The following is a 72,089-nucleotide window of genomic DNA, read 5'->3' as shown; positions in this document are numbered from 1 at the left end:
CAAACTATTGCCGGACTAATGGGAAACATTAAACGAAATGTTTCAAACAAATTCAACAAATTGTTAGACAAATCTACGCTTAATGCGATTAAAGAAAATGCAACTAATGGCTCAAATTATCAAGGTGGTAGCGTGCAATCTCGTCCGGTTCATAAAACGAACAATACTATTTTTAGCAACAAGAAAATCTCGTGATGACGATGGTAATAACTGTGTGACAAATGATTTTGCTCCAACTACTACGTTATGCATATTGACAATTTTGCGACAAATAAGTGCGCTCTTACTATACGTTTTGATCAAGTTATATGGTATCGAAAACGGTTAGGGTTTTATGGGAAAAGACATATGAGTGTGATATGGAATAAATGAAGATAATGTAATTCAAATGTCCCCAACGGTCTTTCGTATATATTTGCTAATTACTGTATTCTAGAGCCGTTTGCCAGTCATTTTTACGCAGTTAAAATGATTAGAGAACAATTATCACATAATATTATACAAAAATGTGCGAAGGGAGACAATTCAATTTTTACATTTGATTGAGAAACAATTTTTCCAAGATTGTTACTTTAAGATACGGTCATAAAAAACAATGTTATTAATGCAGGGAGATATTAATATTAGATATTCTTGTGTGGCAAGCTTCAGAATGGTGTGATAAAGATACAAGTTTTGATAGTAATATTGAATGTATTAAAGAGATTATGAGTGTTGCTTTATTACTTGAACATACACTGAAATACATTGCTCCGAGGTTTGACAAGTGTTTCTTTGTGTTTTTATAGCTAATGTGTTTGAAATAAACTTGAGGAAAAAACAAACAAAACGGAACTATACATTGATTACCTTACTTATGCCTGTCACGCGCCGATTTTATTGTATTTCTTTTCTTAATGATGATTAGACAATGGTTTACAAGTTTTCTTAAAAATGCAATTCGGATAGGTGTGTCCGAGGCAGAGTTGTTAATGTTTAAGATATACTCTGCTTAAATTTGATATTAGAAAATATTGACAATTGCTACACTTTACCTTTGTAAATTAATATAAACATGTTTTGACTTCACACGAAGCAGATATGTTATGTTTAAAATTGTACACACCTTGGGTGGTCACAATTAGTGTCATTAAAAGGAAACTCAGGCAATGACAACAATATTAAAGTGATTAAAGTGTACTCAAACCACTGTAAAATGACATTTTTGTAAAGTCCCAGCATGAATTTCTGTTAAATAATATTTATATTTTCGGTTTGAAGCGTAAATTTATTTATATAAGTTGAACGGAATTTAGACGCCGTAGTTTAAAAAACAAGTCATGTGACCTCAACAAACCCTAGAAGTTACAATAACATATATTGTGGATATTGTGTGATTATTTAAACAAGTCAATGTCATTCATTCGACATGTTCTTAAACGTTTCCAGAGTTCACTGTGACATCTAAACGCTCTAACCTGACCAGTTAGGAAACTATCGTTTTATTCGTTATAAAGAGAAAAAGTTTTGTTTCTGTGACATAGACAGTAAGAATTCAATACATTTAAGATTTCACTAAATTTCTATGATTAAAAATTTTTACTAAAGGTTGAGCATAGCATATCTTTTACTGACTTAAAAATGATTTGCCCCGAATTGCCGTGAATTCGAAAACCACCAGGGGCTTTTGACTCGAGAAGCTATCCAGCTGGCTTACAGAATGTCGATGGTTCTCTGCATGTGCCATATTTTGTCTGGAATAATGCACAAAGGGGCACCTGAGGTTCTTATGTAGAGTGTAAGTATTAAGTATATTATGTAAAATTAAACCACAAAAGGCAGTCATTACCTAGAACATCTAGAACTACAGTTTATTTTATGTTTTGAAATTGTACTAAAAGCTTAGCGAGTAAAAATGAATGCATACGAGTTCTCAGTTTATATATATAAGAAATTTTTTAAAATAAAGGAAAATTAAGGAATATAATATTGCAATTGATTATCTTCATAACGTCTCACACGCCTAATGTCAAACAGTAATGTAAACACGTCTAAAGATACACCAGGTCCTTTCAAAGGGTATTTAAAGTAATCGGTACAAACGGCAACACAAAAATATATTACAAGATGATGATTTATTTGTGTTTTGTTTCATTCTAGAGCTGCACTCTGAAGTTCTAAATAAAGCCTCCTTTCTAATTTCTGAATATATTATTATATAACACGTACCTTCGGCAATTTAAACCTCAAAAGCAAATCTTATTATTGAAATGAAACAATGTATTCTAAATATTCCAAAGCAACAGTATATTGCTGTAAACTGTGCTCTGGTTTTTACGCAACGACGCAGTTCTGATATTAAACTGATACATTTTCAATAGGAAGGTCCCCAAACTATGAAACAACATTATAATAAACACAGTTTTAGTCAGTTTACTTATTGCCGGAAAAAGTACTTCAGTTTCACGGATAGCGTCCTTGAGGAGATGTATTTATTTATTTAAGTCTCAATAACATATACATGTATGTATATATCAATCACTATAAAATACAGGATAAAACAAATGGCATACATAATATATGAAACCAATCAAATATTTGATGTACGACAATATCAAACCCACAGAGAGCATGTGATAATAAGGATTTACTTTAGAGAAAATTTCGTGACAAAACTATTATTAAGTTATAAAGTGCATGTACGATTGCGGACCTGTAGTACAACTGTTTTGCCATTAGCATAATAACCGGTATGTTATGAGTAGTTATTTACAATTACATAACATTGACATTCAAGAAACAATATCGTTACAATATTGAATCACGCAATAGAATGAAAATCGAAACACGTGACAAGTGTTTTCATATTCTTTCTATTTTGTATCGTAGGCAAAAAAAAACAAAAAACAAAAAACCGTTCTCTGTAGTCACAATATGAATCCCCAGAGTAAATGAAACCAATGTACGGGCATCTAAATATGATTTTTCTTTCAATCGTAACACTTAGTAAAACCCAGAAACAATATAACAAATAATCGAGCATGCTATATGTTTATCCCCGACAGACAGTGCGGTGTTTAATTGCCAGTCGACGCACTGTGCATTTTTATTGGTAAATGGTTTTACTCTTACAATTTTTTTTATAGAAAGGCCTCCAAACTATGATACAATGTTTTATACCATAATTTTATTCAATACAGATAATAATAATAAGATATGTTGTGTTTGACCTTTGACCTGCTGATTTTCTCGTAAAGGTACGAATAACTGTTCGTTATCAATATTAGGAAACGTAAGCTGAAAAAAAATTGAAATTGGTCAGCCGACAATATCACGGATGCCAAGGTTGGCCTGTCTACTTATATACAGTTGGAACAGTTGCAACGTCGTGAATGTTATTTTGTTTATATTTGAATTTACACCCGTGTAGTCTATAGCCTGAAAAAGCCAAAGCCTGTATTAAGAAAGCATTATTCTTTAAGAAAAAGAAAAAAACACAAAACAACAATACAACAACAACAACAGTATACACATTATTATATAAATCACTTTTAAGGATCTGACAAAACGATCGTTAGGGGGCCGAGTGGTTAAGGTCGCTGACTTGAGATCACTGGTCCCTCACCGCTGTAGGTTCGATCCTCACTTGGGTCGAAATCTTTCATGTGAGGAAGCCATCCAGCTGGCTTACGGCAGGCCGGTGGTTCTACCCGGGTGCCCGCTCGAGCCTGAAATAATGCCCGGAGGGGCACCTGGGGTCTTCCTCCACCAATAAAAGCTGGAAAAAAATCGACGAAAAAATCTCTGAATTATCATAATAGTGTACAAATTTTAATCACAACATATATACTTTGTGAAAAGCCAAAATCATGTTTATTTTACATAGAGACTTTGTAGCAATAATCAATATTTTCTAATATCAAATTTGAGCACAGTATATCTTTAAGTATTTTGTATAAAAGTCTAAATACCACATTATTCACATTTTTTTACCCTTGTAACGAACTAATTCACATAAGCCACTATTTTCCGTAAGCATTTCAAATGTTATATCTCCACTATTATAACAATCATTATGAATCACGAGTTTGTCCTTCCTACAGAAAATACAATTTATTCACTTCCGAGGCTTCATTTGCTATTAAGCTATATTTACAAATCTAAAGCAATCACTTTCAGCTAATGTTTTAAAGATGCAACTTTATATCTAGATAGTTAAATGTAAAGCCAAATTTAAGAGAAAAAGTGTTTTCATCTAAATCGTGTAGGTAATTGTTATTCATGCCATTATCCAACGACGCAATTTAGTGGCAAATGTCTCAAAACTACAATAAAATATTTATAACTTGATATTAATATCAACAGAGTCGTGTGTATGTTATATTCACGTTTATATCTTGGTTAAAAATCGTCCGGACCCACGGTGCACATTGAGTACATACTGAAAAATAGCCCGGGCACCGAGGATTATCTAAGCTACAGCTCAGTACAGTGTATGCAGAACAGATACTAGATCAGAAACGAAGGAAATGTTAATTCCTTCAAAATTCACATACAGTTTTAAATACCAGTTTTCTGACAAAATGTATCAAGTATTAGTGATATATGAACTTTGGGGGGATTAACATTTTCATCGTTTCTGCTGTGGACAAAATATTTAAAAAGGTTTCTGGTGAATGGTCTTTCAAGAAAAGGTTCTTATTTTATGAACGCTTATTATTTATAATAAATATTACATACTTACGTTATAAAATGATGAATTTATATCTCCAACTGTATATAACTAAGAAATATGACAATATGCGGCTAACCTGTAGGGCAATAAATTATAAATATTCTCTCAAATAGCTGAAATAATATTCAAGAAATAGAGGCATTTAAGTTTTAGGCATCATAAATTAATTTGTCTGATACCAGAAAGTAGCAAGAAATCCTTAGAAACCATATGGTACTGGTATTAAATTAGTTAAAGTACGTGTAAAACTTATTTTAAACATTTCTAAAGCAGGTGTGTTCTATCGAATAGAATAATAAATTAAATAGATATATTTTTATCTTTCGGTATAACATATTATTAAACAACAGTTTCAAATTGATCATAATACTTAAAGTACAGTAACACGTTTCGTGAAGGACATTCTTTGTTGTTTTCAAGATTTTTTCCCGAACCTATGCGCCAACTTCATTTGTCTTTCACTGAGGCACATTTATACACGTAAACTTATGTTCATTACACATCTATAAGTTTCACAAATATATGACTATTGACTTTACACAATGTGTTACTAAGGTCATGGATTTTTAACGCCAGAATAATTACTGAAACAAGATAATGACCCCTTGTTAATATAACAAAGTATCGTAACTACTAGAAAGTATCATGATCATATCTACCTCAAAGTATCAATATACTAATAACTTACCTTCTTACTGAAAGACGCACCAATGATGACAGCAAGCTCCCTGTAAATGTTATGTTAAATTGTATTAATCTTTGAACCCGTTAACCTTTGACGATTATTTCGTTAGTGTGCCCGTTCCGTTTCTTCGCATCGGCGAACTGTGATTCATTGCGTCGAAGCGAATAAACGATACACCGAAGCGCTGAAGTGACGAGACGATACGAAAACGCTTAAAAGAATTAGTGTACAACATCATTTATCGACCAATGAAATCGCTTCAATTTCAAAAAAAATGCCCTCCTTCATTGTGTAGAGGGGCAAATTTTGTCACTTATTTATTAAGTCGAACACTTAATAATTAAGAGTTTGGAACGACTTGCGAGTGTGTAAACTGAATGTAGTAGCCACGCCTCATCAGGAACAAAATGCTAAACGAGATCTAGGTCAACATTTCTTCATACAATCAATCAACAAAGTTAACTGTTTTTTTATGGCGGGTCATCGTGTCCTGTTTTTAATTCTATTGAGAAAACATGTACAGGCACATGAATAGTAAAGTTTCACTCCCCTTTTACATTGTTTAATGTTTACTTCGTTATAGTTCAAATGGAAATGTCCTCAACCATCCTCAACCCTCATTCACGTCCAATATTTTCAGAAAAAAAACAACAGCGGTGCACGGTGTAAATAATGTGCACTCTGTAACCAGACTTACCGTTGCTATTTATATTTTGACTTACGTAACTGATAGATGAGATATGCTCCCTAAACTCAACTCAGCACCACCCATCGTATTGTTAACAACTTATTATAGGCTGGGGCGTTACAGCGGAACCAAAAGAGGTTAAACACTAAATAAGTTAGTTTTTATTAAGTGAACTTTTTAACAATTAAGGACCACGGTCACTCCCTACGGTCGCTTTCTTTGCAGTGTTTAATTGTTAAAATTTAACTTTGTCAAAACAGAATCCAGGATGCTGAAACCTTAAACCGAGTGTGGTATATATATTGCATTATGGAATAGACATACTAATGAACTTCAAAATAACAAAGAAACCCACATGCCTGGCAAAAATTCGTTCACCCGTTTCAAAAAATCACGCCGTGTTTGTCATTTTGTCAAGTTTGTAACCAAATCGCTCTCTTGAACCAAGTGTGCAACCACTTCACGTCCTGCTCCTTGTTTCTGTACGTGTATGCTCAAAAATAACTAAGGCTTTTATTCATTAACTTGCTAACGTTAACCTGCGACCAGTGTTGACGAGATGATCAGCATTGTTTGCTTTTCAGTCAGTATTAATGATCTTAAATAGACGAACGGTTTTGTTAAAATTGAAAGATAGGCAAGTCCATACGCACTACCACACTCAAACAAACAATGCAATCTAACAAAAACAAAATTCAATTCCAGAATTAATTTTCTGTTTCAATTATTCTACTGTAGGAACAAGACCTGTGACATATTATACATTTTACATGCTTAATCTACATGGCATATTGAAATGGAAGATGTACGCTTTAATTTAAATAATATTTTTACTCAGGATTTAGGTACTTCCAGTATAATTACAAACATCCTTTATCAAGAAAAGTAACTGAATTTTAGTATTACAACAAAATAGGTCAAGGATACAGACATACTTGAGTTATGCTATATTAACAGTGGTTTTGTTTGACATTTGCTTTTAAACCCTAAGGCCTCTGGTGGCACTTGATTCTACCGACCAGTGTAGGTGAAGATCATCCAGCACCTTTTTCTAAAGACGTTTTTGTGAACATTGGAACAAAATTTCGAGTGCCGGATTTTAAAGGATAGGAAATAGCAGAAAAAACGATTGTTAAGGACTAAGGGTTGTAATTAAGCATCTAAATTAGGTTCCCTAAGCAAAAGGAAAATAAAACATATGCTTATTTCGGTCATAAGCACCGATTTGATATTGGTCTCAAAATGTACTGGCTATTGTAGCATAAAAGCATTTCATCGATTACATAATTACCATTAAGTAGAGGGGTTTTCCCTTTTCGTATAATTTTCGAACAATTCAACCTTTCGTTTCGTTTACAATTTCTGCACCTTTTCTTTGTACATATAAAATAGTCACATGTGACGGAGGCGCTTTGGTAATAAATAATGTTTCATACATGAACGCACTTTTCCTATACCACGTGCCTTTTTGTGATCAGCGTGAGGCAAACAGACAATAGTAATGTCGTTCCAGGATTAGCTTTTTAGAATTTTATTGTTTTTATTGGATAATGTACATTCAAGTAAATAATCCATGCATACAATGTATGTGTTTTTTTGGGGAAAAAACGGTACTTCTGGTCCGTCGTAATGTAATACAGTGTGAATTTCTGATTTCCAAACACTTGTTTTCACTTTATCAAAAACAGATACTTTGTTGTTTGTTTATATTTACAACGCACCAACACAATTTAGGTCATATGGCACCGAAAAAGAAAAGGTATTTTTGGCTAACCTCGGGTGCAACAAACTTAAAGCAACATCAGGGGTCTAAACCACCTAACCTGCTGGAGCTAAGAGATTCACAGAATCCAGTAATTAGAACCCATTTAGTCGCCTCATACGGTAACTCTGGAATACAGGGGGGCTACTGTCTTCCAATGCATCCCTCATCCACCAGCTTAGAAGTGATAAAGATTCTATTTTTGCCCCAAAACATTTTGAGTATATATAGGCTATTAACTAATACGAGCACTTTTCCCCATTAAAATAACTGAACATTTTACAAGAATTCGTAATGAAACAAAATCTTTATGGGCGGTTTTCTTCCCTACGCATATCACTTTATAATACTGCACGTTTGCAACGTCACTTTTCATTTGATAATTGTGAAGTTTATGATATGAGTTATAAAGATTGATGACAGGTTATATGGCCGTATATAAACGGTTGTTTGTAAATATAACCCGAGCCGTTAGGCGAGGGTTTAATTGCAAACAACCGTTTATATACAGCAATATAACCTGTAAGAAATATTAATAACGAATTTATAATAAAGCAAGCATCATTTTAAAGGAATAAAGCGAGATTTCTTTATTTATCCATAGCAGCCGTGTATATAAAACTATTTATGCTTTTCAGTGGATTACTGATTTATCCATGAAAATTATATTTGATAATTTCACAGTGAAAATTAACAAAATATAATTTCACACTTTTCAATGACGAATCTACTTGCTTAAGATTTTTCTCATGTGGGACCTCAATTTTATTTTTGCTGACAATTCTGACAATGTCAAGTAAAGCTGAAATTGATAATTAACTTAAATGTTAAAAGTAATAAAAAAAAGAAAACTTACTTCTATTAATCAAATTACCAATCACCAAATATCGTCTCTTATTTTTTTTATTTTTACAGTCTTAATAATACATTTCGTTCACATGCAAAACTGCTCTTGATGTCATTTGGGCATATTTAAGTATCTTACGAGCAATAACTGCCGTATGCTTTATGAAAACTTGAAAAACAATGACAGCTATCAGCCCGGAGAATAAGTAAACAACCCAGCGTTCGTAAGGCAGCCTTTCAACAATTCCAAATTTTCCCAATTTCCTAGCCGCTTTTTGAATGTTTACACTTTTGTCAACACTGACTGTTACAATCTTCAAATACGTTTTCTTTCTTTTAAAAAGGTGTATGACTATCACATTCAAATGATATCCCTCTGAATCAAACACAATTATCTATCTCCCGTGAAATACACAACTTTTAAAATGACGGCCGTTTACATTTTAACAAAGTCAGGTCTAATTTAAATTTGCAATAAGTAACAGAAATATGGATGGATGTTTGGACTTGCTCTCCTACTAGAATTGTTTGTTTTTATTATTTAAACAAGCGATCATTCATTTTTTTAAATAAAATGAATAATTTCACCGCCAGTGATTGTCGAACTTATTTTCCAGCCCAAGACTTCTTGTATTTAATAAGAAGTTCGACTAAATGAGGCTCTCAATGGGGAAAACAAATTTTAACATTAATGTTAATGTTAAGGATATTTCGATTTAACTTGTTTTTAAGCATAAAATAAATAGAAAATGTGTTTGTTTGTTGTGTAAGATGTAATTTAATTTCATCTCGGGAACTTAAGAAACAGTATTCTCAGTCGTGGCTACACCACTCGTGAGAATACTGTTTTTAAAGCCCACTCTATGAAATAAAATTTCGTCTTACACACAAACAAACAAATATCCTCTATATAAACGTCACTATTATCCAATGAAAAGCGATGTTACAAACGAACGTGCAGTATCATAAAAAACTTTAGCGTTTAAAACAACCGTTTATATACGGCCACATAATCTTTCAAAAATATTTATAACTAATAATAAACATGGGTACTGTCAATTTTCTACGAAATCTCACTTTTTATTAAAACAAAGTTTGCTGTATTTGAAATTCGTTATCAATATTCCTGACAGGTTATATGACCGTATATAAACGGTTGTTTGCAATATAACCCTCGCCTAGGGGCTCGGGTTATATTTACAAACAACCGTTTATATAGGGCCATATAAAAAGTAAAAAATCTTAATAACTAATAATATACATGTGGTGTAGGCGCCATTGATTTCTCACGCTGAACAATTTTCAGACATGCAGATTTACTTGACTATGAGACCAAAATAAAAAAGAAATATTCAAAAGTTAAAACAAAAATCAATCGTTATTGAAATTTATTATATACATGTATGTGAACAATCCAGTTTGTACACTATCTTAATAAAAAATGTCGGGACTCATTAATAATTCATACACGATAAAAAATATAAAACATCTGTTTTTCTTTAATAATTTTGAAAAATTCGTTGTACTTTTATATCACAAAAGAACACTTAATATGTGCTAATTATCAAAAGCTAATTAGATAATGCTAGTTTCTGAAAGTTGCCTGGCAAGATAATGTCGGATTCTAGTACTTCATTGACATAAGCTGACCGCGTACAGCGCCCTCTACATTTCTGAATGCTTGACATTTAAATAAATACAATTTAGACAAAAGGGTATAACTTTACAAAAAATAATTTTAGGATTATAGACCCTGAGGAAAAGATTAACGCCAACTCAACAAGAGAAAAGTCATGGTTATAGCTCTGTCGGACCGTATATGTCACGGAACGTATATGGCACACGTGTAGGGCATATTCGGCCAGATTAATCTCAGCAGTTTTTATGTGCCATATACGTTGCTGCAGTTTGGTAATTAATGCTTGGCCGTATATGTCACACATTATTACTCAGTAAACTAACATTAGCATCGTCGTTTTAACCTACCTTCATCAACGTTAATAATACATCATCATGAACATCAACAACAACAACATTAATTTGTCCGTGCAGCTGTGCCTGCGTTCGTGTGTCTGTCCGTCCAGGAATTTTTAGTTTTGCTCCATAAATAATTTAGTAAGGGTCATGGAATTTATTTTAAATGAACGTTTTTTAGCATTTTGTTATTATGTGGGGTTTCGCTTGTCAATTCATGTAGTAGTGTCAGAGTTATTGCCCTTGACTTAGGCAAATCGAAAATTGTCAACTGGTGTCCCGTGTAGCTTCAACAGTATTTGAACAAGGGGCATAGGTATGGGCATGAGACTTAACATGAATGTAGTTGTTCACAAGTTTTACCGTGTCGATTAAATTTGCAATTTATACTTGTGTCGAATGTAGCCAAAAAAAAGTATTCGAGCTAGAGTCATGCAATTTTAGTTGAATATTAGTCCACATATGAAGTATCTTGTCAATTTCTCGCATTTTATGCTAGAGTTATTGCCCTTTACTAAGTCAAAATCTGCAATTTTCAACTTGTCATGCATGTTGTTGAGAAAATTAACGGTATGGTGCAAAACGGGCTTATATTTTGTTTGTTTGTTTGTTTGTTTCATTTTACGCCTTTTCCGAACAGTATTTCAGTCATATAGGCGGGTAGTTTCCTAACCATCGTTTCTGGAGAGTAACACCAGTACTAGACTACCTTCGTCCGCGCTAAACTACCAAAGCATCTCCCGGGGATCGAACGGGCTCATATAAGTAAAAAGAAAAAACAACAACAAAAAAAAAACAACAAAAAACAAAATAAAATGGGTCAAAGACAGAAAAGGCCGGGTTGCATTTGTATACCAAATATCATGATGCCGTGATGTTACGAAAAAATATTTACCACCGATCATTAATGTTGAAAATTAAACAAAGTCGATAAACAGGAAGTGGATGAGCAACAAACCTGAAATAAAATCCCAAGGTATGGAACTACATGTCAATGCTGTATGCCAAATATCAAGAGGCTGTGATAAGTAGTTACTGAGAAAACAGTTACGAAAATTTCCTACCATTGACCATTAATGTCGAAAATTTAACTAAGTCGATTAACAGGTAAAAGATGAGCAACAGACCTGAAATTGAATCCCACATTATGGGACCCTGTGTTAATGCTGTATGCCAAATATCAAGAGGCTGTGATGAGTAGTTGCTAAGAAAACTGTTACGAAAATTTCCTATCATTGGCCATTAATGTTGAAAATTTAACTAAGTCGATTAACAGGAAGAGGATGAGTGACAGATCTGAAATCGAATCCCACAGTATGGGACCACGTGTCAATGATGTTTGCCAAATATCAAGAAGCTGTGAAAAGTAGTTGCTGAGAAAACTGTTACGAAAGTTTCCTACCATTGACCATTAATTTCGAAAATTTAACTAAGTCGATTAACAGAAAGTGAATAAGCTACATACCTGAAATCGAATCCCACGGTATAGGACCCTGTGTTAATGCTGTATGCAAAATATCAAGAGGCTGTGATCAGTAGTTGCTGAGAAAACAGTTACGAAAATTTCCTACCATTGACCATTAATGCTGAAAATTTACTTAAGTCGATAAACAGGAAGTGGATGAGTGACAGATCTGAAATCGAATCCAACAGTATGGGGCCACCTATCAATGCTGTATGCCAAATATCTAGAGGCTGTGATGAGTAGTTGCTAAGAAAACTGTTACCAAAATGTCCTATCATTGGCCATTAATGTCGAAAATTTAACTAAGTCGATTAACAGGAAGTGGATGAAAGACATATCTGAAATCGAATCCCACAGTATGGGACCATGTGTCAATGCTGTTTGGTAAATATCAAGAGGCTGTGATAAGTAGTTGCTGAGAAAACTGTAACGAAAGTTTTTCGCTGCCCGCCCGCCGCCCAGCATTCACCATACTATAACCCGGGTTTGCACATGTGCAACCCGGTCAAAAAACATGTGACGTATACGGTGGTATTTTCATTTTTATGCGCATTTTTGACAAATACGTTTTGGTGAGCATAAAAAGCTTCGATCGATCCGAATATGGCACATTTTAATGTTCCATATACGGATAAAGAGTGTGCCATATTCAAACATGACATATACGGTCTGACATAGCTCCAATATTTTCCTTCGAAAATTGGAGCTATAAATTTTGAAATATGTTATTACTTGACTAAATTATGTGATTTTGATTATAAAGATGATGTCTCAGCATTTAACGTATTATTCCTTTAGATTTTATGCTCAAGATTAACCGAAGCACTTCAAATACAAAAAGTTGTAATGGATAGTTAAAGAATATACTCATCATTAATTAGTTAACCGATAATCCAAGCATTTCTTAGCCTGATTTAAGTAAAAGAAAATTGGGTCATTTTGCACACACATAAAAAAGAAAAAGAAATATTCCAGTAAAACGGGTGAGTGAAGGATTGGAGAAGTTGCACACAAGTACAGATTTACATCAAATTGCACACGTAATTTTTTTTTTCAGTCCTAGCATTTCAAAACACCTCTGTCTTTAATATTAAAAATAGTACATTATTCCGTAATTATATCGCATAATCCATATAATATTTCACTTTTGCTGTGAAGAATTGTGCCGTTCTTAAACTACCAGCGCAGTGTTCATAAGATGTTTTTAAAATAATTTTCTCATGTAGAGGCACATATCTCCACCAATAATTAACTTCAGTATCCGAGCATTGTATTGAGCGTACGTGTTTTATTATACTATAAAATACATATTGTAGGCAATGTACCTCTGTTCTCATTGAAACGTGGAATTTCACCCAGTCACCTCTCTGCAAAAAAGTATAGACACGCGTTACTGGCAATATGCTTTTCCATATAATGGAAAAGCAAAGTGAAGTTTTGTTTCGTATTGTATTGTTCTGTATTGTAATGCATGCACTAATGCATGCAATCCATTGCATTGCATTGAATAAACATATTTATGTTTTTGCAATGTTATGAGCAAAGTAATGTCATATGAAATGATATAACCCACGTAAACTTGTCTGTATCACAAATCAACAGTTGTAAAATTCTCCAACAGTTTAGGTGCTATCGATTCAGAGTTACTTGCTGTGTCAGAAGAATGAATTGGGTTCGACTCGTGTCTTGGCGTACATTCGACAGGCATCAACGGTATAGTTGCTTTGTTCATGTCACATTTCTTTCGTTGTTTATAAAAAATCAAATGTATTCCTCTACAATTCAAAGAACGAATGAGTAATGGACGAAATTTATTACTTAATAAGAAATAGATAACTGGGTTCACTACAGTGGATGTCTTTGCCAGGAGGACGGCACCAACAGTCAGTCGTATAGGTAGCATTGTTATGTCGCCATAGGCCGTCCACATGGAAACAACCGCATACGGCAGCCATGAAATCATAAAGCCCCAACACATTGCAAACGTTATCTAAAATAAAATAAATTAAATTAAATGCTAAGTTGCAAATATTTATAACAGATAAGTTTTTAAAGTATAACAATTCCACTATTACCCCATACAAATGTAAGAAATCGTACTAGATTAGAAAATATGTATTATAATATTGAACTCATATTTAAAAAACTGTTCAATCGTTAAAACAGGGCTTGATTGGGAAAATCCTATTCAGCCAGTGAATATACAGTTTTCGCAGCTTCCTTGACAATTTCAGACACGTTTAATGTTTCTATTGGTATTAAACAAGGGGACCCATTCTCTCCTCTATTATTTATTTTATTTGTTAATGATTTTAAAATATTGTTGATGTGTCACAGTTAACAGATACTGATTTATCTTTATCATCTGTACATATGTTATTATTTGCTGATAATATAGCTCTATTTACAACCAACCCAAACAGTTTGAAATCCTTTCTTGGTAACATTTATATTTACTTGTTTAAATCAAAGCTGGTAAGACTTAAATACGTATTTTTGAGAAAAGAAAAACACAGTGTAATTACAATTTGTATGTTAATGGTGCTTAGCTAGATATCGTTAATTAATTTTGTTACCTTGGTGCTAAAATTTACTATACCGGTAATATGAAAAATGCTGTCATGTTTTAAACGACCAAGTCCTCAGAGCATACAACAATCTCCTATCGTTTATTAGTAGACTAAATCTTAATATAAAAACACAGTTATCATTGTTTGATTATCTTGTAGTTCCCATACTTCTATATGGCTCAGAAGTATGGGGAGTATACAATTATAAAGAAATTGATAAACTTCATTTTCGTTTTTGCAAGAGAATTCTTGGTGTTAGAACCAAGATATCAAATGTTGCTGTACTGGGTGAGCTTGGTCGTTATCCATTGTCTGTATTATGTAAAGAGCGAGCTTTAAAACAACGATTAAAGATAATGAACTGTCCAGGTTCACTGATGTATAACTTTTTTCAGAATTAAAGTCACCAGAAAATCTTAATTCAAATAATTCCTGGACATTGTCTGTGAAAACATTGGTAAATAATTTAGGTTATGGATACTTATGGAATGAAACAAATTTTGATATTAATATATGCCTGTATTAAAGCAAAGACTACAGGACCAGTATGTACAAGAGTGGAGTGAAACAATTGCAAATTAACCAAACCTTAAATTTTACAGTTCGTTTAAGACAGAATTTTTTTTGAAAAAATATTTGACTGTAGTAGGAAAAAAGTTCCTATAGACAAACACTGTCTCGATTAAGATTGTCGTCACATAATTTAGTAGTTGAAAATGGTAGATTTGTTGGAATTGATATAAATGATCGTATCTGTAAATTGTGAAGTACTCATGTTGAAAACGAGTACCATTTGTTACTCTGTTATCCTAATTATGGAGAGCTGCCTGAAAAATGTTATATAAACTATTGTTTTAGTACTTTGAATCTTTTGTCAAGTAAAAATGTAAGAAATGTTGCTATTATGAGATTATGAGCAGAATTGCTTGCAAATATGGCTCCTCCTTAAAAACAGATATGGAACTATTTGTTTAACTACTTTCAAATTATATCAATATTGTTAAAATGATCTTTTGATGTATATATCTTTTTGAATGTTATATTTATATTGCATATATTTCTGCTGTCTTGGCAAACACGAAAGTTTTGTAAATGGTCACAGGCATTTTGTCATGCCGATTTAGCCAAATAAACTGTATAAACTGTATAATGATATTAGACTCAGAATATTTGAAGCGTTTTCTATCCTCTGTACTCTAACACTTCACATCTTACTAAACGGAGACCAGAATCTTAGCCATGATATTAATTCTAAAATTGTTCAAGCAGTTCATGTATAAATTTTCATTCCATTCAATCATTTATGTTCTTAAAAATAAGATCTTTTAAACAATAGCTAGTTTCACCAGCCTTATCTTTGATATGAATTTTTTATTCCAAATATGTTAAAAATTAAATCCATTGGTTCAAACAATATTACAAATACTGTCATAATTTAACTGCATAGTACAAATATATACAAGACCTTTATAAGCTTTCTTATCTTTTTTTCATTCGTGTGTCTATTTATTGTAAAAGTATCAATACTATGTTGTTTTCATTGTTTGAAGTAAACTATGTTGAAACTAATATTTCTGTATGATTATAACGCCGCTCTTCTGAATTAATGGCGCATTCTACATGAACATGGTTGCTGTCAATTTATGGAGATTTTTAATAAAAAGATTATTGAGACAGATGCCAAGGACAAATGCCTCAGTCAACAATGCATCATTGGACATTTGTATCCAGGTGAACTTGCCAAACTCTCTCCAATTTGCTAAATGTATGGCTGTGTGATAAATGCAGTTTATGGCTTATCTTTCAATTAAATGCCACATCTAATTAATGTCCCTTATTGGGATAGGGGTGTCTATATCTACAGTTCCACTTGGAGTGTGTAGGCCGGGGGCACAAGTGTCCAATTGTTCACTTTTAATGTTGCGAAGCAAATGACCTAGGGGGGAGGAAATGTCCGTATATTTATTTTACCTTTGAGTGTTTGGCATAAACAAGTTGCGAAGTTAGTTGAAATGTGTTGCTTTTTTGAAATCATTGTACTGTACTTCTCAGCTGTACGTTCGCCGTAAAACTATTATAGTAGGAAAACACCTATACTTCAAATATATCTTCCACGTGTCAAAATGACATTAGTCATAACAATCAAGTCTGATTTAAAAGTGTATTGGTTCATGATAAGTCAGTCATACCATACATAATTATACTGACAATATCATTCAATATATGTGAGAACAAACCATGAAATGATTATTATATTGATGTACTTGGTAAGATAAATGTGAGATTCATGATCCAAAATTACCCGATAAATTGTTCTAGAACAAAGTATTATTATCATTCAAAACATCCATGCAAATGTTCATGTTTAATCAATTAGAAAGAGATCAACACATTTTCAATAAATATCTTAAAAGGATATCAAAATGACATTTGCCATTTTTATTAAAGTCGGTATTTGAGTACTGACACACCTGTAGAAGGATTCTTTCGAATAGAGTACCTACCAAATATTCACTGAATTGCACATAATTTATTAGGTGGCATTATACGGCGAAAAGAATGAGTAGCATTTGAATAAGAGCTCTCGGTATTAAGATGAAGACATCGGAAACTACAACTGACAATAAGTCAAGCGAAATATTAATATGCACGTTGTGGCACGTGGAGCAATACTATCCATGAGAATATCACATGGATAGAATATTACCTTTTGTTAACTTAAAGGGTATTAAAGCTATATCTTACAAAACATGTTGAATAAAATTTACCAACAGTTAAAATATACATGTATTTGTACCATAATTGTTTACGGTTGTGACATGAATGGATATATCTATTATTTAACACAAATGAATATTGTACGTTGAACAGGAAAAGTCAATGTCTTGGAGCAAAGTATTATTCTACAATGTTTTCGTGCATTTTGCAATAGTTTTTTAGCCATTTTACTATATCTATTTCATACTAGTACTTTGGAAATATGTTTTATTTCAACAATAATTTTCAGCGGATGTTTAGCTATATATACCTTTAAAATATACTATGCTCATCTTTGAGTAAAATAATTTTATCACAAACATTTATTGAAATCTTATGAAATTCTTATTGAATAATTCTTATAAATGTGCATGAAAGGATGTACAATATATGTATTGGAAGCTGTATTCCCTATTTTATGTAAAGTAAAACAGGTCCTTTCTTAGAAAGATGTCATTTGTGTGTTGATAATACTATATATTCATATTGTGACCTACTATATAACATATATACTTTCTGTGAAGTCAAAACATTTTGATTTTATTATTAAAGAGACAGTGTAGCAATTTCAATGTTTTCAAATACGTTTCACTTATTGTATCAAATTTGAGCATTACATATTTTTAAATGACTCAGAAAAATGTAATCACCTTGATCAGGTATGATTCTTTCCTTGACATTTTCGTTGTGTTTGTATTACTACCTCGTACAGTTCGATGACTACTCCGGCTTCTATGAAATATCAATGTGTATGAAATGACCATAATTACTGAAGGCATACTGATACAGAATATGGACATCAACGTGATGAATACTCTGTTCTCATCCCACTGTAACGTGCATGACGTGCCATACGATTCGAGTGAGTACGATCCCCAGCCAGTTAGAGGTAAAGATGACCATGTGATGGAGTATGCATATGTGAACAAGATCGTATTTTTGATGAACCTTTTGCTGGATATATCTGTAATGGTAAAATAAAAAATTCTTTGATATTAATTCTAGAGTTCACTATGAACGTTATATTCTATACATCTAAACGGTTTACTCAGGGAAATCAGGTTTGCCAGTATTCTATCCTTGGCTGTAGAAGAACACGAAATATTTTAGGCAATTGGAAAGATGATAATTAGATTAAAATTTACATGAATATAATATTACTAGTATATGACTAAAAGCCATATTTGGACAGTTGGAAGCGAGATAAATTGATCCGAATATCGGTAGTTAATATTAGAAATATTTTTATTGGGATATAATAAATCAACATTCTTTTATAAAAAGGAGACGATGTGAATGCTCTTCAGTTATGGAGGAAATAAAGATAAAAGAAGAATGAAATCACATCAAACTACATGTACCAGAATCTTGTTATTCTACTGACATTTATAAAATTGTTATCGAGTAACTGAAATATATACTGCACGACTTGCTAAGTGCCTTCCGCAGTGATACGAAAAGAGCGTGTCCCTAGCAACAGGTATCAATAACAATTATGAGAGCGAACGGGATGCGAATTAAAATGGTACAAGGGCATCGCGGTAGTCTGACGCGGCGAGTCACCTAAATTTCAAGTTGTATGAAGAAAAACATTTTGTTAAAGTATTATTTGCCAAACGAATTCTTAAAAATTATTTGAACTTTAAAACGATTTTTGTTATGCCACATAATTATATTTTGTCTTGGTTTTCACAATATTTACTTTGGATTTCGATTGTAACTTTATCAATTTCTGTTAATGTTACCTTTCAAATGGCGTAAATTCAATGTATACTGTTACGAGCTTAACGCAACAGAGAAGATTAAGCAGCAACAATGATACATTTTATTTCATTAAGGAAAAAAGTTATTTATAGTAATACAAAGATTATGTGATTAAAGTTTATCTGTCAAAAATTCATTTGTCCACAACTAAAATTTAATCAATGTCCTAATGTTAAACACACTGTCCGAAATTCAATTGTTCAACACTCAAACTAACCAATGTCCAATGTCCACATCAGAAGATCACAGTATGTCCAAAACACTTCCCGCACGGAATATTCCTTTGTTAGTCTCACGAAATCATAAGTACAATAACACACACTCAGTATATCAACATCACACAATATCACAAATTAGCATACACACACCCGAAGTACAAACATTCATTTTTATAGATATACTATCAATAAACTATAATACTTAACTTCTTAGGATAAGAATATTCAAGAATGTATATGAAAAGAACATTTTTGAAAGAAGATTAATGACCATGAAAAGTTATATAAATATTAAATAAACAAAATTATCAAAAATAATAGTTGCAAGTAGGTATCGAATCAACGACCTCAAGAGTATCAGTCGTGTGCTCTACCTACTGGGATATTCAGGAAATAGATTCTAAATACATTGATAATAAAGCCTATATACATATCAATACTCGCCTTTTATATGGATTAAATTATAAGTATATGAATTATAGTTACAAGTCCGTTTATGTTCAAATAGAAAATTGCATCCACACTTGTCTGTATATATATTTGGTATGTATATATGTTAACATTGTATTTAGCGTCTTTCTTGTAAATGTAAATGGCCAAAGACAATCTAATTGCTGATTTCCAATAATTTGAGCAGAACTGCACTTACAATAGAATAATAAGAAATGCTTATTATTTCACATCTCAGATAACATAAATTGTTTAAAGTCGTTACACAAATTAGAAGATCAAGTGTACTATCAAACAATTGTGGATCTCTGACATTTAGTACAAATAGTTCAGATATTTAAATCATCACATATTACAAAGAGGACCAACGCATCTTACGTGTTAATCAGAAAAACACGGACGCTTGGAAAATTCTTCAACCACGATTTGTGCTCTTGGACAGGGAGCGGGAGCCGGAAACCTAACATCTGATATAGGATGTATTGTACTCGTTGAACTCGTATATAAATAAAGCTGTTTTATATAGATTTAGGCAAGTTGTTTTACGCATTTTATCCATTGATTTTTAAAAAAAATGGAACATTGTTTAAATGAAGTATTAAGTTTATGTTTCTTACATTTCTTACTGCTATATGGTATCGTGATGTTTTAATTATTTCAGGTTGTATATTGGTGTTTTCGACCGGCGGCCTCATATCACGATGGGTGGGGGATAGGGATGTTAGTCGCACATGTCGCACAAAACACAGTACAGGTTTCAAAACTTCAGATGCCCTCTCCGAACTTTAATTCATGCACGGACATAAAAGGTAGAAGACAAGTAATCAGCAAAAAAAGTATATTTGAAGTTATTTACATGCTGTTATGATAAGACATCGCCTCACGTGTTATTTCAGATCTCGGGTTGCTAAAAGGAACTGTTACCCTGAGAGACATGTGCTTTTTTTTATCATAATATCGTCTGCCAAATATGCTCAAACACTTACTGATGTGAGGATGGCATATGCTGATGTAACGTGTGAGCCCCATAAGAGTTAATGTTGTAATACTGACAAGTCCAAAGAAAAAGCCAAGGAAGCCGTAAGCAACGCATCCTGAAAACAAAGTTTGCAGAAAATTACTATTTAACCATTTGCTTAAATTATTTTTACTTCTGTTTCTTTTAAGCATTTAGTAAATTTGCATTTAGTATAAAAGTCAAAATACAACTTGCTTTAACATTTTTCTACATTTAAAAAAAAATCAAATTCAATGCTACTTTCTTAAGATAACAAATACCTATACTGCTTATAGCTTCCAACACAATCGAAATAAGATCAATTTGCAGAAACTAAATGCTACGAACTTTTTGAAATAACGATACTACCAAAGAAATACTAAACCGCATTACGATCAAAACTTTTCATTTAAAGATGTTAAAGTGATGACAAATTATTTCTACTCGCACAGTCTATAGTACTTGCATTTCCATTCAACCAGTGATGATATTAGAGATGAAATTAGATGAACACTAACCTATATTCTAATTGAACTTGTGATGATGAATAGCAGAAGACAATATAACTTTCCTGTACTTATATACACTCATTGAGGTTTGAAAGGAGGCGATATTGAAAAGGGACGTAACACTTTAAACTTGTCTTTGTATACAATCATTGAACATTGAAGAGGGCGATATTGAAAAGCGACGTAACACTGACCTGTATTCCTTCTATACAATCTTTGAGAATTGAATGGAGGCGCTATTGAAAAGGGGCGTAACACTTACCTGTTTTTTCTATACAGTCTTTGAGAATTGAAGGGAGGCGAATTTGAAAAGGGACGTGACATTTTCCTGTTTTCAACACAATGGGAGGCGATATTGAAAAGAAACGAAACACTTTAAACCTGTCTTTGTATACAATCATTGAACATTGAAGGGGGCGATACTGAAAAGGGACGAAACACTGACCTGTATTCCTTCTATACAATCTTTGAGAATTTGAGGGAGGAGCTTTTGAAAAGTGACTCGTGAACCTGCATTTATATACAATCATTGAGAATTGAGAAGGGTTGCGCTATTGAAAAGGGAAGTAACACTTACCTGTATTTCTTACAATCTTTGAGAACTGAAGGGAGGTGCTATTGAAAAGGGACGTAACATTTCCCTGTATTTCTTTCTATTTGAAGTGAGATGCTATTGGAAAGGGACGTAACACTTACCTGTATTGGAAATTGATTGGGGACGATATTGAAAAGAGACGTGACACTTACATGTTTTTCTTTCTCTACAATGTTTGAGATTTTAAAGGAGGGCGATATTAAAAAGGGACATAACACTTACCTGTTTTTCCATACAACCAATGATGATTAAATGAAGATGATATCGGCAGTGGAAAGGCACTTATGGGAAGTATAACATCACTGAAGGCTAGATTTAAGATGTAGTAATCTGACATGATGAGAGATTTCCAGTTGTGAAGACACGTATATATCACCAGCGCATTCAAAGTTAGTGCAAGTATAACTAAAAAAAATGAGAAACCAAAACAAATTGTTAACCATTTGATATTTTAACAGAATATTCAAACACAATTTGCTGTCCGAAAACAAGAACAGCGTGATATATTAAAGGAATATTCAAACACAATTTGCCGTCCGAAAACAAGAACAGTGTGATATATTAAAGGAATATTCAAACACAATTTGCTGTCAGAAACAGTCCAGGGTTACATCGATAATAAAAACCGTATTGGTTGTAAATTAAAGTTACATGCCTAGAGCTGTAGGTGAGTCATCATACTATCAAATTGAAAAATCTGTACTAAGATATTAAAAAGTAAAAAATTCAATATTCAAATGATAATAAATATGTTATGCGCGATAAATGACTGATTTTGAGGGTAGGTATCACCATATTTCTACTGCTGTGTAAGTAACGCAGTAAGGACTTTTTTTGTATACTTCCGTCATTCTTAGTAATTTACATTCCTTTATTCAGTTTACGATATTTTTTTATACATTTTAATTTTTTTCACGAGAATAAACATAAACCTGAAGGTATGCTGCTTAAATATACCAAGAATTAACAACCTCTAAAAAAGTAAGAATTTAATTGTAAATTATATCTAGTAACTTAAAAGGACATTTAGACAGGACTGATTTTAAGAAAATATGAATGCTAGAGGCATTTTATAGTACAAGTTATATCTTGAGTGTTTTAAGCTAATATGGGTATGCTAAAGACGATGAGGGTGGATACCAAGAAAATAAAATTGACCTTGTCCTTCAGAAGGTCAATCCAAAATGGCCGCTTAAAAATACTAAAATAGGTCATTAAAATTATGATACAATATGATGCAATTAATTATTCTTGTCAAAATCAGATGATTATTTAATATGATCAGATTTTAATGAGATTGGCCACCAAATATAGCCAATAATAAGCCTAATGGCTCAATTAACAGTATATACAGTACTGTTTTACTAGCGCGTTAAGGTATAATAATAAGATTGAAAAAATCACTTTTTATGATTTTTTACTTGACTTATATTTAACCACAAGCTTAGTTTATAAATATTACCAAAGAATTAATATTTCGTAATAACAAATTAATATTTCATAATTACAAATTAATAGTTCGTAATAACGAATTAATATTTCGTATTTACGAAATAATATTTCGTAATAACGAATCAATATTTCATAATTAAGATTTTATATTTCGTTAAAACGAAATAATATTTCTAATTGGGAATTATTATCTCATAAAAACGAATTCAATTCCGGAAGAAAGTGTGGAAAATATCACTTCAGGTGTTCCGTAATTTTCAACATTATTTGTAGCTATGATATTTATTTAAGTTGTTCATTGTGTTTTCATATATTTTGGATTTATTGTGGTAATGAATATTTAAAAAATATTTTGAAATGTCAAAAAATGTCATTTCAATGCCATAAACACAACACAAACCGAGACAAAAAGTGTTTTAAAATATATACTGCCCCCCCCCCAAAATAAATAAAAAAATAAAAAAATAAAATAGGATATCTTAATGTAACAGCAAAGTTATCTATAAAAATATTATTTGTTGTAAATCGAGTTATATTTTCTTTGACCATATAAAAGTCACGTGGGTAGGCTACACAGTAGAGGTGTTAAAATATAATTGTATTACACCCTTTGTTAGCCATTGAAATAGTATTAAATGTATAAAGGATTTTCAAAAATGGTTATTATTCAGAGCGGGCGCTATGGTGCAGTGGTAACACTGTCTGCCTACAAATCAAGGGGTCGTGAGTTCGATCCCCCGCTACTCCACTGAACGAATAAATGACTACGAGATTGACCTAACCAGGACATAGACACAGAATGACGGCAACGATAGAAACAAGAGAAGACCTTAACGGAACAGGAAACAAGTACCGAAAGTACAAGACCGAAGACGACGACCGATAACAGAAGGAAAAACGAAGACAAAAACTGACAACAAGTGAACAAAGACGAGGACCGATAACATAAGAACAGAGACAGGGACCGATAACAGAAGAACTGGCAACAACCGAACATAGACGTCCACTAACAACAGAAGAACTGGCAACAAGCGAACAGAAACAGGGACCGATAACAGAAGAACTGACAACAACAGAACACAGAAGAGGACCGCTAACAGAAGAACAGGACAAAGACCACCGATAACAGACGAACTGACGACAAACGACCATAGACGAGGACGAAAAACTGGCAACAACCGAACATAGACGTCCACTGATAACAGAAGAACTAGCAACAAGCGAACAGACACAGCGACCGATAACAGAAGAACAGGACAGGGACCGATAACAGAAGAACTGACAACAAGCAAACAGAGACGTCGACCAATAACAGAAAAACAGAAACAGGGACCAATAACAGAAGAACATAGACGATGACAGATGATAGAAGAATGGAGACGGTGATCAATAACAGAGACGGGAACCGATTACATAAGAATTGACAACAAGAAAACGGAGACAAGGACTGATTACAGAAGAAAAGAGACAAGAACCGATGACAAAAGAACGAAGTCGACAACCGATAACAGAACAGGACAGGGACCGATAACAGAATAACATAGACGGGAACTTATGACAGAAAAATTGACAACAAGAAAACGGAGATCATGACTCTTATTTCAAAAGAATAGAAAAGAACGGATAACATAAGAACGAAGAAGAACGAAGACGACGACCGATAGCAGAAAAACAGAGACGAGAACCGATAACAGAACATCTAACAACAAAAGAACTGAGACCAGGACCGATTACAGAAGAACGAAGATCACGACCAATAACAGAAGATCTGACAACAAGTGAACTGCGACGAAGACCAATAACAGAAGAACGAAAGTCACGACTAATAACAGAATACCTGACAGCAGAGAAATGCGACGAGAACCGATAACAGAAGAACGAAGACGACGAACGATAACAGAAAACGAACACCAAAACCCAAGAGTACTCAGAGAACAATGCCTTAATTAATGTATATTTTGCATGCAAACGTTTTAACTCCCTCACACATCTTAACGCTGAAGGCATAGAGTGCCAGATAAAATATAGCATTTAGGGCAGGAAAGAGTGTAGTGTTCGCTGCGTAAACCCTTAATATGTTTAAATGCCTTAAAATTTTCAGTACTATTTTTAATATTACTTCTATATTACTATTATATTAGCCTATAGAAAAATGTCTACCATCTTGGATTTTTCGGCCATATTGGATTGTTTTGTGCTTTAAATTCTGTTTTGGTGTCTAATTTATTTTTACCTAAACATGCATTGTGACAAATTTCAGGTTTTTTCTTTCTTTGATATATCATCCATTTATAATAAAGAAATTTGGCGGCCATTTTAGTGGTCATTTTAAATGGCCATTTCAATGGTCAAGATCAAGTTTTTCAATTTGGTATCCACCTTTATCGGATTCAGCATACCTTAAATAGGTAAAATACACCAAGATACCACTTGTACTACAAAATGCCTCTAGCATCTTATAGGGAGCCAAATTCTCAAAATCAGTCCGGTCTAATTGAACATAAACTAGAAGCAAGTTTCTAATATGTGTGACTTTTTACAAGTACAGGCTTACAAACTTACAAATAATTACAAGGTATCCTCCCACGATGTCGTCCTCCCAGTTGTGGAGTTTAGAGAGTGCATCAGTTTCAGTGTCAACTGTATCATCGTTCACGTCAGATTTATTTCTGAATTGTACAGATGCTTCGACTGCATCACCCATTGTCTGTCACTAAAATTAGATGGAAAGAAAATCAAAAGATAACTCAAAGATAACTTTTTTTGTCTTAAGATTTTTTTCTAAATAATAATAATAATAATAATAATAATAATAATAATAATAATAATAATCTTAATAATAATAATAATAATAATAATAATAAATAATAATAATAATAATAATAATAATAATAGTAATAATAATAATGATAATAATAATACATTTTTGTAATAATAATTATAATAATAATTATACATTTTTGGTATAATAATAATAATAATAATAATAATAATAATAATAATATAATAATAATAATAATAATAATTATAATAATAATAATAATAATAATAATAATAATAATAATAATAATAATAATAATAATAATAATAATAATAAAAATAATAATAAAAATAATAATAATATTTATAATAATAATATTTATAATTATAATAATAACAATACTAGTTATTATAAAATAAATGAATAAATAAATAACAGTTATTATAATATAAAAAATAATAGGAAATAATCAAATAATGAAAAATTAATAATAAATAAATAAATAAATAATAGTAATTATGATATAAAAATAATTTAATAATTACATTGTTATAATTATACATGTATATGTATGTTATGATGATGGGTGTTGAGCCCAAGTCAGAAATAAAGTATATATGTTCTATTCCGTTCAAATGTTCTTTAAAAATAATAAAAAATAATTAATAAAATAACAAAATAACAAGAATAGAAAATCACCACCATTCCGTTTTTATTGCCGATGAGTCTTCTTCTTAAAGTTACATACATGTAAGGTTAGGAATAAATTTAATCATACATTAAAGGTCACCGTATTCTCTTGGAAGCACCATTTGTGCCAATTTAAAACAAGAGGTACCTGTAAAAAATATACTCGGCCAAAATAAAACCGGTTCACTTGCAGGTGTTAGTTCTTACTTTTCCACGCAAAGTCATGTAGAAATATTAGCAGGCTTATAACAATGACGTAATTATTTCTTTTAGGGTTATTAATCTTGAAAAATGAAACACTTTAAGATGTATAAGATGTTTGTGTTTCTTAACAAACCTGTCGTGTTTCGGTATGTGAACTCAATTCTTAACAACAACATCTATGCAGTCGGTAAGGCAATTATTTTTTATAAACACTTGATTAATATAAACTAATATGAAAATTATAAACATTATATCAATTGAACACATCAATAATCATAAAATATATTTGACATTTATTAAACATCATATTAAAATCTGATATAATTCTCATTATTTTGGACAAAATTTAAACATTTAGATCTTGTGTAAAAAAGACTCTGTTAGTACTTACGTAAATTAAAGTGTTCGCTATAAAATATAATGAGATCCGAATGTAAGAAGTATTGTAAAACAGTATTTAATTATCTGAAGAATTTAACTAGGAAGTTAAAGAACTGTCCGTAACATTTTATTTTAGAACTATCCTTTAAATTTGATTTATTAATGGCATTAATACATTTACGTTGAGAACTATCCTTAACATTTTATTTTAGAATGGCCAAGGAAATTTCCAGATTTCATTTTGTGATTTTAAAATTACCAATGAAAACTCTTCTTATATTCAGTTCTTCCCTGTAAATTTTAAAAGAAGTCAAACTAAAAACAGACCGGCCTTGGGCAGGAAAAACGATCAAATTATACGCCTGAAACTACCATCGTTTTGAAATTTCACTTGTTTGCTGAAAAAAAAACACCTCTTTAAAAAAAACTCTTACCACGAGGTTCTTTTTTTAAATCCAAATATTTTTTTTCTGTTGCTTAAAATGCTGTTTGCTTTTCATTTACCTTTGTTTTGATATATATAAGTATATATTTTAATCTAATTTCCTGTTTTATAGAGCTTAAGTTCATTTTACAATTGCAACACACTTATTTACCATATTTTTTAATTTTTAAATTTAAGTCCACATTGAACAACTGAATGTCTAACCTCACTCACATGGTTTGGAACAATGTTCTATAGATTGAAAATTATTTATTATTAAATTATTAAATTATTTCTTTCATAATGTTCTTATGTTCATAGATACAAAAATGTCGATCGTATTTATGGGATATAACCGTTTTTTTTCCAGTTGTCTTTAATTTGAAGATATTACATAAAGAAAATAGCTAAAATCTAAATTAGCGTATGTATACACTCCCTTAAATAACTATTTGGTAGACCGCCGCCATATATATATTTATATAATATATGAAAAAAAAATTACTTATGGAGCTTAATACATGCTTTATAGAAAACATCACAGATGAAAAAGACTGAATGATATTTACTATATCAAAATATAATAACTTTATTCAGGAAATAGATATCGATTCGGAGTGCATTGTTGTAGAATAATGTACTGTTCGAGTTCAAATGCACAATAATATAGTCACAAAGGCCTATAGACCTGAGTGATTAATTATTGTCCAACAATATTGACCCTTTCGTAAAGGTTTTTTGAAGTATCTATCGAATATATTGTCAGTGAGATGTGCTGTGTATTGGTAAAGATGTCGGCTACCGATCTGAATACCTCTGGTTCGATTCCTTACCAACACCATTTTATGATTTTATTTCTTTTTGAATTTACTTGCAAGAAATAATTTGAAATCGTTTTACTACACCTGGTTTTAGGATAATTTACCCTTTTAGTAGTGTTTAAATACACAATCATTTTTTTTATATTTCATTTCAGTATCTTTCAACGGTTCTCTACGTGACATTGTGCAATCGTTTATGCGTAAGCATTTGTCAAAAATACCACACAACAAAAATGTTTGCAATAGTTTTAAGAGAATGGCAATTTTTAAATAAAGAAGAAGAAAAAAAACAAATACAAAAAACAAACAAACAAGGATTGGAATTCTTCAAGTGAAACTCTTTTACCGATTGCGCTAAAAGGGATTTTTAAGTCGGCAATTTAACAGTTTGATATCGACATTTATATATCAATTTACATGTACATCGTTACGTTTATCGTTACGTTTACGGAATTTACCGACTACTAGTTCAAATGCACGAGTGCCAGGTCATTGTTGTTGTACAACATAAAGCATTTGAACGTTAAATACTATGATGCAAGAAAAATATTTATTTTCTTTCTAACATGCTTAAAAAGGATAATTGATAAAAATATGTTAAACTACATCGGGCATAGAAAAAAAATTCCGTGACATCATTTGGTTTATTGACGACAAACATGTTGTATGTCTATATGATGTCAAATAATTATAATTAGGAATAACAGATGGTAGCGACGAGGAAAATAAGGAACTGTTAACAAAAGTGCCAACTTTTATTCAAAATTCATAAATAGTTTGAACTAAATTTTAATTTAAACTTAAACTGTTCCCTACATAAAATGCAACTTTGTCTTGTAAGGTGTATTCGGGCGCGCGAGTGAGAAATTATGGTATAAACACAAACTAGATGACTGTCTAGAAGATATTCTTGTCCTTTTTGTCAACTCAATCTTTTGCTTTCCTTTTATCAAGTATCACTTACATATTTTTAAATACCAAGCTTATAATTTAGCCGTAGAAACTGGACCTTTTTATTTCTTTGAATGGAAATAAAATTTTTTGTCAAGTATGTTAAAGTGGAAACATTGGACCTGAATATCATTTTTTACTGTTAGGTTCTGCATACTCTCAATAATGAATTAGTCATTGTTGATTAAAACATTACGGCCGATAATGCCCTTGTTAACTGTATGTCTTGACTACATTTAGTATGTTGTAAATGGTCAAAGATTTGCCAATAAATGAAATGAAAAGAAATGAAATGTTCACCGAGATAAAATGAATAAATAAAAAAGTTAACAAAAAATAAATAAATAAATAAATAAAAGAATGAATGAATGAATGAATGAATGAATGAATGAATGAATGAATGAATGAATGAATTAATTAATGAATGAAAACAAAAAAGAAAAAGACATCGATATTCATTTTAATTTCGGATACATTATTTTATTATCCAATGAAGATACCTTTCATTTTTATATGATATTATGCTCATTCTTTTTCATTGTCAAGTTGGGCTGAATTTCAAATGTTATGCTTATTCACTTTTTAAACCTCAGCTTTTAAACTAAATTTTAGTCCCATGTAGCCATGGAACATTACTTTGACTCAAAAGAATAATGACGTCGATCAATGAATATCATCTGCTTTTTATTTCCGTCAAATAAAAACATTTCATATCAACCTTTAAAATAACTACAAATAGAAATAGCTTCCAGAGAAATTCTTTAAATATGAGTAAAATTGTCTTGAAATACAATGACAGACCTATGGGCTATTGATAAATTACTACTGTCTTTTTCCTAAGAGGCAGAGAAAAATGATGTGAACAGTGAAGGTAGTAGCAATCGTAGCGTCCGTCGAACGAGTTTGATTCTGGTTGACACATTTGACAGTAAAACAATGTGGTAATTTTTTTAAGATAAATGAAATAATGTCTGACTGGATTTTGTCAAAACATTTACATGTATAATATCTATAACTGCTTTGTAAAAAAGTATCTTTTGTGTTAAGAATATCCTTTTTATCCAATGATGTCGTTATGCCTACGTATCAATTGACAGAATCCTAAAATGTATGTTTATTTTGTAGAATACAGTGGTCACAATAATCGTTCATTTTATCAAATAATTACTGGTAATAGCTATTAACTCTATGTAATTGTCGAGTGTTTGATATTCATTCATCAATTCAAAAGTGATTAACAAGTGATAAACAATTTGCAAGAATATTATCCGTCCATTGATCAATAAAACACCAATAACAAAAATTTTGAGAAATTAAAAAAAAGATAATCGGGGGCTTGTTGAGCCTTTAATACACTTTTCGTGATAATTTGATTTAAATTGTTTGTTTAAAAGTGAATTGGTCTATTAGAAGGTATGAAATAAACAAAATAATGACGTTGATACTGTATAGTACCAGACATAACAATAAATATGATATAATATATATTCATACAGAAGATAATAAAATGTTGTAGAATTCAATAACATTTTACATCATAAAAATGTTCATACTAAGTCACTTAGAAATTTGTCAACGCTTTATATTTAAAGAAAGTTTTAATATAAAATATGATACATTTTTATTGTTTTTATTTATGTCTAAACAATTTATGGAAATTGTACTCTTATAGACCAATCGACTTTAACACCCAAATAATTCTAAGAAAAATAGAAGAAAAATGTAATATAGAATATACAAAGAAAAAGAATAATTAAGAATAAATAAATAAGTATATAATTTTTATCTTTTATTATACCTCCATATTTTGTATTTTGTTATTCCCTTTAAATCACCATTTTATTCGGACCAGTGTGAACGATTCTGATACATATATGAATTAAAAATCCAGTGTTAACTACATCCTTGATCATGTGTTTATCAGCCGTCACACGTTAACACAAAAACGAGCTATAAACGTCTCTCCAGAATCCTACCACTTTATGAGTATTTATATACTCTCTCTCTGGAAAGTCCATATAAGAAAATACAATACCAAACATATCAACAGTCAAGTAAGGTAGAAACGCTATTGTGTAATTCTTGTAGCATAATTACTGTGCAATTTGTTAAGGTATTACTACAATGTACTAAGTAAAACTTGATGATCAATTTTAAATAGCATGTTAATTCATGCATTGTAGTGTATCAACATGAATTATTGTTATTTCATATTTTGACTGATTTTTAGAGGCATACACTGTAATCGTTAGATTTTTTACTACAACTATTAAATTTTGGCTTATTGTATGTAAATAAAGAAAATATTGATAATTTAAAGAAGAACATGTGTTCAAAAACGACTAATTTGGACATAAAATGTCAATCTGCTAAACTGTTTATCGCTTCCACACGCTACAAATTTTCAACAAAATTGTCCGTCTTTCAATCTGGACAAAACCCTTCATCTTTTTAGGGAAAATTAAAAAATATATATACTAACTGGAGAGTGCAGATCATGACAAGACAGCAGATATTTGCCGGTTAATACCGAGGTATGTCGCTGATATTGGTCTGTTGCGAGAGAAGATAGCTGATATTGGTCTGTTGCGTGGGTAGATTGCTGATATTGGTCTGTTGCGTGGGTAGATTGCTGATATTGGTTGTGCGAGAGAAGATAGCTGATATTGGTCTGTTGCGTGGGTAGATTGCTGATATTGGTCTGTTGCGTGGTAAGATTGCTGATATTGGTCTGTTGCGTGGGTAGATTGCTGATATTGGTCTGTTGCGTGGGTAGATTGCTGATATTGGTCTGTTGCGAGAGAAGATAGCTGATATTGGTCTGTTGCGTGGGTAGATCGCTGATATTTGTCTGTTGCGTGGGAAGATCGCTGATATTGGTCTGTTGCGTGGGTAGATCGCTGATATTTGTCTGTTGCGAGAGAAGATAGCTGATATTGGTCTGTTATGTGGGTAGATTGCTGATATTGGTCTGTTGCGAGAGAAGATAGCTGATATTGGTCTGTTGCGTGGGTAGATTGCTGATATTGGTCTGTTGCGTGGTAAGATTGCTGATATTGGTCTGTTGCGTGGTAAGATTGCTGATATTGGTCTGTTGCGTGGTAAGATTGCTGATATTGGTCTGTTGCGTAAGTAGATAGCTGATATTGGTCTGTTGCGAGAGAAGATAGCTGATATTGGTCTGTTGCGTGGTAAGATTGCTGATATTGGTCTGTTGCGTGGTAAGATTGCTGATATTGGTCTGTTGCGTGGGTAGATCGCTGATATTGGTCTGTTGCGAGAGAAGATACCTGATATTGGTCTGTTGCGTGGTAAGATTGCTGATATTGGTCTGTTGCGTGGTAAGATTGCTGATATTGGTCTGTTGCGTGGGTAGATCGCTGATATTGGTCTGTTGCGAGAGAAGATAGCTGATATTGGTCTGTTGCGTTGTAAGATTGCTGATATTGGTCTGTTGCGTGGTAAGATTGCTGATATTGGTCTGTTGCGTAAGTAGATAGCTGATATTGGTCTGTTGCAAGAGAAGATCGCTGATATTGGTCTGTTGCGAGAGAAGACAGCTGATATTGGTCTGTTGCGTGGGTAGATCGCTGATATTAGTCTGTTGCGTGGGTAGATCGCTGATATTGGTCTGTTGCGTGGCGAGATCGATGATATTGGTCTGGTATGTGAGTAGACCGTGATATTTGTCTGTTATGTGGTTAGATTGCTGATATTTGTCTGTTGCGTGGTTAGATTGCTGATATTGGTCTATACGTATGTAGATCGCGGATAGTGTGGTCTGTTAAATGTGTAGATCGATGATATTGGTTTGTTGCATGGGTAGATCGCTGATATTGGCATGTTGTGTGGATATATCACTGATATTGGTTTGTTGGGTGGGTAGATCTTTAATATTGGTCTTTTGCATGAGTAGATTAAGTCGCCGGACGGTAAAGATCTATTAAATGTTACCTTAAAGTCTTTCAAATTAGACGATATATTGCTTTTGGTTTGAAAAATTATAGGCTAAGTGAAAAGAAGTGTCGTATATATTCGTCACACCACCTTCTCTGTGCTCGACACTATGAATAACTATTAGAAATATTATACCAATATATTTGAAGTTATTGATGATTATTTATTACTTATCAAATTGCAATTAAAAACAAAACACTGGTATTTGACTAATTTTAAGACAATGTGTACAGAGCCTAGAATGAAATTTTGCTTTTTCTTTTATTATCTAGTACGATATTGTGGTAACACTCAATGTTTGATTTATTATCCATCGTTTTAACTGCAATAAAACTCTACGTAAACTTTGTCTTGATAGATAATGAAGTCGCTGCAAGAAGATGCCATAAATAATAAGAAAACTTTATCGTAATACATAACAAATTTGATCTAGGAGTATTTTTCATGTTTTATATAAATATGAAATACATAGAAGTTAGATAATGCAATTTTTACCAGCATGTTCTCAGATTAATACTATTTTTTTATGAAAAAGTTTAGAAATGTTTTTAAAAGTAAAACATTGTTAGGTGAACAGAAAGCAATTTGCACCATGCAAACGCCGTAAACAGTCCACGTAAATAACTAAAATGATGTCAAAATATGCAAAAAAAAAAAAAAAATGAAATCATTTTCGGTAATCATTGTGGCGCCGTTATATGTCACAACACCGCTAAATGTCGCATTTACCGCTAAATGTCGCACCATTGCCGCTAAATGTCGCAACCTCCGCTAAATGTCGCAAAATCATTTGCCGTTAAATGTCGCAATGTTAACGTTAAATGTCGCAACACTATCGTTAAATGTCGCAAGATGTTGAACTCGAGTTTTATATAAATCAGCGGATCTGTGGATTTTACAGATACAGCGAGTGTTGTATTCTTACGCATTTTACAAAACTTTTTCTTACTCATACTATGTTGTTATTGGTGGTGGTCGTGTTGGCGGCGGTGGCAGCGGCGGCGGCGGCAAAATTAAAACGCTTTTAAGGCAAAACTTAGAAGAATTAAAATTACCTCTTATGAAAAAGGTAACAGAAATATTTCATGGATTTTTTTGGTTGAAAATATGGAAAAATATACTGAAAAACATTACAAAAGGAAAAAAGATATTTCAGACGCATGTATAAGTTACGTGCCCCTGAGATTACCCCAAATAAGTGGCTTGCCCGGCTATAGGCTACACGTGAAAATCAAATAAAAAAACAAAAAAAAATATAGAATTCTATACCAGTCCTATCAATGAAATTGTCAGTGTCAGTTCTAGCTAGGCGCCGTTGAACGTTTTAATAGCCAGAGCAACAGAAATAAATTAGTGTAGATGTGATATATACGCGCTGCATTTTGAACAATCTTATGAATATTTTTTATTTTCTACTTTTGCAATCTGTTTTTTTTTGTTGTTGTTTTTTTCAATTTTGTTATTTTAGTCTGATGCTGATTTTTTAAAAAATAAGTCAGTGTTCATGTAATTTACTTTTTTTGTTCACATTTGTTACAATGTCACAAATGTGTTTCCTATTCTAATTAAAATCTGGGACCAAAATTTTATTATTGTTCCAGTTAAAATATACAAACCAGGGTATGAATTTTTTAAAACTAACGCAGAGATATAGATAAATCTACATCTCTAATAAACGTTATTGCTATGACGAAACTGGTAATATCTTTTTCTAAATTTATATACTATTGGATGCACGTTAACTTGTGTGCAAGATTTCAGATTATTCGCTCACTCTATTTTTCCAGTATAAGTGCAAAATGACCCAAAAATGAAAAGTGGTTAAACGCTTTTAAAACCCAAATCGGACAAGAATTACACATAATCGCGGATTTATATATTACATTGTAATTAAGATCCTTGACAAAATAGAATTTATATCGAAATCAAATCAGAGTACATATATTTATTATATACCTTTAAATGAAATATTGAGAAATATTGATGAAATAAAACGCTTATTTTCATTTTCGTACTTCACTGTAAAAAAGGATTTTAGTGAAACATATTTTCTGTGTATTCACTGGTGTCTTGCCGGACTTCTCTCTTTCAAATTTAAGGAATAGTTTTCTAAATTGTAATTTAAGAATAGAGACAAATGTATATAATAAACAGAAAATTCAAGTTTTTTCTATAAATACATGATTTATTTTCATATTGTGGCATGAAAATTATCACATTTCACTCGTGGATACCGCCACTCATGAAATATTTATTCTCATACCACTTGATGAAAATAAATCGTGTATTTACAGAAAAAACTTGAACATCCCCTATACATTTTAACATCTTTTGTATATTTGTCCTGCAGTTTATCTATGTACGAATTTATTTTTATGTGTTTAGGTTTTAGGACCTCAGTGAAGATCCTTTAATTAAATACCTTAACAAACTTATATATTATAAACCGTTTTTAACTTTAAGGTCCCAGCTTCTTTCAATATTTCATTTTGATACCACTTCCAATTGTTCTTGCGTCTTAATGCCCGAATGACGAATAAAAATTGTTTCGCGCATTTCACGTGATGGTGTGCCAACCACGTTAACTTTTTGGTCCTTCCGAATTATCCAGGCGGGGAACAATAGTTTCATATAAATACATAGCAAATTAAATCGTGTGACTGAAATGAGGTCGGAAAATGTTTTGCTGGCGTCTTTAACGGATTTGTATGGAAGCCCTGGAGGGACATTTTTTGTTATTTGTTATATGTTTTTAGTTATTTCTTATTTGTTACGAGTTATTAGTTATTTCTTATTTGTTACGACTTACACACGAGTTTCTCGACACTCGGCCATTTTGGCATGGATAGTGAAGACAGTGCACGTGGATTTAATCTTATTGGTGAATGTGGCTGTAACTGGAAATATTAGGTTTGTTAGATTTGGCTGTAACTGGAGATATTAGACTTGTTAAAATCCATCGTTTAATGTAACTGTAACTGGAGATATAAGACTTGTTAAAATTCATCTTTTAATTTGGCTGTAACTGGAAATATTAGGTTTGTTAGATTTGGCTGTAACTGGAGATATTAGACTTGTTAAAATCCATCGTTTAATGTAACTGTAACTGGAGATATAAGACTTGTTAAAATTCATCTTTTAATTTGGCTGTAACTGGAAATATTAGGTTTGTTAGATTTGGCTGTAACTGGAGATATTAGACTTGTTAAAATCCATCGTTTAATGTAACTGTAACTGGAGATATAAGACTTGTTAAAATTCATCTTTTAATTTGGCTGTAACTGGAAATATTAGGTTTGTTAGATTTGGCTGTAACTGGAGATATTAGACTTGTTAAAATCCATCGTTTAATGTAACTGTAACTGGAGATATAAGACTTGTTAAAATTCATCTTTTAATTTGGCTGTAACTGGAAATATTAGGTTTGTTAGATTTGGCTGTAACTGGAGATATTAGACTTGTTAAAATCCATCGTTTAATGTAACTGTAACTGGAGATATAAGTTCATAAGTTCATATAAAATTCATCTTTTAATTAATGCATTTGAAATGAAATAGAAGCTGAAAATGGTTAAATTTCTGCTAGCTATTTTCTTTACAGGGGTATTATATATATGCTGACAAAATGTATAGTTTGACAGTTCACAATCATGTTAGAAAAAATGTTTATAGTACATGTATGTTTATTTTCAGGGACTCGGAAAGACTTTGGTCAAGAAGTTGTCCACCTGAGTAGCCAAGATGCGGCTAAAGTAACTAGATTCAAATAATGGCTTACACCATTTTCAACACGTTGTTGCTATGTGCATGTTTAGTTTCTTGCGTAGAAACCATTGTGCCGTCAAATATTCCACATTTTGAAAATGGTCTTACCAGAAATGAGCTCATTAAAATATACTTTTTGGAAGGACTCTGAAATAGTCCTTTTTTTGTTCTGCTACCACAAAATTAAAATAAGCGTTCGTCAATTAAAGCGTGTTTTACGAAGTTTAAATCTAAGAAGACGCCCTACTCTATACTCGCCGGTGCATAATATTATAAATATGATAAAAGAGGAGATGCGGGTTAGTGGGGAGTGTATAGGTTATAGATCAATGTGGAAAAGGCTCATGAAGGATCATGGTGTGGTCATTAAAAGAAACGAAGTTATGCAAATAATGAGGCATCTAAACCCAAATGCAACGGAACAACGAAAAGCACATAAGTTAAAACGAAGGATATATTCGGTCAGAGGACCTAATTACGTATGGCATATTGACGGGTACGACAAATTAAAACCGTTTGGTTTCTGTATTCATGGATGCATCGATGGTTAAAGTCGACGAATAATGTGGCTTGAAGTAGCATCTAGCAATAACGACCCAGCAGTTATCGCAAAATATTATCTTGATTGTTTAAAACACTTTCAACTGGCTCCCAGAATTTTAAGGGCTGATAACGGGACAGAGAACAGCAGGGTGAGTTTTCTGCAACCGCTTTTAATATCATTTGACACAGTATGGGGGGGGATTAAATTTTTATGTATAGAAAACACGCAAACCAAAGATAAAAAGTTTAAATCGAAGCTTGGGTTTTATTGTAATTTTCAAAGACTATGGGATTCAGGATTTTTTGATATTTAAAACTGGTGTAAAAAAATCAGAGATTTTTTTTTTTGAGCCTTACAAACGGGTTTGGGTTAAATTGCTCAAAATTGGGAATTCTCACGAATCCACTCAAAAATTTCCGACTCCTCGGGAAGCCCGATTTATTTTTTTTCTAAATATAAGGTACACTTTTAAAAAATACTGAATCCAGATGATGTAAACATGTGCATTCAGTTGTACGGAAAAGAAAAAGAAACATGCAGTGCAAAATTTAAAGAAATAATCAACATTATAAAACCTGGTGTACGAGTTCCTGTCCACCCATACGAGGCATTGCTGCTTTTATTGAGCTAAATGATATTTTGGAAACATATCTATCATAGACAATTTCGTTCAAAATTGTTAGTCATTTAAGTCAATACATATATGAGCATCAACTTACTTCCTTTATAACCGACTTTGATTTTATTCATACCATGATATTATTCCAATCATTAAGTATAGATATGCCTTAACTGACTTAGAATGTCTGGTCACAGATTAGAATGGAAACAATCGTTGGACATTACTACATGTAACACTATGTCTGAAGTTAATCTTCAGCTTTGCAATAGTTTAAATGGGTTTCAGTTTATTCTAGAAAGCCATTTTTCACAATTAATTAAGTTTAAAACGCTTAAAAAGCACTACTTAAAAAGACTGAACATCCCTTAATTTATAGATTTTTTACGTCTCAAACAATAGTTTATTTTTCATAATAAGAAAAAAAACGACGTGTTTTACTCCAGGCAATAAATTAAATAAATTCAACATACATCCTATGTGTTTTTCTTATTTTAAACTGAAAAATAACAGTCTTTACAATAACTTACATAAGATATTAAATATTATAGATTAAGCATTGTGAAAATAATTATTCAGTAAAATAAAAATGTCACTTATTTTTTTCTGCTTTGTGTATTTAAAATCATGTCAGCAATCGGAATTCATCAATCATGTTCTGTTAATATAGTACAATATTATACCTCATTTGCATACGCTCTTCTATATTTAATATGACGTCATTCGGTCCATAAACCGCATACAGACCGGGGGCGGTCCATAATTCGTATATGGACTGGATGACGTCACATTAAATCTTAAAGTTCGGGTTATCTTTGCCTGTTTAATTTGATTAACAGAAATTGAATAACAAAAGAAGAGCATGATTTTGCTGCATCGCTTGAAAATAATAATTCCGACTAGGGTTTGAAATATTTCACACACTGAACAAATAAATTATTATTTGAAAGTAAATTATAGTAAAAATGTCAGCAACAAAAGAGATGAAAGGATTTAGATTCGGTATAATATAACAAATAAAACAAGACCTTTTATTTACTTAAATGTCAACATTGTCGATTTTTTAAATGTGTATCGATTACTAGTATTGATCGACAAAAAAACATCGATATTGTTTCTATTGATGACATATACTGTATAGGTATATATTATATTTGTTTTTCAATAATAATATTCAAATGAGTCCAAAGTTAAGTATGTTGATTATCAATTTATGTAGATCTATACCTTGTTTAATTTATCTGTAAGAAAGACATCACTTACAAAAATCAATAAATATTCTGTGTATTATTTCTTGTACATAAAAATAGTTCTCTGCTTTTGATCAGAAAGACAGCATGTCTTAAGGTTAGAGCTATTGACAGTATATATGGCACAGATCTTAGAGCTTTCACTGATTTAGTTTTAAATGCTTAAAAAAGGGTTCGCTGAACACATCAACTTACATATATTATTTAGTTCCTTAGTTACCGACTGGAAACCATTTGGTCAACGGACCGAAGTACCGTCAAACGGACAAATGCAAAGCAATAAACACCAACTTCTTTGAAAGGGGGGGGGGGCATAACTAGTCAAGACGGATATTATACCATATCCCATTGGCAATTTTTTGTCGAAATAAATCTTATTTGATTGACGAAAAAGAAACTAATCGTGTCACAAGAGGCAATGCCCTTTCCAGCCAGTGTACCAGAAGAAATAGCCACCATGACTTTGGTCAAGACGGGGAATCTAAATACCTGGTCAAGATAAGAAAACAACTGTTGAGGTACTTGATACATTTATTGACGTATAGAACATACATTGCATCACATAAATGATAGATTGTTGTGTAAAGTTTTTTCTTTTCCCAGCACCAATAGGGTTTTTATAATAGTGAAAAATTGACACTTTACATTCTGCAAGAAATATATAAAGTCATGACCATGGGCAGGCCACAAACGTATAGCCATCAGACAATGACAATTCACAATGATTTTCAAGTCTAATCCAAAAGTAAAAATCAGTAACTAAATTATTGTAAACCCTTCAACTCTCTATACAAGTTTTACTTGATACTGAGACAGATTAGTGATGATTTATTTCGAACAACTCAGTACATTATGAAGAACACTCATAGACTGAAACAGTTAATTTGTTTCAAACCAATGTCTTGTTCAAACTAAAGTACACACATTACAATATGTTGACTTTGTGACTTACTTCTTATCAGATGAAAAGCACAGAATTGCTCACTAAAGTCTTGTCATCATTATACTTTTTATAATTAACTAGAAATATGTACATAAGACACAGATGTCACAACTCATCTTTACATAGTTTTTGAATCCAACTGAAATAGTTTTTCTTTAATTCACTAAGTTTTACTAAAGCTGGGGAAAATGTGACCTCTAGAGCAATTTTCTAAGCATTTGATACCATGACTTAGTTGTTGTACTTTTTATGAGGAGGTAGTTAAATAGAAAGATTTCACGAAGTCAAAGTTTCTAACCTAATAACATTAACCGTTTGTCAAACACGTGACTTATGTGTATAAACAAATTACGTGTATTCCTTTGACTTAGGCATTAACCTAATGTGTGCAGAAATGAATTCTTCACCAACAATTATTCACTTAGATGAACACACATCTAATTAAGCCTTGTTAAGATCTGAATAGGAATATTGTTTTGTTGTACTTGACCTTATAACCTAGTTTTTGATGTGACCCGAATTCAAACTCGCCAAAGGTCTTCTGGCAATAAAATTTAAAAAAACTGTAGTAAAAAAGAGTAAAATATGCCCGCTTAAGAGTAAGCAAACTTAGAAGTGTATGCCAGACATGAAATCTAAACAAGAGCCACCGCTGGGAGGAGGAAACCCTTGACTTTTTTTACTTTTTCTAGTAGCAAACAAATGGTTTAAACAAATCTTAAAAAAGAATAAACAAATCTTAAATAAGAAAAAAAAGTAAGTTTTTCCTTTATAGAAATTTCAATAGAACTGTCTAGTCACACTTGTTGTTTTGTCCAAATATAAATCTTTTCCATTAACAAAGGAAAAATGTAAGAAAATATCAGCAAAATTCAATCATTTAATGGTCAAGGTCATTTAAAGTTCAAGGTCATATCTACATTACTCAACATCTCTGTTTGGTTTATAAGTGTTATTTTGTCCAGGTATGAATCAAATCTGTACAAAAAAAATAACAAAATTATGACAATATTCAATAATTTGACATTGACTGTCAAGATCATTAAAAGCTCAATGTCAAGGTCAGTTCCACCTTTAAGACATTGTCCAAAAAGGTTGTTTAATCCATTCATTAATTACATGTACCATGTATGACATTGAAGGTCTAAGTCATTTATAAATGAAGGTCAAGTTCAGTCTGGTCTACTTGAAGGTCTTAGCAAAAGGGTTGTTGTGGTCTAGTATGAAGATAATACACTAAGAACTTAAGAGTATAAATGTTCAAAAAAAAGTAATATTTATTAAACATTAAAAACTTTCACAAATAGCAATGGTTCAAATGGCATATAGCTTTTCCTACCAATAAAAATGTATGTGCTTGCATGAAAAGGTCAAACTAAAGATAACAAACAATTTTCAAAGTATTGCAAACAATACTAAAGTTCCCTACCAGCTAGAACCCCACAATACATTTGTCAGGAACATTCTGAAGGGCCTCGGCACTTTAATAATGCCATTGTCGAAGACATATTCATTCTTAAAGGTTTGTATGTATCATCCTTATGTGGTAAATATCCCTGCATAGTAAGAAAATTATGTTTATATCACAGATAATTAAAAAGATCAGAACTGTTGATGTATATGAACCTTGCCATTATGATGTAGGTGATGATAGGAAACATATAAAGTTTGAAGTAGATTCATTAAGGGGAGTAAATCTTATAATTTTGGTGCTAGAGTTGTGAACCTTGAGATGCATAATCTCCATAATGCAATCTATTTATATTTTAAGTTTCAAAAAAAATATTTTCAGTACTTTTGCATTAGCACAAGTATTGTTATATTTACCAAATTTTAAGTCTATTTGTTGCCATATCAATCAAATTCAACATAGGAAGACATAAAAAAGAGATTTACATAATCTACAGACTATCATCTACCTGTATTTTAGGTTTCTTAAAAATATTGTCCATACTTTTTGCGTTATCTAGCAATCCAGTTTTTGTTATATTTGCCTTATTTTAATTCTATTGTTGCCATAGCAACAAAATTTTTCAAGACATGCATAACCTCCAGTCTGCCATCTACCCATATTTCAAGTTTCATAAAAAAAAATGAGTTTTTTTTCAGTTATCATGGGATTAAGTTTTGTGAATAGACGGACAGACAGACGAACGGAGGGTAAACCTAAAGTCTCCTCCGGTTAAACCAGTAGGGGACTAAAAAAAGAACAAAAATATTAATATATGTACACATAGTTGATGTGCTGTTTCAGAATTATTAATTTTGAAACATACATCAACTCCAAGAACATAATAGTTTTCCTAACTTCACAGAAAAAGAATGTTTTATCAACAAAGCAAAGAAAATTCTCACAGAAACACAGTTTTTTTGTCTATAACATATTTCTTTCATGACTGTTGATTTGTATTAATGAAATTTCTCTTCAGTGAATTGTAATCTAAATTTTCAAATGACATTTCTTTTACATGTAAATACAATTATGTACAATGTACATCATTTGCTCTGTAAAATATTCTTCAGACTTAGGAGAATTTTAAAAATGATATATCCTCTCCTTTTATAACCACTATCACTGAATCAGTTTTCAGCTAACTAATTAGCGGACTCCTACAAAACCATGAAAACAGTTCACTATTTGAATAGCACGAGGTCTTTCACAATCATTATAGCTCAATCCCTTATTCAGAAGGTTGTAGATTTTACTCTCAACATTTTCATTGTAAGTATCAGCCAGGGCTGCTAGTACTTCTAACCCATCTGGTTTGGCTTGCAGTTTCATCTTATTCATTATATACATCACTGGTTCATCAGAAGTGTTCCAGACAGGCAGTTCATTAAATATTTCCACAAGAGTACAAGCAAGACTCCAAATGTCTGTCATTTCATTTGCACTTTGCCTGTTAAGAAGAATCTCTGGTGCCTGATATGCAGGAGTTCCTGGCTGTAAGCAAACACCAGCCATAGTTGTGGTAACAGTGTTCATTGTCTTGAGCTTGCTAATACCCATATCACATAACTTCACTACACCAAAATTGTTTGCAACAAGTATATTTTCAGGCTTTATATCCCTATGTATGATCATTGGGTTTTGCGCATGTAAGTATGCAATAGCTTGGGATACCATTAAAGAAACATTTAATTTCACAGACATGTTCATACACATTGCATCATTACCAAAAAGACAATTGTCTAAAGTAAGGCCATCAATAAGTTCTGAAATCAAATATAATCGATCCTTTTCCAAAGCAAATGCCATCAGCATAACAATATTAGGATGCCTAAGTTGTGAATGGACACAAAGTTCACGATCAACTAGTGGTTTTGCAACCTTAATTCTCTTGATCCTGATTTCTTTTATGGCCACTTTAGTGCCTATCCATAACCCTTTATATACTATGCCAAATCCACCTCTTCCAATTTCTTCACCTAAGTTGACATCAGCTAAGTTAACCTTTGGTACTGTACAAGAGAGTGTATCAAATGCCTGTGGTAACTGAGTACTTGGCTGTTGCAAAGAGGTCTTTGTATCTGACTGAGTGCATGCCTGTGACTGAGAGTTGAAAGTCTGTATCTCGGAGGTGAATGTCTGTGACTGAGAAATGAATGTTTGTGGCTGTGTGATGAAAGTCTGTGGCCATGTGATGAAATTCTGTGGTTGAGAGGTGAAAGTCTGTGGCTGAGAGGTGAATGTCTGTGTCTGAGAGCTGAAAGTCTGTGGCTGAGGGCTGGAAGTCTGTGGTTGAGAGGTGAATGTCTGTGGCTGAGGGCTGGAAGTCTGTGGCTGAGAGGTGAATGTCTGTGGCTGAGAGGTGAAAGTCTGTGGATGAGAGGTGAAAGTCTGTGGCCATGTGATGAAATTCTGTGGCTGAGAGGTGAATGTCTGTGGCTGAGAGGTGATTGTTTGTGGCTGAGAGCTGAAAGTCTGTGGCTGAGAGGTGAAAGTCTGTGACTGAGAGGTGAATGTCTGTGGCTGAGGGCTGGAAGTCTGTGGCTGAGAGGTGAATGTCTGTGGCTGAGGGCCTGGAAGTTCTGTGTGGATTTGAGAGGTACAACGTGCTGTGGTTGCTGATGATGGTGTGATATAGATTCATCGGATAGTTCTGAGAGTTGTGAGCAGTCGTGTGGATCTGAAGACGGTGTGTGAGTCTGTTGCATAGAGAGAGAATATAGATCTTTGGCTGAGAGGTGAATGTCTGTGGCTGAGAGGTGAACAAGTTATGCTATTTAACAGACATTGTAGTAATGCATTTTTATTCCAATATTCATTATAGTGTTAAAGTTGTATTATGTATCTTTTTGATGAGCAGGTTTAATTCTTCCGAACATTATCCAAATATTCGTACCCAAGTGTTAATGTGTCATCTACATGTAAAATTTATATGTGAGAACAACTGATAATTATTATTACGTAATGAGAGCAAGATGATGTGAATCTGTAATGTGAAAACCGAGTGTTTTATATTTGCTACTTATTAAGAATCTCTCTGTCTGTAGAATTCTATGTTATAATTTTACAGGGATTTTATAATCTTCTACAGTAGATGACGTAGATGAAACACCACATCCTCGATTTGTTCTGTAGCAGTATTATAGTGTTGATTACATGTAGTAAGCTGATGAGCAGGTTTTAACATCTTGAATGAACATTACCAAATTTCAGTTGTTGATGACGTCGACCCATTACTATTGAATTACAACAGCCGGCCAGGTGGACTGGCTTAGACAAATGGTTACGTTCTGTAGAGAAAAGATTAGCAGAAGGTGACGATCTCAAGTGCGATTTCAACAGTGGTATGAAAGGTCCAATATAAAGATCTTTTAGTCATCGATGGAGAGTAAAATCAGTTTAGCTTAGCAATCGAATCGTTGTTGAAGTTAGTGAAGTGACTCAAGTATGGATCTTGTATCACATGACTTTTTTGACAAATTAAAGAGAGCGGTAGAACTTAGATAATAGAGTAATTCAGCAAAGATTAAGGTGAGAGGAAGAAAGAGGTGAGATCAAAAGTTTCGAGTTATTGATATAAAGCTTGACATTATGATTCGTGAAGAAGGGCAGTGTATAAAGCAAGAGATGGTGAGATTTTAGCGATGTTTCTTTAGATCAAAAGTGTATAGAGAGCCATTACTGATGCACAAATTAAAAATAGACTTGAGAGAAAAATGGAGATTAAATGTTTCAAGGAAGAGACGAGGTATGAAATGATAACGCAAGACAGTGATGATCTTTTTGATGAATTGAATTGATGGATAGTGTGTACAGAAGTAGAATCGAGATAATGTTAGGTGGTTGAAAGTAGTTGCAATGAAAAAGAAGCAGATGAAAAAACCTTAGTATTGACGAAAATCTTATTGAAACTAGTTCAAAATTAATGAATTTATATAGAAGGAGGCGGATGAAGGTAAAGAAATAGATCTTCGGAGGCTTAGAATCCAAGTTTTTTTGAAAATCTTTGATTGATAAATTGCTTTTCATAGAATGAGCTTTATCATAGACATTTGAAAGCATTCTGAGGTGTTATTAACTGTGTGGAACAGCTAACAAGTGTTGTTTGTTATAGTGTTTGAACAGTTAGATAGTGCAGATGGGCGGGATCAGTGCAATGTGTTACTAGAAAGATACTTCTTTAAACCTGTTTGGAATTACCTACTCGCTCTATTCAGGTAAAGATGGTCATGGTTTTAAATTAAGTTCTTTATTATACCCCCACAAACGAAGTTTAGGGGGGGTATATAGGAGTCAGCTTGTCGGTCGGTCGGTCGGTCCGTCGGTCCGTCCACATCATGGTTTCCAGACGATAACTAGAGTTTGGAGTGAGGTATTGTAATCAAACTTGGTATATAGCAACCTTAAGTGGAAACCCCGGTTGGTATTGTATCTGGACCCCCTGGGGCCAAGGTCAAGGTCACTGTTACTAAAAATAGAAAAATGGTTTCCGGACAATAACTTAAGTTAGGAATGAGATATTGTAATCAAACTTGGTATATAGCAAGCTTATATGAAAACCCCGGTTGGTATTGCATCTGGACCCCCTGGGGCCAAGGTCAAGGTCACTGTTACTAAAAATAGAAAAATGGTTTCCGGACAATAACTTAAGTTAGGAATGAGTTATTGTAATCAAACTTGATGTACAGCAAGCTTATATGAAGACCCCGGTTTGTATTGCATCTTGACCCCCTGGGGCCAAGATCAAGGTCACCGTTACTAAAAATAGAAAAATGGTTTCCGGACAATAACTAAAGTTAGGAATGAGATATTGTAATCAAACTTGGTATATAGCAAGCTTATATGAAGACCACGGTTGGTATTGCATCTGGAACCCCTGGGGCCAAGGTCAAGGTCACCTTTACTAAAAATAGAAAAATGGTTTCCGGACAATAACTAAAGTAAGGAATGATACATTGTAATCAAACTTGGTGTTTAGCAAGCTTACATGAAGACCGCACTTGGTATTGCATTTTGACTCCCTGGGTTCAAGGTCACAGTTACTAAAAGTAGAAAAATGGTTTCCAGACAATTACTAGGGTTAGGAATGAGATATTGTTATCAAACTTGGTGTATAGCAAGCTTATATCAAGATCAAGATAGTTGGGATTGCAATAAATTGAAATAATTCTTTGTACACAGTGCTGATGGTACTTTATTTACTGTAGGTTTATTTCAAATTTTTCTTCAGACAACTTATTGTTCAAGAGTCAAAGTTGCTGGTGGGGGTATTAATCACCTTCAGTGATAGGTCTAGTTATTTTTTAATTTTATCTAAAAGCAGCAGTTGTATGGATAATTATAAGTGATAAAGATTTTTTGTCCATTTTGATATTTATGATTTGCCCAAAGTATAAGAATATTGAGTTTCAGGTAAAGATGGTTATGGTTTTATTTAAAGTTCTTTATTATTTGTATCTATTTTTATTGGCACCTAAAGCAGTAGTTTTAATTATGGATAAGTGATAAAGATTTTTTGTTGATTTTGTTATTCATGATTGATCCAAAGTATCAGAAATGTGGAGTTTAATGATGTTTAATGATAAGATCTTTTAATAATATATTCACCTTACTTTTATTTTACCATTTTATTTAGGTATTGCTATTCTCAAATATAATTTGTGTACTTTTTAGCTCACCTGACCACGAAGTGGTCATGGTGAGGTATAGTGATGGGGCTATGTCCGGCGTGCGTCGTCGTGCGTCGTTCGTCGTCAACAATTGGGTTGTTAACAGTCTAGCAGTCACAGTTTTGATTGGATCATCATCAAACTTTGTCAGAATGTTTGTCTCAATGAAATACAGATCGAGTTCGAAGATGGGTTATCTCGGGTCAAAAACTAGGTCACAGGAGCTAAAAATAGAAAAAGCTTGTTAACACTCTATAGGCTGCAGTTTTCATCCAAATATTCTGGAAATTTGTCAGGAAGGTTGTTTTGATGATATCTAGGTCAAGTTCGAAGATGGGTCATCTCCGGTCAAAAACTAGGTCACAGGAGCTAAAAATAGAAAAAGCTTGTTAACACTCTAACAATTGGGTTGTTAACAGTCTAGCAGTCACAGTTTTGATTGGATCATCATCAAACTTTGTCAGAATGTTTGTCTCAATGAAATACAGATCGAGTTCGAAGATGGGTTATCTCGGGTCAAAAACTAGGTCACAGGAGCTAAAAAATGAAAAAGCTTGTTAACACTCTAGAGGCTGCAGTTTTCATCCAAATATTCTGGAAATTTGTCAGGAAGGTTGTTTTGATGATATCTAGTTCAAGTTTGAAGATGGGTCATCTCTGGTCAAAAACTAGGTCACGAGCTAAAAATAGAAAAAGCTTGTTGACACTCTAATAATTGGGTTGTTAACAGTCTAGCAGTCACAGTTTTGATTGGATCATCATCAAACTTTGTCAGAATGTTTGTCTCAATGAAATACAGGTCGAGTTCGAAGATGGGTTATCTGGGGTCAAAATCTAGGTCACAGGAGATAGAAATAGAAAAAGCTTGTTAACACTAGAATCTGCAGTTTTCATCCAAATATTCTGGAAATTTGTCAGGAAGGTTGTTTTGATGATATCTAGGTCAAGTTCGAAGATGGGTCATCTCCGGTCAAAAACTAGGTCACAGGAGCTAAAAATAGAAAAAGCTTGTTAACACTCTAGTGGCTGCAGTTTTCATCCAAATATTTTGGAAATTTGTCAGGAAGGTTGTTTTGATGATATCTAGGTCAAGTTCGAAGATGGGTCATCTCCGGTCAAAAACTAGGTCACAGGAGCTAAAAATAGAAAAAGCTTGTTAACACTCTAGTGGCCGCAGTTTTCATCCAAATATTCTGGAAATTTGTCAGGAAAGTTGTTTTGATAGTTTCTAGGTCAAGTTCAAAGATGGGTCATCTCCGGTCAAAAACTAGGTCACAGGAGCTAAAAATAGAAAAAGCTTGTTAACACTCTATAGGCTGCAGTTTTCATCCAAATATTCTGGAAATTTGTCAGGAAGGTTGTTTAGATGATATCTAGGTCAAGTATGAAGATGGATCATGTCTGGTCAAAAACTAGGTCACAGGAGCTAAAAATAGAAAAAGCTTGTTAACACTCTAGTGGCTGCAGTTTTCATCCAAATATTCTGGAAATTTGTCATGGAGGTTGCTTAGATAATATCTAGGTCAAGTTCGAAGATGGGTCATCTCCGGTCAAAAACTAGGTCACAGGAGCTAAAAATAGAAAAAGTTTGTTAACACTCTAGTGGCTGCAGTTTTCATCCAAATATTCTGGAAATTTGTCAGGAAGGTTGTTTTGATGATATCTAGGTCAAGTTGGAAGATGGGTAATGTCCGGTCAAAAACTAGGTCACAGGAGCTAAAAATAGAAAAAGCTTGTTAACACTCTAGTGGCTGCAGTTTTCATCCAAATATTCTGGAAATTTGTCAGGAAGGTTGTTTTGATGATATCTAGGTCAAGTTGGAAGATGGGTTATCACCGGTCAAAAACTAGGTCACAGGAGCTAAAAATAGAAAAAGCTTGTTAACACTCTAGTGGCTGCAGTTTTGATTAAAATATTCTGGAAATTTGTCAGGAAGGTTGTTTTAATGATTTCTAGGTCAAGTTCGAAGATGGGTCATGTCTGGTCAAAAACTAGGTCACAGGAGCTAAGAATAGAAAAAGCTTGTTAACACTCTAATGGTTGCAGTTTTCATCCAAACATTCTGGAAATTTGTCAGAAAGGTTGTTTTGATGATTTCTAGGTCAAGTTTGAAGATGGGTCATCTCAGGTCAAAAACTAGGTCACAGGAGCTAAAAATAGAAAAAGCTTGTCAACACTCTAATGGCTGCAGTTTTCATCTAAATATTCTGGAAATTTGTCAAGAAGGTTGTTTTGATGATATCTAAGTCAAGTTGGAAGATGGGTCATCTCCGGTCAAAAACTAGGTCACAGGAGCTAAAAATAGAAAAGCTTGTTAACACATTAGGGGCTGCAGTTTTCATCCAAATATTCTTGAAATTTGTCAGGAAGGTTGTTTTGATGATGTCTAGGTCAAGTTCGAAGATGGGTTATCTCCGGTCAAAAACTAGGTCACAGGAGCTAAACATAGAAAAAGCTTGTTAACACTCTAGTGGCTGCAGTATTGATTCAAATATTCTGGAAATTTGTCAGGAAGGTTGTTTTGATGATTTCTAGGTCAAGTTTGAAGATGGGTCATCTCAGGTCAAAAACTAGGTCACAGGAGTTAAAAATAGAAAAAGCTTGTTTACACTCTAGTGGCTGCAGTTTTTATTCAAATATTCTGGAAATTTGTCAAGAATGTTGTTTTGATGTTTTCTGGGTCAAGTGCTAAGATTGGTCATGTCCGGTCAAAAACTAGGTCACAGGAGCTAAAAATAGAAAAATCTTTTTAACACTCTAGTGGCTGCAGTTTTGATCCAAATTTCCTGGAAATTGGTCAGGAAGGTTGTTTTGATGATTTCTAGGTCAAGTTTGAATAAAGGTCGTGTCCAGTCAAAAATTAGGTCACATTGCCCAAATATGGAAAAATCTTTATAACACACTAGAGGTCACATGTTTGACTCAGTCGCATCAAACTTGGTCATGATGCTTGTTTAAGACATTGCTTGGATGCGGTTGTGTCAGGTGAGCGATCCAGGGCCATCATGGCCCTCTTGTTTGGCATATTTGTCAGCAATGATTCAGGTATGAAATCGAAGGTGAAAAATTTAAAGAGTGAGACTAAAAAAAGGATTGGAGCAGGACACTAAATACAGTATTCCGGTATATACCGAACAAGATGCTTGAATGATAAAATGCTAAAATCTTGTCTTTTTACCCAACGGAATGAACTTTAACAAGTCTAATTCATCTTTTCACACCGATTTATGTATGATTATGAATGAAAAATGTAAAAATTAGCAAAAAAAAAAACCCCGATATTTGTGTATTTTGTGATCATGATTTCTGCAAGCGTCTAGAGGTACTGCTCCAATCCTGTATTGAGTTAAGTCCAAAAATATATATGACATGATATGTATAAACAATGTCTAAAATTGATTTAAGGTAGTCTTACTGTAATGATTTCCCACCAAAAAATAATAACATAGACCAGTATTGTAGCAGATTGGTTATTTCCAGAACTTTATTTTTTCAACATCTTGGGTATTTGATGATTTACGATCACTCATCCATTATTGCAATGCACTAATTTCTGGTTATACATGGTTAAAAATTATTGAATACCGAAGATTGTGAAAAATAATGTTCCGGAAATGACTGATTTATTACGACTTTGAAGGGAAAGCATTACAGTAAGACTACCTTAATTCAATTGAAATGTACTCAGTGATATACTGAATTGACATACATAAGTTTTGATTTTTTCAGACTTGCAAATGAACCCAAAGAGATTGCTTTAGCTTTCATAATGACTGAGAACCAGTCCTGTGTACCGCAGACATTTGCAGTAAGAGAGAAACTTTGCTTAGGAGCAGTCGAAGCGAATGATGAAGATCCATACCAGTCTGCTGTCACAGAACTTGTAGACATTATCAAATGTTCAACAATGTTAGAAAAGTTAGACTGTTTGGGTAAGTTTGGTTCTATCTTAAGGCCACTGATAGTAAAGTTTGTTTGTAAATGAACCATCATTTGAGCCACGTCACGACAAAATCTGCACAGTCTGAACAGGATCCATGCTGTTTGCTTACAAACCCTATAACAAGTAGAGAAACTGATAGCGAACAGCATGGATCCTGATCAGACTGAGCGGATGCGCAGGCTGGTCTGGATCCATGCTGGTTGCAAACCCACTATGTTGGTTTTGTCATGTTGCGGCTCATTTGTTTTCTATTTTAGAAATGAGAGTAGAGAGATTGTGTATGTAAAAATCAAGTTATACTGGTTTTTTTTGCTCACCTAACTTTCAAGTTTCCAGAAGTTGTTGGTCTTTGGGTGGTAGTCAGTCATTATTCACAATTTCTTTAAACAACATCTTTGTTTATCTACACGATAGACTGTTGCTAAAGGTACCTAATCCTAATCCTTACTAAATTTTGACGCATGTAAATGGTTTTTAGTCTGATGCCTAAGTAAGTTACAGAGACTAGAATTAAATTTAAACTAGAAATGTGTTCAAAGGACACGGATGCCCCAACTTTCTGCTGTTTTGTGTTGTCTAGGTACTGACATAAAGACAGATTGACAAGACGAAAATTATATGCCACCCCCTTTCCCCCCAAAGTGAGGGAATGAAAAAAATCTAGACTTAGATATTTTATATGTAGCATCACCTTGTAGGCCTCTACAAAAGTTTTATGAATTATGCCCTTTGGATCAAAATTAAACCTTGAGGGTCACTTAGTTTACATAGCCATCTGGAGCCATCATTACATTCTTGTTTCTGTTATGTGTTTGTTTTTTCTTACATGAAGATATGTTTATATAATTATTCTTTGTCTTTTAACCCTTTCCCCCATGAGCATATTGTGAAAAAAGGCCATTTTCACTGAAAAGCCTCCTGTTACAAGTTCAAACTGCTATGAAACTATGAAAAATGCTTCAATACTAATCAAACTTGGCACAAATGATGACTGGACCATTGCCTTTGTAACGACATGCTCAGTCTTAAATTTCCTGTTACCATGGCAACGAGGGGACATCTCAAAATTGCCAAAAATCACTTTTGTGCCTCGATTTTTTCCATCAAAATTTATTTCAAAGTGCTGCAACTTCTCAAGGGATTGAGATAGAGTCAAAGGCTTTTCAGCGTTGGTTACACGTTACCTTAGGATTGACCTGGGTTCATTTTAAGCCTCTCACAAGTCCAAAATTTTCTTGGCGATGAGGGGGACTCCGCTCCCTTTCTGGCAACCCCCTGATGTAATATTTGGATGGGGGACGGCGCCGAAAAAATGGTCACTTTTTTTAACAACATTTCTCAAACGAAAGACAGTGTTTGGGGCCTAAATAGGACATTTTTTCACTGTTTGAGGCCTCAAAAGGGGGGGGGGGCAAAAAGCTGTCGAAACACGCTTATATAAGGAAAAAGGTTAAAAACATGGTTTAATGGTCATTGTCCTCTTTCACAGATGTCTGTGGACCAAATTAAACTTAAATTTATTACTCAGCATATTGTCAGTGGATCAAGTTTGAATATATATACATACATGTTATATTATGTTAACATTTTTTTTCAGTCAGATCATCAAAAGAAGTGATGCATTGTGTTGAATTGTATTATAAAGAGAGAGATCAGGAAGCGCCAAGTCTGTATGTCTATACATTTTGTACTTTAATCAAAACAATTAGAAGTATATATAATAGTTTAAATTAAGAGTATATTTAAAAATTCAATAAAACTCAAGACTCATGAAAATGCATGTTTCTCCTCTTGTTTATAGCTTTACTTTGAGGAATAAGTAGAGCTATTGTAGTCACCACGACATCAGTGGTGGTGTCACACTTAAGTTAGATTTAAGTGTGTAAGTTTCTACCTCCAAAACAACTGAAAGGAATGGGCTTAACTTCACACACTTGTTTCTGTAATAATTTAGCATGATGAGGTCAAGTCCACCTTCTAACAGTCAAGGCTTTTCTTATTTTTTTGTCAAACTCTAAACAAAAATCAATCCCACTGTCTTAAGGACATCTTTTGTTAATTTTTAACTTGATTATATAAAAAATAGGTAGAGTTATTGTACTCACCCAGGTGTCTGTGTGACTGTCTCATGTTGGTTAAGTGTTTGTGGTCAAGTTGGTATCTCCAAAATTATCGAAGGGAATGTATTGAAATTTCACATACTTATAGAAGGGAATATATTGAAACTTCACATACTTATAGAAGGGAATATATTGAAACTTCACATACTTATAGAAGGGAATATAATGAAACTTCACATACTTATAGAAGGGAATATAATAAAACTTCACATTCTTATAGAAGGGAATATAATAAAACTTCACATACTTATAGAAGGGAATATAATAAAATTTCACATTCTTATAGAAGGGAATATAATGAAACTTCACATTCTTATAGAAGGGAATATAATAAAACTTCACATACTTATAGAAGGGAATATAATAAAATTTCACATTCTTATAGAAGGGAATATAATAAAACTTCACATACTTATAGAAGGGAATATAATAAAATTTCACATTCTTATAGAAGGGAATATAATAAAACTTCACATACTTATAGAAGGGAATATAATAAAATTTCACATTCTTATAGAAGGGAATATAATAAAACTTCACATACTTATAGAAGGGAATATAATAAAATTTCACATTCTTATAGAAGGGAATATAATGAAACTTCACATACTTATAGAAGGGAATATAATGAAACTTCACATACTTATAGAAGGGAATATAATGAAACTTCACATGCTTAAAGAATGGAATATAATGAAACTTCACATACTTATAGAAGGGAATATAATGAAACTTCACATACTTATAGAAGGGAATATAATGAAACTTCACATACTTATAGAAGGGAATATAATGAAACTTCACATGCTTAAAGAAGGGAATATAATGAAACTTCACATACTTATAGAAGGGAATATAATGAAACTTCACATACTTATAGAAGGGAATATAATGAAACTTCACATACTTATTTGAGAGCAGAGTAGGAGGTCATCATCCAAAGCCAATAACTCTAACATACAATTTGACAGAACTATGGCCCTTTTTGAACATAGACAATTCTACATTATCCAGGCTCTTCTTTAACTATCAAGATTGAGATGTGGTCAAGTGTATGCCGTCCTACCGACAGCTCGTTTTTTAAAAACTATACAAGTTTTGCTTTATAACATTAAAATTTGGTTTTGAAGATTTTTTAATTAGTCATATGGCTTTATATAAAAGTGTTTTTGCAATATAACCCTCACCTAGTGGTTGAGGCCGTATAAGCTCACAATAATTAAACTGGGTTATATAAACTGTCAAAATAATCTTTACCTTATAATACATGTACATTATCATATTTTCAGGGGAGCAGATGATTTACTACCTGTACTGTGTTATATTGTTGTTAAAAGTAGCTTACCTCAGCTTGTATCAGAATGCCATGCAATGGAAAAACTTATACATGAAGGGTAATGAATATTAATTCTTCTTAATTATTTAAAATTGGTGATATATAAATGGCATAAAACTATATGGAGACTTTTTAATGAAATTCTCAGTTTTATTGGTTTGAAGCTGAAGGTGTGTGTAAATACATTATTATGACATAGTAATTTTATAAGAAAGGAGAATGATTTTATAAGTCATAGGTAAATATTTTTATTTCATTGTACATAGTTAGGAGATGAGTGATAACAATCTCAAACATCTCATAACAAAACTTAAAACTTTTGTGTTAATTTATAGATGATTTGCTTTTAGAATTACATGTATATGACAATATATTTCATCTAGTTTTTCGTGTTTCTGGTTCTTTACATGATTGTTTGCTAGTTCTTCAGCTGTTTTCATTGAAGTAAATTATATACATGTATTGATATTCATTGAATTGGATGCAATGTGTACAAACTTCAGTACCAAATGTCATGAATTTCAATTAGATATGACATGTTGCTAAGAACGTGAATATGTTAAATTTCTCTTTGATTTGCTGGCTGGGCACTACGATTTTATATAAACCGGATTTGGCACCGGCTGGATTGTATAGACATGAATTCCACATTTCCTGATATTTTTGTGCCATTATACTGACTAGAAATTGTTTTGTTTAATACTTTCAGTCTAGAAATGAGAAATGTAAGGTATATTACTACATGTACATGTATGTTAAAGGTTATGTAAAATATAGGTCAAAAGAAAGATTAATTGGTCCAACATAGTAAAGATTGCTACACCACTTGTATAAGTTTCATGAAGTAATGAATAAGTCTTACAGTGACAATATTCTCTATTTTTCATTGTCAAATTGAACTGAATAGACTATATGTTTCAAAAGATTTCGCTGTTATAAAGGTGATAACCAACAGCTATTGATATTGTAGAATGTTAATATTGAATAAAATATTACCTGCCTATATTGAATGTAACAGATAAATTCTGATTCTGTTGGGCCACACAAGTTTTTTAACTTTAATGTGCAGTTTATTATAAAATTGCAAGGAATTATGACAAAATATAAATTTATTTTGACTTTCCCTTGTTAAGTCACTATATACTTGGGTATAATGTCACTTTAATTGTTTAATTATGTATATTACATTTATTTACAGGTATATGTTCGGTGAGGAAGGTTACTGTCTAACATCATTTCAGACGGCCATTAATTATCTCATATCTGAATGTATTGGAAACCAGGAGGCTTGATGTGACTGACATTAAATAAAGCACTCTTTTACGATTATATCATATAATTATATGTGATATTTCACTCATTTATTATGCCCCACTTCAAAGAAGTGGGGGTATATTGCTTTGCATTTCTGTCTGTCAGTCTGTCCATCAGTCTGTAGACCAAATGGTTTCCGAGTGATAACTAGAGAATGCATTGGCCTAGGAACTTCAAACTTGGTATGATTATTGTTCATGACCAACAGATGACCCCTATTGATTTTGGAGTCAAGGAGGCAAAGGTTAAGGTCATATTGACCTTGTAGGTAAAAACAGCTTCCCATCAATAACGTGACGAGCTATAGGCTAGTGGCCCTCAAACTTTGTAGGTGCATTGGTCTTGGCCAGTAGATGACCCCTTTGATTTTGGGGTCAAAGGTCAAGGTGACACTGACCTTGTATGTCAAAACGGTTTTCTATCAATAACTGGACAACCCATGGACCATTGACCTTTAAGCTTTACAGATGCATTGCTTTTGGTCAGAAATGACCTTGATGGATTTTTTGGGTTAAGGGGTCAGAGGTCAAGATCACATTGACCTTATAGGTAAAATATCTTTCTGATAAATATCCGAACAACTCATGGGCCCTTTACCTTCAAACTTCACAGGTGCATTGGTCTTGGCCAGTAGATAACCCCTATCGATTTAAGGGTCAAAGGTCAATGTCATATTGACCTTGTATTTAAAGACGGTTTCTGACCAATAACTCAACAACTCAAGTTGTTGGGTTGATATTTTTATATTAAACCAAAACTGGTTTTGGTATACACATTCCAAGGTCTTATGTAATATAACAACTTGGCTTTCGTTAATGAGGCCTACTTGATTCATAAAATTTATGCATATATTACTTAGTAAGATTTATAATACTTTTGTCATAAAATCGCTGCGCACAACCTTTGCGGTCACAATTGCCTAGTGACTAATTAATCCTTATTGATTTTATATTTTGGTCACTAGGTCAAAAGTCAGTCATAATAACATAATCACATGACTAATTGGCAGCCGATAGGGGGCATACATGTTTTACAAAGATATCTTGTTTTTTTTTAACTTTGTTGAATGATGATTTATTTATGATGCATTATCTTTTACCAAATGTGATAATTAAATGTGACGCAGATCAAGAAAAATGTGTTTTTATTTCTATAGTTTATATATACTATGTTAAAAATGTTCAATGGAAGAATATAGTTTTTTGTTGGATTTTCCATTAATTCACAAAAAATCTATTTAATATTTTAGATGAAATTTGATTTAGTTCTATCAAGAAAATCCCATGCTCAAAGGTTAAGGTCACTGCAGGTTACTGAACTTGGCATATGTTTCATGTACATAAAGTCTGAAGTGCTGTTGGAGTTTGAATCTCGGCTTAAACTTAACACTACCAGCAATAGAGAATGTGCTGTGTGCAAGGTCAAGGGATTGAAGTTTATTTAAATTATATGCAGCTGGAGTTTGTGCCTGCATGCATGATGGAATTTTAAAAGAAATTGGTATATGGATACTATTAAAAGGCAATATGTTGTTTTGAGTCCATACATGTATCTTCAAAGTTAAGGTCAAACTTGGAGGTCAAATGTTGAATTCTATCTAGCTTATAACTTTGCCATTACTTGATGGGTTGTCAGAATATTTGGCATATATCTTCACCAATGTCAGACTGTGTTGCATGCTGGACACATGTTCCCACCTTTAAGGTCAAACCTGAAGGTCATTTGTTGAGGTCAAAGATTAGCCTTACAACTCTGGTCATTACTTGATAAATTATTTGGTGAATGTCTTCACAAGACCTATGTCTGCAACATCAAATGTTGGACTTGAGGTCAAAGGTCAAATCGAGTTTGTGCACTATCCTCTTTGGTTTAAAACTCTTTTTATGCCACTGCCATAATAATGGCAAGGGGGCATATAGTACTATCCCTGTCTGTATGTTTATAAGTGTGTGCGTATGGAAACAAATAGACTGAAAATATGTTTAATTTAGCACATAAACTGGATCCAATGATAAGGCAAAAAGTACTGAAAATATTTTTTATGAAACTTGAAATATGGGTAGATGATAGCCTGGAGATTATGTACGTCTTTTTCTTTCCTCTCTGTGCTTAAAAAGTTGGTTGCTATGGCAACAAATAGCTTTAAAATATGATAAATATAACATTTGCGATTACTAAAAAAGTTGTGAAAACATTATTATGAAACTTGAATAATAGATAGATGGCAGTATGGAGATAATACACATCATTTTTATCTTAACTACAGCCCCGGGAGTATATTGAGACCAAGCGTCGGCAACCTCGTTAGATTTCTGATTCAAGTTTTTATGCTTTTTTTACTATAATAAGTTCTTCATTTCTGAAGGTATATACTCCAAACTTCAAATAAATGTTTCTGGTTTCTGATCATCATGCAACCACATTATATCTGAAAAGGTTTACAACTCTAGCACAAAAATTATCAGAATTACCCCCTTGAACTTATATTTTTTTTTTTTAAAAAAGGGAAAAAAATGTTTTGTTTTAGAACTTCTCTAATAAGTGGCATGGTGATTTTTTTGGATCGTTTTTTGTACGGCGTCTATTGTCTGTCCGTCCGTTGTCTGTCCATAAACTTACTTTAAACGACAATTTCTACTAAACCGCTTAGCCAACTTCATCCAAGCTTCACAGGAATGTTCCTTTAGTGGTCACCTTTAAAAATTGTTCAAAGAATATAATTTCATGCAGAACTTTGGATGCCATTGCAACCAAAAGAAAAAAATCTTAAAAAACCTTCTTTAAAAAACCCAAAGAGCTAGAGCTTAGGTATTTAGCACGAAACATCATCTAGCGAGTGTCAAACAAGTTTGTTCAAATAAGAGCCCTTTTAAAAAACATCAAAGAGTGAAGCTTAGATATTTAGCAGGGAAATGTCTACCAAGTTTATTCAAATAAAGCCCTTGGGTCAAAATTGCCTCCACCCCGGGAGTCATTGTTTTTTATTAAATGAATATAGGAAAAAATCTTCTTTAGAGCTAGAGCTTAGATATTAAACATGAAACATCTTCTAGCGTGTGTCTACCATGTTTGTTCAAATAAAAGCCATGGGGTTAAATTGGCTGCGCCATGGGTGGTCATTGATTTTCCTTATATGTACATGAAAAAAAACTAAAAATTTCTTCTTTCAAAAAACCCAAAGAGCTAAAGGTTAAATCTAGAAAAAAAATTCTTATGGATGTCTACCAAAGTTGTTCAAATAAAAGCCCTTGAACTTTATCGATACATTATAAACGATATTAAGTTTAATGTTACTTACTTCTACGCTTGGATGGGCATAAAGTCACTTTAAAACGTGTACATAACGTTTCTTTGACATGTTAGGTTATTTATATTATACTAATCTATTTATAGATTTTGTTTTTCCCATGATACTTCTATAAATATATACAGTTTGTATATAGGTTCGGAGTTTAAAAATAGTTTTACCCAATTATGGAAAATAGATGTTCAACATGTTTATGTCAATATACAAACAGGGTATCTTTTTCTGTTGCTTTTTAGATTTGTTGAATTGAAACATATTAACTTTGGTAACTTAATCAATCTAGTAAATCAGTAAAATGATTTCAAACTCTTATTAAGTTGCATACTTTTTAGCAAGCATTTACAAACTCCTAGCTGTGCCGTTATTACTTATTTTATTTTGTAAATCCTTATTATTCAATTAATGTCATTCTCGTTTTAAATTATGTTAATGTCATATTACGAGGGATGATCAAACTTTTTAGATGATTATTTCCCTGTTAAATTTATTTACACATAATTACAAGGGAATATATCCCCTAATTGATACAAGAAATATTGACAAATAAAACTGTTATGCTGTTAGCATGTAAATATAGGAGGGATAATCGAAAATTAACCGGACTTTGTAGATGATTGTTACCTGTAAATGTGTTTCATCAAGTACACGGAACATAAATTGGAATGTATCTATTTATAGGCGTAATCGGGTTTTCCCCGTTTTAAATTTAGAAACATAATAACCTGGAGCTCATTTATAGAATAGGAATTTATACGAAGTGGAGTAGAAATTTATTTAAGAAAATGCAACAAATTTCATTATTTGACTCAAAACATTTGTAAATATGTTTCAATATAAACTGAACACGCGTTGCATCTATTCAGATATCCATTTGAAATCAATCTAGCTAGCTTCTTCATCTTCTTCACTCGGAAAGGTAATTTAATAATTTATACAATATGTTTCTTGTTTTAAATGACGGATTCTTTTTATATTACTTTTAAATAGTTCAAATATTCGACAGTTACGTTTGAATTCAATATAACAATTGAAGTTGTGATATTATTTCAATCCGGCGTTTTTGTCTAGTAAAAAATTAAAAAAAATGTAATTTACTTAATATTCATTTAGGAACGAAACACCTCTTGTTTGTATGTACAAAATTAATGATATATATTTATATATATATTCGTTTGTAAGATAAAAATAAGCAAATATTTTTTTTATAACCATGGATATCAAATTAGATTTTTAACAAACACAAAGTTTCAAAAAAAAACAAAAAAAAAACAAGTTAGCTATTATTGTTATAAAACAAAGTTTTTATTAAAATATGTTGAGGAATTTTGTTTGATTTCCATAAAGAACAGTTTTCTGACATAGTTGATATTTTATTTACAACATAGGGCCTAAATTCATATTGTGTTTAGCTATAACTTAATTAAAGATAAAATATATTGCACAGACAGTACGGTAAAAATGTTTATTTATTTATTTATTTATTTATTTATTTATCTTCTACATCTTGATATACGACATCATGGCGACTTTCTTTTTCTTTTTTCATTTCCACACGTACAAGAATTAAATAGACCGTTTATTAAAATGTGGTTTTGTTTGTTTTTGTTTGTTTGTTTGTTTGTTTGTTTGTTATTGATTTTTATTTCGCCGAAATGTTAGGAAAACATGCAGAGAACCTGTTGCCATTTTACAGGCTGTGATGATATTTCTATACTTTCTGAATGAGTTAATAACCATACAAAATTATGATTGTTTTTTTTTTTTTAAATAATAAATTCATACCGTAGTTTTAATAGGAATTATTTCTTTTTACCTTTCCTGCAATATATGTCATTGTAATTTATAAACATAATTTCTACAAATAAATACCTGTCTCTTTGATTTTAAATTGTTCATTTGGCCTTTTTATCACACATCCGTGCCGATTTTGCAACTCCATAAATATGGTATTGCACGGCCGGTCATATATTTTGACGTGACGTCATTAGCGTTATACAAACATAGTGTAAAGACGCGCTAAATGATGGCATTATTCTATAGGCGCGTCAATGAAAAATGACTCTTATTTCACTTTAATCGGTGTTTATTTTGGGTGTGTGATAAATAGAATATTAAATTCATGTAAGTTCATCACTGAATTTATTGCACTCGTTGAAAAAAAATAATATTATGCTCGCCAGAGGCTCGCATTATATAATTTTATTCAACTCGTGCAATAAATTCAGTATTGAACTTACATTCATTCAATATCCTCTATTTATTTGTTAAAAGACTACATTAAATTGACATTTAATAAGCACCATTGTGCTATTTTCTCTCTGATTATGCATTCATATATTAAAGACCCATAATTAATGCCTCAGTATGCTTTTATTTCTATTTCTCAAAAGCTATTTTATTTTTGGTTTTCCGTTATAGTTTCTAAAATATTACCAGAACCATCTTTTGCTTCTCTTGCTTGACAATAAGTACAATTAAAGTGATTTAAATGTAGAATTTTGTATGGAAGTCAAAATACTACTTTGTCTACATTTTGCTACCTTTATGACAGATAATTTTATTTTGTTAAAATCTAAAATCAGAAAGAGCAAAAATTCTTTGTTTTATTTGATTGTTTCAGTAATCTTTATAATTCTGTCCTGCATTTTTATTCATTTTTGCAATTAAATTTATAACCTCTTCGGCAGCATGCATTCAGATTCGAGCTAATTTTCATGAAAAAGTTGAAAATGTATTTATTTAAAAGTATTTTTTGTGCAGTGTACAGTGATATTAATTTACACATTGCTAAAGGCATTTACCATCCATGTAAATTTCAAAAAGATGTCAAAATATGCAAAATTAACCCTTCCTGCGTTTGTCACGCAGTATGAATATGGATATAAATAATGCAAAAAATCAACCATTAATCGCACATAACATGTACATTTTTACTTGATTTTTTTTCCTTAAATCTTAGTAGATTTTTCTCAAGGTTGATTGTCTTCAAATATTTGACTAATCGGCAGGTTTTCAGCTCTAATTTGCAGAAAACTTCTTTTCTTTTAGATGAGCGACTTCAAACTGAAACGATCCGAATTTGTTATTTCTTGGGAAGGGTATCCACGTATTTATTACTTTAGTAGACGATTGGTAGACCTAAAAGCAAGATTTAAAAGAATAACTGGTAAAAACGCTTATTATTTAGAAAAAAGTAATAAAATATTTAGTATTTTGCATATCTTATAATTATAATGATTTAGTTGGAGCATTAAGTTCATATTACTACCTTAATAAAAACGAAACCAAACTTGTAGATTTGTATTTCAAATGAAATTTGACATTAAGCATTTAATTCAATAATTCTAGATCTGTGTTGAGTATTTACATTAACAGACAAATGAAATCGAGGTGACTCATAATTTACAATGAATTAAGCAGTCTAAGTGATCTGGTAGACATGTATTTCTTGGGAATTAAGAACAATGATATTAAGATTTATTTTCATCAAGATTTCTTCTTTCCTTTCTTGTATACTTTTAACGTTTTTGACTTCATCAGTAAAAACTGTTCTTAGCATCAAAAAGGCACAACATGTTTGTTAACAAATAAATAGTTCATGTTTTTATATTAATAAACAGAGGCACTGCCACGTTCTTTACAAGATGTCGAGCTTATAAATTCTACCCAAGAGTTGTGCAAAATACTTGACTACAAACACATCCACATTGTCACTAATGGTACAGAGGAAATTGCCACTGATGAATTATACTATGGAAGTTCGTCAAGTATAGAAACAGTATGTACAGGGAACAATGAATGTCCAACACTTATGATATTCAACGCCATGCTGGACGATCTAGGCGAAACCGGACTTCGTGTAAATACTTTTATTTTGTCGATCTGTGCTGCTAAAAAGACATTAAGCCCGATTTTAATCAATCTGTGAAACTATTGTCACATAAGTATCTACCGAATAAATAAGTCACGATTAAATGACAAGTTTAATTAACATTTATTCACATGGAGAGCCATGGTTTTCTCGGCGAAAATAAAAACCTCAAAATTTTACCTCTTGGGGGAAAAACAACAAAATTGGTACTTATTATAATACCTTTAGTTAATCTTCAGTGTTTTGGCATTGGAATATTAGCCCTTTTTCTTTTAAATTGTATTCAAGATATCTAAATTGTTTTATTTACTTATTTTTCAGCAAAGCATAGGTCTCATACACAATGCATCAGTATCGCAGTGCCTTCAAAATCCAGAACATGTGGAACCTCTCATCACACTTTGCAAACCAGGAGACAATTACTCAAAGGAAGAATGCACAGAATTCAGAGAGAAACTTCTGAATCAAATACGAAATGACATCCCAAATATTATCCCTAATACTGAAATCATTCTAGTATCTGCATATACTGACTTAAAGCATCATATATCATCTCTTTATGAGGCCTGTATAGCTCGTGTATTCTTGCGCATTCACGCATTCCTTGGTGGATTTATAAAAGCTAGAACTATTTTTTCTCAAAACAAAATGCATACCATGCCAGATTGTTTCATAGAGCAAACCTTTAAAATGTATTTAAGTAACAGATGTACAATGTATGAAGTCTGCAAAGACTCATTTAATACAACAATCTTTTCCCGACTCGCGCATATTTCCAAATGCGTGATTGTTTCGCCACTGTCATTCAAATATGCTTTGCCACAATGGTTATGCAACCGTCTTCTTCATGAAATTCAGTTGGAAGAAGCCCTGGTGAAATCTGTTTCTCCTGATACAAAATATTATCTTAGAAAATTTAAGCAGATAAGTTCTTCATTCAAAACTTCTACAAAAGTTGCAAAACATAAATGTGCTTCCAAAAACTCTTCAACCAATCTTTCTCTTGAACTTGTTGTTAAATCATTGTTAAAAGATTTTAACAGCACGAATATTAGAGCAGAGAAAACCTTGTCATCAATGAAGTCCTTAGCAACTGTTATGGGTAAGATGATGTTTGAAATAGAGGGATATCTAAAGCAGACGAACGTGCTTGATGTTTCAACTTTGCAAACGTTTTTCGACTTGGATATCCCGAGGACATTACGAAAGGAAATCATGGCGTAAGTAGATGTTGCCAACGTCTTATTCCAAATAAAAAACACAAAAAAACCACAAAAAACAATATACAATTGCATATAAAGTTAACACGTCTGGATTATTGCCTTTAAGCTTTTTACCATGATATTGAAGAAGTATTTCGGCCCTTTGAAAAACATGTAATGATATATAAACAATGTTAAGCATAGAATGTACCACTAACAATATCTGTTTTGTTTGTTAAAATCAATTGGTTGTTTAAAAATAAGCGTACTTAATTAAACGCTACACAGTTTGTTTATAAATATATAACTGTATATAACTGTATTTCTAATATATTGTTTATTAGATACAAATAAGGAACATCAAGATTTAACATGTACTCTTCTTTTCACAATTGTATTCACATTTTACAACAAGGAAACATTTGAAGTATCTTTGAAATATATATCATTGAGTTTTCTTCCATACTTTATTAACAGAATAAAGGGAGTTTATGGAACGGGAACAATCTATGGACAATATGAAGTCCACGTAGACGTGCAAAATGAGGCCAGAGTTAAAGAAATAACTAACATGGTGAGAACCCTGACCAACAGACATCGCTTCCCTTACTCGTTTACAATCAGGTGCATCGAGAAATGAAATAATGTTTTTATAAATTATGTTGTAGACTGTGAAACAGATTATACGTGCAATGATCAATAGGATATTCAATGGACGTTGAATGGATATGACTCTTATAATAAGTTGATCCAAATAAACATTTATTGAAGCAAATTGTTATGTAGCTGTGTCAGTTACGCATATAGTCTTTTCATTTGAATTTGAAATAAATATTTCATTATATCATACGTTAAACTTAATCATATTGCATAGCTATTGAGTGAGTGAGTGAGTGAGTGAGTGAGTGAGTGAGTGAGTGAGTGAGTGAGTGAGTGAGTGAGTGAGTGAGTGAGTCTATGTGTCGTGTATTTGTGTATTTTCAAAAAAAAACAATAATCTTTTAATTGTGTTCATGATTGTATAATTTTTTTTATTTGAGTTATGATATAAGTTAATTTTACTATGGTATGAAATTTCGTATATGTTGATTAATGTTTTAAAGTAATGATGTAAAAAGATTTTTGTGTCATGACCTTTATAATTAATGCGTTTTGTCTGCCAACACATTTTAGAATATTTTAAGTTGAAAAGTGATCAATTGTTCAATTAAGCTACATGCTAGCAAATTATTTTTCATATCGCACTGCATTCCAAACTATATTATCAATATGTTTTATAATCATTGTGTTATCAATACAGGGTTGTTGCCTATGGTTAGATATTTAAAACTAGATTTTATGTTATGCTTTTCAGTGGATTACTGATTTATCCGTGAAAATTATATTTGATAATTTCACAGTGAAAATTATCAAAATATAATTTTACTTTTTTCAATGACAAAACTACTTTTTTAAAGATTTTCCCCATGTGGTACCTCAATTTTATTATTACTGACAATTCTGACAATGTCAGGCTGTTAAAAGAAATAGCAAAGATGAAATAGATAAATAAATTAAATGTCAAAAGTAATAAAGAGAGAAAACTTACTTCTATTCCTTCAAATTCCAATCACCAAATTTTGTCTCTAAATTTTTTTGTTTCGTTTTTACAGTCTGAAAAATACATTTCTTCCCCATGCAAAACTGCGCTTGATGACATTTGGGCATATTAAAGTATCCTATGAGCAATAACTGCCGTATGCTTTATGTAAAATTGAAAAGCATTGACAGCCATCACTCGTAAAATAAGTAAAACAACCCAGCGTTCCTTATTTTCCATTTTCCTAGCTCCTTTTCTGAATGTTTTCACTTCTGTCAACACTTATTTTTTGTCTGTTACAATTCTCAAATAAGTTTTCTTTCTTTTTAAAAGGTGTAAGACTAACAAATCCAAATTATATTGTTCTGAATCTTACACAATTATTTTCCTCCCATGAAATACAAAACTTTAAAAAATGGCTGCCGCTTACATTTTACAAAGCCAGGTCTAATATAAATTCGCAGTAAGTAACAGAAATATGGATGGATGGTTGGCCTTTTTCTCCTACAAGAATTGTTTTAAAACAAGCGATCATTCATATTTTTTTAATAAAATGAATAAATATCACCGTCATTTAACCTTGATTGGCGGACTTATTTTTCAGCTCAAGACTTCTTTGTTTTAAATGAGAAATTCCGTCTAAATGGGGCTCTCAATGGGGGAAACAGATTTTAATATTAACTTTAAAATTATGGAAATTTCGTTTTAACTTGTTTTTAAGCATAAAATAAAAAGAAAATGTGTCTGTTTGTTGTGTAAGATGAACTTTAAAAACAGTATTCTCACTCGTGGCTGCGCCACTCATGAGAATACTGTTTTTAAAGCCCACTCGATGAAATAAAATTTCATCTTACACACAAACAAACAAATATCCTCTATATTATTGTAAAAGTATATGTTATAACTTTTAACGATTTTTTTACTAGATTGTATTAAAAAATTAAATGTAAATATTGTTATCGTGGATAGGTGGCTAATATCAATTCAATTCAAAACTTTATGGTCAGAGTCCCAGTTTACAATATGTAACAACATGTGAATATATACAATCATCAATTTAGAAGCATTAGTAGACGTAACAAAAATATAATCTTGTCAAAAACATTTAAAAAAACAAACAAATGATCTAAGCATGGAGGGGAAGTGATTGAACTACATTTTTTATATTTTTTAAAATGTAAAGCAAATTGATAGGTTGTATATGGAACAAAAATACCATATATATTTCAGGTCCAGCAGAAAAAGAAACAATATTATTATTATTTCTTAAGCTAAAACATACTCGTATAATGAAATTTAGTTTACGCTTGTATATAGATATGTAAGAACGAGGGCACAATAAGGTTACTAAATAAATTGCCATTGTCATTTTAACAGGTAATAACTATTAGTATTCAAGGACGTTTCAAACGTTTCAACTAGATAATAAATTAGCAAAATGCAAATCAATAAGAGGGTGCAGACAATCAAAGCTAATCTATTTATATAGTTCGAGATCGGAATTTCATTCGAATTACTAAAAATAGGATTTTTGGTGGTTTTATTTATTGAAGATTGTATATATTTATGTTGATTTATAGATTTAATAAATTTTATGAAGTGTCACAAAATACAAGTGACTTTATTCCTGAAATGTTTAATCTTCTATAAAGATGTGGTATCATTTTTAAAATTTTTTCACGTTAATACTTGAATTGTTTCAAATAATTTTGATTTCAAAAACAAGCCAAACAATATCAAGAAATATGAAGTTGGACGTTTTCTCCCAAAGTCTCTTTTCTTGTTTATGTCGTCATTTTTATCAGCTTCATAATACGGTAGCTGCGCTCGGAACTTTTCTAAACATGTTTAAATTTTCTTTAATATATTCTAGTGATATATACTCCCTCCTTAAATAGAAACAATATGTTCGTGTGAACTGGAAACATCAAGTAAACAATTTCAAATATCCTGTAATTGTGACAGTTGTGAATGAAGTCATTTAGATAATGCAGCTGAAGTTTTTACCCCATCTATAACCTCTGCAAGCATGATGGGATTTCAAAAGAAATTGGTACACGGAATCATAATCAATTTGTGTTGTGTTGTGTGCAAGAAGCATGTCCATATCTTCAAAGTGAAGGTTAAATCCTGTCTGGTTTATAACTTTGTTGCTACTTAATGGATTGTCAGAATAATTTTAATTGTCCCCTACGACCTGAGTTCATGACCTAGTGACCTATGTTTTGTATTTACAACTGCAATTTGGACTTGCTGTGTATTTGAACTTCGATATTTGTTGACCTAGATTTTGATCTGGTGACCTTCTTTATGTATTTTGAGCTGCACCTATAAAATTTGGATTATATATGCACAGTTTCAGACATAGTATTGAACGTTGACAGTAGTTGGCGTTGAATTTGGCCTAGTGACCTACTTTTTGGTAAATGGTGCTTTAGCTATGAAATTTGGACAAAATGAAAAGTTTCAGATGAAACATTAAACTTTGACGTACATTTCGACCCAGTGACCCAATTTTTGAAAACCACAGCATTGATTTGAACTTCAACCGCCTTTAATTTACCTAGTCACACACCGTATTGCTCACCTGAGCATTATATGTCTTATGCAGGTACTGTTTCTCAGATGAGTGATATATTTCACCTCCTATTGATATTGATACTGTTTTACCATAATAGAGAGAGCACTTATCATGTCAGCTGCTAGAAAATATTGTCCGACACGTAATTTATCATGGGATGTCACAAATGTGCATCATGATGAAATAGTGACATTGTGTCATGCTAAGACCCAATACCCCTGTCGTCAAGGTCACACTTAGAGGTCAAAAGTTATAACAGTATTTTAGGTTATGTTAAATTTTAGTTTCAATAAACTTTATAATAAAGTTTAACAAAATACAAGAGACTTTAGGGGGCGTGGACGGTAACTTTCCAGTACCGTCCATGAACAGGCTCAATCAAACCGAGTCTGCAACATTTTCAATTTTGCCGTGTTGGGCTTTCTTCAGGGATTCTTTATTTATCTATTTTATTCCTGAAAAATTAATGAGTTAATCCTGCCTTCTATGAAGCTAATATTTAGAAATATGAGGTTGGAAGTTTTCCCCAAAGTCCCATTATTGTTTCAGTCGTCTTAATATAAGCTTTATGAACGGTAGCTACCCTCTGAAAATTGCTCACCGTGTTTGTATTTTAGATAATTTTAAAAATAAGTCGGGGGGGGGGGGCATCGTGTGAACTGGAAACATCAAGTTAATCGTTTCTTCCTTTTATTATTTGTAGTCATTACAAAATAAGTTATGTTTGAGTTTAGTTGAACGACACATGTAAAATTATGTAAGGAAATAATTCACTCTAAGTCTTCTGGCACCAACAGCCCTACTATGCAGACAAAGATCGAACGGCAAATATTCAAATATCCTTTAATTGTGTCATTTAACACTATGATCATTTTTTAGCTCGTCTATACGAAGTATATACTCACCCCGGCGTCCGCGTCCAGATTTAAGATTAATGTTTTGGTGCAGTAAAATATTTTTCACTATAACTTTTTTATTTCTTATGGTATCAACTTAAAACTTCAAAAATATGTCATTATCATCAACCACATCTTATGTGACAAGGTTCATAACTCTAGTACCAATATTGCAAGATTATCTCACTGTTAACGTATATTTTTTTACTTAAAAAATTTTTTTTTACTATAACTTCTTTAGTTTTAAATGTATCTACCTCTTACTTCAAATACATATTCTTTATCATCAACCAGATCTTATTTGACAAGGCTCATAACTCTTGAAGCAATATTTTCAGATCTATCTCATTTTGAACTTGAAATTTCTATAAGAAATATTATAACTTCTTTATTTTTTCAGATATCAACTTCAAACTTAAAAAATAAAATAATATTTCTTATCATTACACACATGTTGTGTGACAAGGTCCATAATTTTAGTGTGACTTTTTCCAGAATTTTTCCCCTTTGAACTTGGAATTTATGTTAACAACAATAACTTCTTGTTATAAGAAGAAATATATTTATATCATAATTGGTTTTTCTTTCATTGTTTTGTTTTCCTTACTGCGTCCCGTTATTAATTAGTCGAGCTTCGCTGTCTCATGTGACAGCTCTTGTTCACTTTCATGCATTGTTGAAAGTAATATACATATATTCATAATATTACTTATTCTAATAGTGATTGACCAACAATTGTTGGCTGATAATTACTACTGAAAAATGTTTATGACGACCTATGTCATGAACTAGAAATGTGTCCATAGGACACGGGTGCTCCAACCCGCCACTGTTCTGTCAATCTTTTGACTCTAGGTCAAATATTTTTGGACTACATGTGCCACAAGTTGAAACCTAAGTTTACTAAGTCTTTTACTTAGTAAAGGGCAAGAACTTTACAAATACTGAATAAATCCACAAGCAAACCACAAGGTGCATAAGTACACATGCTAACCAACATTCTTGTAAACTTTCAGGCCTACAAGTCAAATTCTTTTTGAGCTATGCATGTACAAGTTGAAAATTGCAAATTTATACTACTGTAAGTCAAGGGCAATACCTCTAAAAAAACTGAAAAAAAATCCATAAGCAAAGTCCCAGTTGCAAAGATTTACAGTTATGTTGATCATTATTCCTGTAATTTAGTGATGTTGATCATTATTCCTGTAAAGTTGGTTGATTCTAACTCCTCAAGCACTCAAGGAACAAATAACAACATAATGAAACGGTTGTTACTAAGTCAAGGGAAATAACTCTACAATTACTTGCTAAATCCACAAGCGAAACCACAGGTGCACAACGACACATGCTGAGCAACCTCCCTGTAAGGTTAAATGACTCTATGTCAAATCCTTTTTGAGTTACATGCGACACAAGTTGAAAATTGCAAAGATTTTCTAAGTCAAGGGCAATAACTCTAATAATCCTAAATAAATTCAGATGAAAATACCCAGGTGCACAACTGCACATGCTGATAAACATTCCTGCAAAGTTGCATGACTCTATGTCAAATCCTTTTTGAGTTACATGCTACACAAGTTGAAAATTGCAAAATTTTACTAAGTCAAGAGCAATAATCTATAAATACTATATAAATCCACACAAAAATACCCAGGTGCACAACTACACATGCTGATCAACATTCCTGTAAAATTCATGACTCTAGGTCAAATACTTTTTGAGTTACATACGACACAAGTTGAAAATTGCAAATTTTTATTAAGACAAGGGCAATAACTCTAAACATTCTGAATAAATCCAGCCGAAAATACCCTGGAGCACAACTGCACATGCTGATCAACATTCCTATTAAGTTTCATGACTCTAGGTCAAATACTTTTTGAGTTACGTGCTCCACAAAAGAGAACGGACGGACTGACGGAAGGACGGACAAGGGTAACTCTAAATGCCCATCACTAAAGTTGGGGCACAAAAGACTGTCTCCACTTTTTTTAAGAAAAGAATTGAACTTTATAGAAATTGAATTTTTTTTTTCTATATTATTTTTATCAGCTAACTGACAATT

General features: G+C 32.3%; 6 protein-coding genes across 7 annotated transcripts in view; 3 read left to right on the top strand and 3 right to left on the bottom strand.

Annotated features, from left to right (window-relative positions):
• The window catches only part of LOC132727074 (uncharacterized), a 20,205-nt gene extending 19,499 nt beyond the window's left edge, over positions 1-706 (top strand). For both annotated transcript variants that reach the window (XM_060712486.1, XM_060712487.1), the window contains exon 6: positions 1-706. This exon is cut by the window's left edge and continues 91 nt beyond it. In XM_060712486.1, coding sequence (XP_060568469.1) covers positions 1-195 — 195 coding nt within the window. In that variant the 3' untranslated portion in view covers positions 196-706.
• Positions 707-13,722: 13,016 nt separating this feature from the next.
• On the bottom strand, positions 13,723-26,153 carry LOC132727064 (opsin-5-like). Its single transcript, XM_060712474.1, has 5 exons — positions 26,009-26,153; positions 22,217-22,399; positions 20,880-20,987; positions 18,112-18,425; positions 13,723-14,124 (listed from the first exon to the last, which is right to left on the bottom strand). The coding sequence occupies exons 1-5, from the start codon at positions 26,148-26,150 to the stop codon at positions 13,723-13,725; spliced, it is 1,149 nt and encodes a 382-aa protein (XP_060568457.1). The 5' UTR covers positions 26,151-26,153.
• Positions 26,154-32,201: 6,048 nt separating this feature from the next.
• LOC132727063 (uncharacterized) lies at positions 32,202-36,470 on the bottom strand. Its single transcript, XM_060712473.1, has 2 exons — positions 36,445-36,470; positions 32,202-33,189 (listed from the first exon to the last, which is right to left on the bottom strand). The coding sequence occupies exons 1-2, from the start codon at positions 36,468-36,470 to the stop codon at positions 32,202-32,204; spliced, it is 1,014 nt and encodes a 337-aa protein (XP_060568456.1).
• A 3,855-nt stretch (positions 36,471-40,325) lies between these two features.
• LOC132727062 (probable serine/threonine-protein kinase DDB_G0281745) lies at positions 40,326-45,439 on the bottom strand. Its single transcript, XM_060712472.1, has 2 exons — positions 45,409-45,439; positions 40,326-44,823 (listed from the first exon to the last, which is right to left on the bottom strand). The coding sequence occupies exons 1-2, from the start codon at positions 45,437-45,439 to the stop codon at positions 43,355-43,357; spliced, it is 1,500 nt and encodes a 499-aa protein (XP_060568455.1). The 3' UTR covers positions 40,326-43,354.
• Positions 45,440-46,285: 846 nt separating this feature from the next.
• LOC132727076 (VPS9 domain-containing protein 1-like) lies at positions 46,286-57,725 on the top strand. The gene is made up of 5 exons (XM_060712489.1): positions 46,286-46,422; positions 51,605-51,807; positions 53,416-53,488; positions 55,228-55,332; positions 56,473-57,725. Exons 2-5 carry the CDS (start codon positions 51,645-51,647, stop codon positions 56,564-56,566), a joined length of 435 nt encoding a protein of 144 aa, XP_060568472.1. The 5' UTR covers positions 46,286-46,422; positions 51,605-51,644; the 3' UTR covers positions 56,567-57,725.
• A 5,218-nt stretch (positions 57,726-62,943) lies between these two features.
• LOC132727061 (uncharacterized) lies at positions 62,944-65,647 on the top strand. Its single transcript, XM_060712471.1, has 4 exons — positions 62,944-63,061; positions 63,516-63,754; positions 64,088-64,986; positions 65,446-65,647. Exons 1-4 carry the CDS (start codon positions 62,944-62,946, stop codon positions 65,606-65,608), a joined length of 1,419 nt encoding a protein of 472 aa, XP_060568454.1. The 3' UTR covers positions 65,609-65,647.
• Positions 65,648-72,089: the final 6,442 nt, after the last annotated feature.

The sequence above is a fragment of the Ruditapes philippinarum genome, unplaced genomic scaffold (assembly GCF_026571515.1).
Source record: "Ruditapes philippinarum isolate M1 unplaced genomic scaffold, ASM2657151v2 ctg123_1_1_1_1, whole genome shotgun sequence".
Taxonomy (NCBI): domain Eukaryota; kingdom Metazoa; phylum Mollusca; class Bivalvia; order Venerida; family Veneridae; genus Ruditapes; species Ruditapes philippinarum.
Note: the sequence above shows the minus strand (reverse complement) of the source record. Positions and strands in the feature narration are given on the sequence as shown.

Bases quoted from the DNA above. Each gene is read 5' to 3' on its own strand.
- LOC132727062 (XM_060712472.1), bottom strand. From the start codon at position 45,439: ATGGGTCGACGTCATCAACAACTGAAATTTG. The intron at 44,824-45,408 runs GTAATGTTCATT...CACCATCATCAG, and splicing joins TCATCAACAACTGAAATTTG to CAACCACAGCACGTTGTACC.
- LOC132727064 (XM_060712474.1), bottom strand. From the start codon at position 26,150: ATGGGTGATGCAGTCGAAGCATCTGTACAATTCAGAAATAAATCTGAC. The intron at 22,400-26,008 runs GTAAGTTTGTAA...CATTTTTTTTAG, and splicing joins AGGATACCTTGTAATTATTT to TTATACTTGCACTAACTTTG. The intron at 20,988-22,216 runs GTAAGTGTTATG...CTTTGTTTTCAG, and splicing joins TTGGTTGTATGGAAAAACAG to GATGCGTTGCTTACGGCTTC.
- LOC132727061 (XM_060712471.1), top strand. From the start codon at position 62,944: ATGAGCGACTTCAAACTGAAACGATCCGAATTTGTTATTTCTTGGGAA. The intron at 63,062-63,515 runs GTAAAAACGCTT...ATTAATAAACAG, and splicing joins AAGATTTAAAAGAATAACTG to AGGCACTGCCACGTTCTTTA. The intron at 64,987-65,445 runs GTAAGTAGATGT...CTTTATTAACAG, and splicing joins TTACGAAAGGAAATCATGGC to AATAAAGGGAGTTTATGGAA.
- LOC132727076 (XM_060712489.1), top strand. From the start codon at position 51,645: ATGACTGAGAACCAGTCCTGTGTACCGCAGACATTTGCAGTAAGAGAG. The intron at 51,808-53,415 runs GTAAGTTTGGTT...ATTTTTTTTCAG, and splicing joins AGAAAAGTTAGACTGTTTGG to TCAGATCATCAAAAGAAGTG. The intron at 55,333-56,472 runs GTAATGAATATT...ATTTATTTACAG, and splicing joins GAAAAACTTATACATGAAGG to GTATATGTTCGGTGAGGAAG.
- LOC132727063 (XM_060712473.1), bottom strand. From the start codon at position 36,470: ATGGCCGAGTGTCGAGAAACTCGTGT. The intron at 33,190-36,444 runs GTAAGTCGTAAC...CTCTTGCAACAG, and splicing joins GAGTGTCGAGAAACTCGTGT to ACCAATATCAGCTATCTACT.